Genomic DNA, 72,089 nt, shown 5'->3' with positions numbered 1-72,089 from the left:
ACAAACCGCCTTCGGCGGCAGCGTCTATCCCCAGTAACGCATGGCTCGGCCGCGCGAGCATCGTGCACAAACATGAGCTTGGATTCCCTATAGTTCACACACACAACGTTAATATCTTTGCAGATGGTGGGCTTTCTACTCGCCCCAAGGTTAAATGTTTCACTCATGAAACGTGATTCTTTGTATGATTACAAGCACTCCAATGATGCCCCAGGAAAATGTGCGCAGCGCCTTATCGCTGACTTCCGCCTAGGGTGCACGAACAATGGAGTGACGCTCCACTTTACACGGGCTGCTGCACACGGTGCTTCATCGAAGGAGTTTAAAACACATAATCTATGTGTTCTATTGTCTTGTTTGGGACCAGACGGTATATTCAAAGGGAAATGGCGACAACCTCTGGCATGCCTGCGAAATGATCCGAAGCAATAAATTCAAATGTCATAACATTTTACGAAACCACTACTGATACGGTTAAAATGACGACGTGTGTTGTGGCGTACAACTACAGTGAATTGTACTACGAACCGAAAACGATTGTGAAATCACAAACTTGATTTCTATTGCGACATGTCACGACTCCATCGCACACGTCACACGCCATCGCCGAGAGAGTTGAAGTACACTTTTGATGCAACGCAGGGTCAGAGGAAGTAAATATATTTATTTAGTGGGTTAAGTGAATGCTAAGTGTGAAATTTAGACGGCTGCTGGCTCCAGGACTGAGAACTCAAGTATTGTTTCGATACTTTTATATAATGCCACTATCAGTAATGGTATTCTTGTTATGTTTTTTTTTCTCAGATGTGCAAGTGCTGAACAGGCTATGCTGCATCGGCAATTTCGTTAAAAGCTGTACATCAGGATCACCAGAACATGTGGAAAAAATACCTAGCTACACTTCCAAGTGAGAAGGCTTCATATAAAATAGTAGAGCAGTGAGGGCGCCTTTCTATATAGTGGTAACGAAGACAGGTCTTGACGTTCAATTTTTTGCGATTATAATTATGTGGATACTCCAGGCGCATTTTTGTCATCGTCGTCTCCGTGATGTTACGAATAAAGTCCAAATAGATAGCAGCATACTCGTCGCATCTTCTATGTGCGAGTGCAAGCGTGTGAAGGCTGCCGACAGCCGGCACCCATCTATGAGCGAAGGGCGCATGGAGGGGTGCCGAACGGAGGGCTGCGGGACTCCGTAAATAAATGCGTACTGCAACTGGCCGGGCGTCATCGCCGGCACCGAATGTATCTATAGGGGATTAGCAGACGACTGATACCTTTTTGCATGTTGCACAACCATGGAAAAGTTTGAGTTGAATCTATTGCCAGAAGAAAGGGAAAGGTCGCTTCGCTCGCGGCAGCAGGCGCTCTTCCTAACACCAACATTTCGTTGACTTTTGTCCGGTAGTATGCTAAAGAGTGAGCTGCTAGCATTGCTTCGTCTAACATTCCAGTTGTTACCATCGCATCTGTCGCTTCGCGCTTGCGGCGCAATTATGCCTTATTTATTAATGTAAGCCATACGTCGCAATTTTTCGCTATATTGAGCTGCGCTTCATTGTCCACTGCCGAGTCCGCGGACAAACGGTGACAGTCATATGTAGCGAAAATAATGCGCAGTGCCGTCTGCTTGCATTCACCTTCTATCTGGACAAGATATACCGGGTGTTTCAAGAAATGTGTCCAACATCCTCAAAAATCAGGGAAAGGCGATATTTGCTCGATGCCTTCAGAATTACTTCTCCAGTAGCAGCAGGCATCTTAAGATGGCTGAATACATAATTTGGGAGAGTAATTAATAAAATTAAATTAAAAAGTCACAGTTTCAACGCAAGCGCGAAGCAATGAATGCGATAGCGTGAACTTAAATTGTCATACGAAGAACGACAAGCAGCTCGATACTTGCAGCGCACCGCTGAAGCACAAAGGAGGAAGCCCGTAATAAACGCACTGCTATACACAGTACAAGCGCGAACAACTGTCTCAGTTGTTACGTCTTTTTGCTTGAGCGACGCGCTGCAAATGTCGACAAGGTTTGTTTTCAAATGGGGGTGTTGTGCTTCGAGCAGGTTTACACGTTGCGTCGCGGAAGGCTTCTAGTAAGGCAGGTCAGGCTACCAGCGAGCACGAGCGCGAGCGACAACCACAGCCACCGATTGCCGTCTTCCTCTTTCATAACAGCGGAGCGTCTGCCATTCGCATTCAGTACAATTATTCCCCGCGCAATAAGGAGCCATCCTGCCGACCTAGGGGCCAGAAAACACAGGAGGATCGTAGCACTGTTTTAGTCTGGACACGTGAACGATTCCTGGCCACGGCGGCGATGATCAGAAGACGGTTCCAGTGGCTCGATGAGGTAGTTCACCGGCGAAGTCTGCTGAAGTACACGATATGTACCGTGGTACTTGGGGACCAGCTTGGTGGAAAGGCCAGGAGTAGTAGACGGCACACGCAGCCAAACAAGCGAGCCAGGATCGTAGGGAGTAGTGGTAGTGGACGCGTCATGGTGGTGCTTCTGGCGCCCTTGGTCTTGTGTTGTGAATGAGCGTGCAAGTTGGCGGCATTCTTCAGCCTATGTAGCTGCTTGGGATGGAGTTGTGGACTCTGAGGCATCGGGTCGGTACAAAAGAATAGTGTCCATAGTACAAGAAGGCTCGCGTCCGTAAAGGAGGAAAAATGGGAGAACCCAGTAGTGCTTTGAATGACGGTACTATAAGCGAAAGTAATAAACGGTAGTACTCGATCCCAATTGGAGTGGTCTGACGAGATGTACATAGACAGCATGTCGCCGAGAGTACGATTAAAGCGTTCTGTCATCCCATTGGTTTGAGGGTGATAGGCGCTTGTGGTGCGGTGCACGACGCGGCACTCGCGCAGCAATGCTGTGATCACGTCCGAGAGAAACACACGACCGCGATCACTCAGCAACTCTCGAGGGGCGTCATGACGAAGAACGAGATTTTGGATAACAAAAGTGGCCACGTCTTTTGATGTAGACGTAGGAAGGGGTGAAGTTTCGGCGTACCATGTGAGGTGGTCGACGGCAACGATTATCCAACGGTTACCGTCTGCAGTGCTGGGAAGAAGACCGTAGATGTCGATGCCGACGCGGTCGAACGGTTGGGCAGGGCATGTAAAGGTAACAAGGCGCCGGTGGTGTGTTGAGGGGGAGTCTTGCGTCTCTGGCATGTGGATCATGACTGAACGTACAAGACAACTTCGATATAGCTCGTAAACGTCTCGCCCCAACGCTGGACTCGGCTACGCAAACGCTGTTCCGCGCGAAGCCGGCGCACGGCGGGACGACCGAAGATCTCGGTGATGGTTGCCTTAAAGGTAAACCAGGTGGTGATGTCAGCCTCATGATTTTTAAACCAGAGGCTGGCCACATTAGTTAGGTATAAGCGCACGTTGGTGAGCTTGTCGCAGTCGTCCCATTTATTGGAAGCGCTTACGAGTTCATGCTCAACGATCCAATCCTCGACGTCGTGCTCGTCATTGCCGTGAAATACGGGCGGGTCGCGTTGCCGTGGCACGCCAGTACAGAAGACTGTCGTTGTGGCGGCAGCAGCTTTCGAAGGGCCAAGAGCAGTCATGTTGAAAGGCGATGGTAGTGTCCGATTGCGAAGTTCCAGGATGGTGGGAACCCCGGCTCCTCCACCACTTCAAATTGGGGTGTTGTGCTTCGAGCAGGTTCACACGTTGCGTCGCGGAAGACTTCTTGTAAGGCAGGTCAGGCTACCAGCGAGCACGAGCGCGAGCGACAACCACAGCCACCGATTGTCGTCTTCCTCTTTCATAACATCGGAGCATCTGTCATTCGCATTCAGTACAGTTTTTATGTTGTTTGTTTGTCTACCCAAAACTATGGCACATACCAACTCTGGGGGATTGGCCAAGACTTCGTGTCGACAATGTAGAATGAGACGCTGTTGTTTATTTGTTTTTTTTTTTAAACTGCGGCTCGGGGAGTGACCCATCTGCGTCTCATGCCACACGGTGGCGTCTGGCGCAAGGTGTGCCTGGTGTTCTTTTATTCTTTTTGTTCCACATCACGAGTGGGTACAGAAAGGGGCCACTTTGTCGTGCGCGTCTCGAGGGCAGCTTTCAAACTGAGAGAAAAGGTAGGAGCGTTGCATGATAGAAAACACGTCCGTGCTCCTCCAAGATCTGCGTACCACCAGCGGTAAATGGTAAACATAAATAGCGCACCGTTCTTTCGCCGGCGCATACATGGCGTGTGATTGAGTTGTCTAACGCAGTGCGCGGTGGAGCGAGGGGTCGCTGGATCGATTCCCCGGTCGGGTACTTCAGAATTTTTTTTGTTCTGCTTTATTTTTCTTTGTGTCTTTTTTATAGATATACATACATATACATATCCGGGACATGACGGCGGCGGCAAAAATCCGCCGAGAGTGTCCATATAGTTGCTCTCGCAATAATAACTTTTTAAATAGTAAAATTAGGCGCTTTTGCCGAAAGGGAGAATTGAAGTTCTTCATGCGGGGAAACCATCGCAGCTTAGATATATAGAAAAAGCGCCCTCTAGTAATTATTGTGTCGTAATGAAATTCAACCAAATTCAACGTCGAAACCAAAGCAAAAATGAGCGCAACGAGCAGACGACCAGAACGGCGTCACTGTTCGAGACAGCGATTACACAGGTGGAGTTCTTCCGCTTTCGTTAACGTATGTGCGCCATGCGTACTGTAATTGCAAGCGCAGCCCGCACACCCACGCAGCGAAGTCGGTTGATAGTTGGTATAAAGAGCCTACTCATTCTGGATTTCTCAGAAGTATATGGAAGTTGCGCTCTTGCACGTTGCGGTTTCGGTTTCGCTGCTGAATTGTCTTCAATGTCACTACTTTGCAAATATTACCAGAGCCGCTTTTCCGAAATCTCAAAGCTGCAATGGGTTCCTTGCATAAAGGTCTTCAATTCTGATACTGGACATAGCCGCCCAACTTAACTAATTAAAAAGCTATTTATTATAAATTTCTCAATTACAGTCCCAAATAACATCATTAGATATCATAAGACGTGTGCGGCTACAGAAGAAGTAATTCTGAACGTATCGAAAAAATATCGCATTTCCCTGATTTTTGTGCATTTTTGTGGAATATGCCGACGAACTCGATGACGACGCAACCAAATGCATGTTGCGGACTATCGTATGAAGTAAGTGAGGCTGTTTTTTAATGCGAAGCATTTCTTAGCGAACCTCAGGCACTTTGGGCGTTTCTATCTACGTATCTATCTAACCGCCTACGTCTGGGCGCTCTACCGATCGTCTCCATAGGCTGTAGTATACCAAAATTTCCATAGCATAGGATGAGTGCATGGCGAACACGATTCACGGTGATGACATAAATAAGGCAGAATACCTGTCGCGTACGTCAAGGAACCCTTTCCCTCGTTCACGTGTGGCACATAGCCGCATACCAGAGTTTGTGTTATGCGGGTCTGTGCCACAGGTGATAACAGAGTCTCAATCAATGCCGTAACCACGAACATACACATTGACTCGGAAGGAAAGTGATACTACAAGTAATTGTTGGGGTTTTACGTCACAAAACCACGATATGATTATGAGAGACACCGTAGTGAAGGGCACCGTAGTGAAGGGAAATTTTGACTACCTGGAATTCTTGAACGTGCACAGACATCGCACAGTACATGGGCCTCTAGCATTTCGCCTCCATTGAAATGCGACCGCCGCGGCCGGGATCGAGCCCGCGACCTTCGAGTCAGCAGCCGAGCACCATAACCACTACACCACAGCGGCCGACGCAAGGAAAGTTAGGGAGCTCAAGACAGAGCACCCCTGCAAGACGCTGGGCTGCCATCCAACCATCCACGTGGTCCGCAATGTCGACCACGTGGATTACACAAAAACCGGGGTCAGTGGTTCCTACAATAACTCTGCCGAGAGGACCATGTCCCTCATGATTAGCGGTGACTTCAGCATTGATTTATCAAAACCCAACAACGCCTGGTTCTTAGACGCCGTGAAAGACGACTTCGATGTGGACAGGGCGTCACAAGACCTCGGTGCCATGCCCAGGACAGGAGGCATCATAGATCATTTCTTCGTAAAAGCCATCCACAGTTTCCACCAGCTCTACTATACCTCGCACTTCACTAGACTTAGACCGTTCGTAGCCACGATCACGAACGGGTCCGATAATAATTCCGGTCCAGCTGCTGGTGCTCACTTATCATGGTGATGACGACCTTATTCAAGAGCTGCCAAAAACCCTTTCCGCATATGCACACGGGATCGTAAAACGTGCGCGCGTTCTCTGTCATAACGGATAAGATTAAGCATAACAACCGTAACGCAACTCTAACAACTGCAACTGTGCGTGCAGTGCACCTGCGCATGCGTTGTATATATCTAGCGAAACATTCCTGAATTAAGCTGAGCTGTGAGTAGCGCCTGTCCTGTTCATCTGTGTTCCTTCATTGTCCTGTTCGAATTCGCGCTAGCCAGTATTGAAGAATATAAGCACTACAATCAGCTTACTGCGTCTCGTGTTGGTAACACCTATGTTGCTGTTGGCATCGTTAAGCGACTGTAAATAACTGGTTATATAACACATTTCCCACTCTTCAAAATATGTGTGTGCGTATACCATTTGCAGATTTCTCTCGCGTTATTGCGTAACGTTTCGCTCAATGTGAAAAAATGCGACAGAGTCACCTTCCTGCGCATGCTTCGCATAACATCCATTCCCAAGGCACGTGGGATCTGCCGAATTTTTTGTTGTTCTAGTTGATTGCTTAGCTAGGCAAAATTAATTAACGAACTTCTACAGCCACGAAACTGCTAAAGAACTTCGAATTCCGAGAAGTTCTGAAAGTCTTAGAAAATTTTAGATTGGTTTGCAATACATCCGCTCACGCCGTTTCTAACACTAGCTATCAACAAGCGTTTTTCTGCTTCCTGCAGATGCCCGCGAACTCAAAAACAAACAAGCAAACAAACAAACAAACAAACAAACACGTGACATGTCCGCTTTAGTGCTGTAATTGGAGTGCTCTCTAACGTTCGACCTGGAAAGGACCATAGCGTTATGCGAGATGAACGAGTCGGTTGCGGCACCACACTCGATAACCGGCCACTGTGCTTATCACTGTCGTGAACCGCCGCAAGGAAAGCATACTATCTATCTATCTATCTATCTATCTATCTATCTATCTATCTATCTATCTATCTATCTATCTATCTATCTATCTATCTATCTATCTATCTATCTATCTATCTATCTATCTATCTATCTATCTATCTATCTATCTATCTATCTGTTTCTAACCAATTCGCCACCATGTTCGGGTAATACTGGGTAGTGAAAAGCTTTTTTCATATTAGTTGTGTACAGCGTGAAGAGAACTGCATTCGAAACCTGACGTGTACACTCATTTGGGTCACTCTCTGTGCCAAGTGCCGGCACCAACAGTGCCGACACATGAAGTGCCGACACACTGCGACACACTATTTGTGCCAAAGTGGGTGCCAAAGTTGGATGCCTCATCAAACACGAAAATGGACCGTCGGCGTCCAACGGCGCCAACGCGAGTGACGCCAAAAATCGCGATTATCTGATGACGCCACCGTATGACGTAATAATGACCTCACATTTTGCCAAAATCTGTGAAGTCGTCATGACGTTACATGACGTGATGCAGGTGGCGTCATATATCACATCACACTTCGCATGATATCGATACATCGAGGATAAAGGAAAATGTGAGTTCTTCGGAACGTTAACACTTCCGCACTCATTCAGTTACTGTTATGAAATAATAGTGGCACTACAATACATATTTAGATGCATGCTACGATGACGACTTAGTGATTTCAGAATATTTTAAACCTTGGCTAACATTAGCGGGGCATATTACTTGATTCCTTTAGTGTCACCGGCAAATGAGAGCCGATAATCCAAGTATACAAAAAAGAGCGCAAACGACAGGACAGACGAAGAGATAAATAGGACAAGACACTCAATCGTCCTGCGAATTCAAAGACAAAAATATATCATGCTTAAAACAGGAAAATCCAACGTCGCTGTAAAACATGCCAATCTCGTAACATAATAGCCCGATGCATTCAAGCAATTCTTGGATTTACTTGAGATTTTATTTACCCATTATCTGCATCAATTCTTGACTCATATCCCTTGGTATAGGCATGTATTGCTGAACAGAATCGCTACGTGAAGATATATTCATCTTGTAACTCATCAACCTGTCGTCACCGTTATTTATTCAACAAGCTTCATCTATCGCATTCGCCCGTGTTACATGGTTGTCTAGACGTTGTAGAAAAGGAGGCGGCAAATTGCACCGCAGTATCCCTCCGCCCCGACCATGTTAAACAAGCCCCACAGAAAAAAAAAATCTTGGCAATGAAGGCTAAAATGAAAATGAAGCAATGACTGGCTGCTTACAACGGCCTACGTTTCATCCCCGCAATTACGGAGATAAAGGTGGGCAGTAAACTGCCCTTGGAATACAACACCAGTGGTCCTCGGCCGTCATTATCGTCAAAAACCTGCATGGTCATAACCACGCCCCTTGGACAATGGCAGCCCAGGTCCGGCTCAGTGGCGTGGCGCCCCCCTTAGATGATCAGGCAGGGCCAACCCTGCGCTCCCCCCCCTCCCTCCGCCCCTGTGAGCATGTCTATGCGTCTGACACCTTAGCATGAGCCGTGTAATACCTCACTTAAAAGGATGGGGGGGGGGGGTTGAAGCTCTGACTCTTTCGCCTTGCTTCACACCTAATGCAACGTATATGCAGGATTTGCGATTACATTTAGCCGTACCAGTCCATATTGAATGACAGGCCCCGAGACACTGCATGGCTGGTTTGCGATTTTATCAGAACACCTTTTTATCTCAAGCATGAAAGAAGTGAGCAAAACTGTTTTACATCGATTTAGGTGCATGAAGAATTGGAATAAAGCTCGCGGTTAAAACTGAAGTAAACATGTTAAGCAAGAAAGAGGAGCTTCAAGTTACGGTTACATTTGCTGTAGATAACAGCTCAGATTGTTTGTGAAAGGCAATTTTAGAAACGTACGGCAGTCATGCATCTGTGTAAATGGATGACGCGCCAGAAGAATGGGTCATTACACCACAGTAGCACAGTGGATAAACCATCGGATATGCTCCTGTCGAGGGCTCCGCTGGACAACCGTTCTAACGTTCCCTCTCCGTGACCGGATCAATTGAGGAGCGGAGGGGGAAGCCGCCCCTCATCGCCGTCACGGGAAAGTGAGGCGGTTGCGCGCAGTCAGGTCAGGTGTATAAAAGCGAAGACGGCCTTGCCACAGTCACACGAGCATCTCGCAGGTCTTGCGCTTGAAACAACACGGCTTGTATTCTACCCATGGATACGATACTGAAGGTACTGAGTCAATGTATTGTTACTCTTTTATAATATTGGAATATGTTTCTTGATGCCGTCTTTGTTTGACGCGGAAACGTGTCCGCGTACGCGCAGAGATCGCCTGCAGCGTTCTTTAAAGAGTGTTGCTCTACCGACTGTGTGCGCAAGACGTTCATTCCGGCTTCTTCTTGAAGCAACTAATGCTTAGGAGGCTTCTTGCAACGCATTATAAGGCCCCTAAGCCAGGCTTTTGTTTTCTGTAAACGATAGCTCGGTTACAACCTATGAAAAGACGCTAGACACAACAGCGGCGCGCCTGCCCTTCACCTGTGAAAGAAGCTAGCTGATTTCAGGTCGATACGTAAATACGTTTTGTCAGCTAATGTAAGCACTACGCATATTAGGAGCTAAAGGTTCGTCGTTAATGCCTAAAATATTATGTTTGTCTGAGCAGCGATGTCAGAAGTAACTAAATTAACCAGGTCGTTCAAGTTTCAGACTTAAAGCCAGCGGCACAAGCGTGTTTCTGTTTTAGAAAGTGAACTATATGAATTGCACGAACACGCGCATCACGCCACGAAAGTATATCAGTGCTATTGGATGGAGCATTTATATCAATCCTCTGTGGGAGGGACAGCAACAGATATGGGCGGAGCTGACATTTTTTTCTTAGGTTGTAACCGACTGAAATGCACAGATGTTTCAGTTCAACACACTGTAAAATACCATAAACAGTAAGTGAAGTACCGTAGTGCGCAACGAGACTTTACCTTGTTCTAGACACAAGTAATATTTGAATTAGCAGGACACTACAGTACCCTTATGATCTATATTTATTCCAGCTACGGTCAGAATATGTACAGCTCCGCACTCCGTGCTCTACGTATAGAAAAGAAAGCGTGCTGGGCAGAGCAAGAACAGGCGATGGTTCAGAGAGCATCGTGTTCACGCACTCAGGGTTACGCGGTGAAGGGTGGAAGCTGAGGTCCGGGTGATTGCGTTGATGTTGGAGGCAATAGGGCGCATTTTCTGATCTATGCGCTGCTGATCGCTCCACGTACATGTAGCCAACGTCCCGTAAACTTTTACTGTACGGTGTACGTTCACAAATGTAGATAAACTAATAGTACATACGCAATCGTTGTCGTGAACAGTGCCATCATTGTTGTCGTCAGCTAGTCTCGCTCATTGGCTCCTTCGTTTTGGTTTCGCCGACGAATTTGTTCGAACTTCATTTCTGAGCAATAATTACTGGATCGGCTCAGGGTGATCGACTCTTCGATCCCCCGGAGATCGGCTCACGGATGATCGGCTCTTCGCACGAAAGACTTTAATTCTCCTATTTGATGCGACCTCCTGTTCTCATTATAAAAAGTTAATTTTATGTGCGAAGCATTTTTTATCGAACCGCTGGCACTTTGACCGTTTTTATCTACGTATCTATCTACCTAGCCGCTTGCCTGTGGGCGATCTCGTGGTCGTCTCCTTAGCTTGACGCATACGAAAATTTGCATGGGAGGGAATTAGTGTATGACGAACACGATGAACATGTCATTACATCAACGGCATAAGATACTTGTCGCGTACGTCATGAAACCCTTTCCTTCAGTCACGTGTGGCACATACCCTTATACCACGGTTCATGGAATACGGGTATGACCCACAGGTGATTCACAGTTTGTATCAACCCAGAAATGGTGATAACAGACTTTCAAGAATCTTTACACGATTGTGTTATGGAGCTTGTGTCGCAGAAAATGCGGGACAGGCTTCGGCAGCGTTCTCGGCGAGGGAAATATTAGAGGGACGGAAAGAGTGAAAATTGCGGTTAGAGCCGCAATCCGACCCAAGCATCCTGCGCAGCAGTCAAGTATTCATCCACAGAGCTACGCCAGTGGTTGAAACTGCTTACGAAAAAGACCCTATAGTGGCTTCCTATTGCGGCAACGTCCACTCTGGTTGTAGTGTTCGCAATCGCCATTTGTAGGAATGTAATAAAGATTATATATTAGTACTATCACTCGCCAAGCTATGGTCGACCATAGCTCAATCCGGAGGAATACGGCAAAAACCGCTTGTTATAATGTGCAAGTCATCCCAACGTAGCGTGCAGTTCATTTCGATAAAAGTGACATCTGTGCTCTAAGGTGAGTAGCGACTTCACGTCGGACCATCAGGTACCCTTTGGGCGTCGGTGTAGTCGACGCGCCTGGGGAAACTCTGGTGGATCCCGTAGCCAGGGAGGGGGAAGGGAGGGGGGGGGGGTCCTTTGGCGGCTTCTCTCGCCAAATAGTTGCTTCTTTATATAGATACTTTGATCAAAATAGGTGCATTCCTCGAATAGCAAGGACTTCAGCAAGTGCTCCCCTACACACCGGCCCGAAAAAAAATTTCTCGCTAGGGACATGCCGATGGTATACTCATAACTACTCAAAATGCACAAAAAATGGCACAACTAGCAACGCTTGATTGAAAGCACTAATACAAATTTTGTATAAGCCTGTACTCGCCGACTGCTTCGCATGACATCCACGCCCAGAATGAGTGGTATGTGCCGAATTTTGAAATTTCTTTTATCTTTCCTGTGAGGAATTATGAAGAAGCGAGCAATTATGTCATATCCCTTATTCTTAAGTATTTTTGCACAAATTTTCCTGAAACACACCAGATTATATATATATATATATATATATATATATATATATATATATATATATATATATATATATATATATATACATATATATATATATATATATATATATATATAAGTGAAAAGAAGGACTCACGTACGAAATGTAGTTTTATTAACGTTTCGGCTAGTGGGCCAGCCTTCGTCAGAATGAATGTACTGCCTGTGACAGACACTATTTATAAGTGTGTAGCACAATCAAACGTGCCTAGGTGCAACACAATCAAAACGTGCATCCACAGAAACATGTGCAACACACACACACACACACACACACACACACACACACACATATATATATATATATATGTGTATATATATATATATATATATATATATATATATATATATATATATATATATATATATAGACAGAGAGAGAGAGAGAAAGAGAGAGGGAGGGAGGGAGAGATGTATACCTTGATGATCTTCGTGGACTCGGTTGTGCTATAGGTGCTGAAGTGAAGCGGACGAACAAACGAAAAATGATGCTATATTACCAACGTTGCGTCATCATACAGCAGCAAGTGCCTTGAAGATGTATGCCCTGACGAAGGGGCCGCAACGTTAGCAATAAAGCATCGGTTTTCGCTTGGTCGTCGGCTTCACTTGAGCACCTATATATATGTATATATACCCAAGAAAGTTAACAATTCTAATTCTTGCAAATTTTTATATTGCCATTGGCAGAGGTTCTTCACCCTACCGGCTCATTTGTAAGAAATTTTCCTATTCAAACCAGTGACAGCACCAAAAGTCATCGTTCGTCGATTCTGTCTGGGGTTTATTGGCTCATTACATTACCGGAATGTCTCCTACATTCACTAACATTCCCGATGTTTAATTATGATGGACTTGCCACATTTGTGTCCAGACATTCGTCGTCCTGTCCTTGGCCGCCTTGGTAAGTGCGGGAAATGTGTTTGGCGGCGGTACCCACGGATTTCAAGGCGCCGGATTCCGAGGAGCAGGGTTCCAGGCGGGAGGTTACCGCGGACCGCTGTTTGCTGCGGCAGCTGCTCCTGGCCTCTCTACCGCTGGCGCATCCTTCGTAAGTGCTCTTGCCTTGGTGAAGTGTTTCATGGTAGTACGTTGCAGAGCGTGGTATTAGCAGCGCGTGCGTTCCCATATAATTTTGACTCTTTCTCAAAGCACCTCTGAACGCCTTAGTCGCTGACATCACTAACGCCACATTAGCTATGCATAATCCTCGCCTTCGATGCAAAGCGTCATTAAACGAGCATGTTTTTGTCAATTGCTTAAAACATTTGTGTACTACCGACCAAAATATGACCGTTACTGCAGCTTTTCCTTTCCTTCATACGTCAGTAGCCTTTGTTTCACATAGAGCTGTTCCGTCATGTCAGCTCCAGGATAAGGGACGCTCTGCTGCTTATCTAGAGATAAAAATGTATGTCGTTGAAATTGTAATGCAGGTGGCTAAGTTACATTTAGGACGACCAAAGTGTCAACGCAGATTTCTAGAAATAGAATGACGTGCTGAATTTCGTTACGGCCTCAAGAAATTTTCATTTATTGTATGTTTTTTTTTATTCTATAAAATGCTGATCATGTGGCGCGTGCCGTAGTGCCGTAGATGACATTTTGCACCACTACAAGATGGCGCTGTTGTAAATCTTTCATTTTCTCTGTGCTGCCCCTTCTAGCCTCCTCAACCGTACAGCTTCGGCTACGACGTTACCGACGAGTTCGGCACCAAACTCTTTCACAAGGAACAAGGCGATGCCAGCAATGCGAAGACGGGCTCGTACGGCTATCGAGACGCGAATGGAATTTTTCGTACGGTGAAGTACGTGGCTGACGCCAACGGTTTCCGTGCTACGATAGACACCAACGAACCTGGAACTGCTCCAGGAGCCAGTGCGGACGCTGTTTTCAACGCAAATCCTGTTGCAGCTACAGCCGTCGCAGCAGGTGGCAGGAAGGGTGCTTATGGCCCCGGCGCAGCTGCAGGAGGCCCTTGGGCTGGCTAGTCAATTACTTTAAATTATCCTGCATCGTCCGTTATCAGTTTTTTTTTTTGTGGTTGATTATAGAAAGAGCAACATCAAGTGTTTCCTATCAAATTTGTATGCAATAAATGGTAATACTGGGCCTAAAGATCTCTGGTAAATTCATTATTATCTGAAACAACGTAAAAGCAAAATTTCTTATAAATTAGACATTATTTAACTGGATTTATCAGAGCCTGACCTGTTAAGCTCTGACTCTAATTTCGAGAGTGCACTGACTCTAGTACGAGAATGCCATTTGCCACAGCCGTCAGCGGGTTCCTTCGAAGCTAACGCCTCTTGTGACAAAACGTATTTCAATTTTTGCTAGAAGATGAGCGCGCAATGCGCGTGGTAGTCAATTACTCGACCACTTAATCACATCTGAGCTATCGAGCTCCTCCAAAAAGAATACATTCAGGGGGGCGTCACATTGCGCTGAGAATCACGGGTGTGGCTACCTAGTGGCATGTTATCACATCAAACGTCACACCGTTCAAATCGAGTTCTGTTGGGGTGGGCAAAACCTGCTTACTCTTGAAAAAAGGCAGACTTACGATGTATCGTGGTGTTTTTATTTAACAGTGCATTTTAAAACACTGCTAAAGTAACACCAGTACACAAATCTGCTGACCGGGACTTTCCATAGAGCTAGAAACGAATATCTGTCCTGAGTTCTATTAAGTCAACTTCTGAAAACTTCATCATGTCTAAACAAAAGCCCTTTCTCCGTGATTATATTGTACGTGGCTCCCAGCAACATGGCTCCATTGTCAACAGAGCCACTTCCACCGCTGTTTCGATGCTTTTGCAATATATTAATTCCACTCTACACGAAAACAATATAGTGCGGAGCGCTCCTTTTGCTGTTATTGGCCTCGAGGCCCAGCACTGGAAACGCCGGCGCCACCGTCGGCGTGACGTGCTTGGCAGGATCACGTGGTCTCAGCGGCCGCGTCGGCTGCTTGTGGCGCACTGCCGCGTGCTTTGAAAACGAGTTTCAAGTCCCACATGCGCTGCGGTCTGTTCAAATTCGGAAGTTTTCTCTCATTTTCTACTCAATTGAAACCATTGTAATAGAGTGGCTGCCTCCGAAGGCGACGAACATGGGGCTCTACCGCTCGGTGCCGCAGTGCCGCGCTTACGCAAAGGAGCCCAGTGTCAGCCTGCACTGGTAACCGCGGGACAAGAAACAGCGTGAAGCATGGGTTGTAAAGCTAAGAACCGGCAAGTAGCCATCCGCTACGAGTCTTGTGTGCAACAAGCACTTCCGCGACGAAGAGTTTTGTTACTGCGTCGGGCCTGCGATTTTCGGTGAGTAGCAGACAGCGCGCACTGAGACGATGGCTCGCGCGCGCTTCCCGCCGGCAAATGATGCTTATCTGCCACAGGGTGGTAAAAGCGCTACCTTCTACCGCGTGCGATGCCATCTCAGAACCCTCCAAATCGACCTCTTGATCGTCGGCCCTGTGCTCAGCGTCCACAAAATCGGCTGCAGATGCGCAAGTCATTGTTTAGATACGTTGAATTAAAAAAATTGGCCGCGTATCTGCGTGCTTCGCTGCAAATGTCGTCTAAAGACGATAGAAGAGGCGCTGCATGAGATATGGACGCCATCTGGCAATACGTCGGGAAACATGAGTGCTGTGTCGCGGGCTGGTAGTCCCGGCGCAGCGGCAGGCGAAGACCGGCGGGGACGCCTGCCAGCCCGGACACGCTGTTTGGCGCAATGCGCCGAAGGAGAAGAAACGTCCGCACCCAACGAGTACTCTCCACAAACTCTCTTATTTACACGTCGCCTGGGTAAAACAGGAATGCCAGAGCGGCGCCCCCTGTCATTCGTACAATGCAATACTGAACCGAAACCGAAACACAACATGAGCTTGTGCAGGGGGCACGGAGGAAGACAAGTTTCAGCGCAGTCGCATTTTCAGCGCGCCTTAAGAAACTAGGGTTGTAACATGGTAGGGCGAGTAGGGCCAGAAGGACCGTCACGACGAAAACCTGCCTCCTCAGTCGTATTCGCCTGGAACGTTGGTGTGGCTTCGCGTTCCCTAATCCGCTCCTGGCCTTTCCACAAAGCTACTGCCTAAGTACGAAGGCCCCTACCGCGTCCTACGTCAAGCATCCCCAGATAACTATATTATTGAGCCTGTTCAACCATCTACGGACCGCCGTCGTCGCGGCCGCCAGACTGTTCACGTCGATCGACTGAAGCCGCATTATGACCCACCAGTTGTACCTGTTCCTTAGGTCGCCAGGATGGCTCCTTTTCCGCGGGGGAGTGATTTGTAACATGGTAGGGCGCAGACAAGAACGCCTGCGAAAGAAGAAGACGAAGACGGTTGTTGTTGGCGCTCGCGCTTGCTAGGCTTGGACCGCTGATCGCTTCAGCTGTGACAATCTTTTAATAAACGCGTTACTGTCTCAACGTTAAACGCATACCATCAAGGTGTTTAAAATTGCGTATCTATGTATTTTCTATTAAAGGAAGACACCACCTAATACTTACCTAATGATGTTACGCCTCAGATATGCGTAATATTTACTTTTTGATCGACAACGTTCACAAGTATGAACAGCTGCACCAGTTCAAGATGGGTGGGCGGTAAGCAAGTGGTTCAACTTTGGCCGGTTGGCTGAATCGGGTGACGTGCCGACAAACAGAAAGACAGAAAGACAGACCAAAATTTCTGCGTTTAAGTTCCCCAAGACAGACTATCGTCTTTAAAAACGAACAGGGTCCCTTATGCATTCGTTAAAGATGACTAGAAGGCGAAAGCCATCTTCTTCTTGTCAGTCGATGTACTGATTCTCCCGCGCCCCCCTCCAAAAGCGTTCTGCACCTAACGCGGTTTTGCACGGCCTCCGTGACCGATCACGGAGGCAATGTAAAGCGACCATGACGTGTGAATACGTCATCTTGTGACGTCACATATGTGACTTCATAATGACGCTACATATTTTAGCGATCTGCGACGTCATGATGACGTCATATGGTGACACCATCACGTGACGATTATTTTTTGCGTCACTCGTGTTGACGCCGCCGACGCGGGACGCCGACGGGCAACCTTCCCATTTGATGGGGCATGCATAGCTTCATAAGCTACATAAATTCTCATATTTTGCGGCCTAACGTTCACAGCGCGGTGCCAAAATGCGCTCGTAGCAAAAGCGAAACCATCAGTACGAACATACATGCAGACGCTCATACATGCAGAGGCACCGTCAGTCGTCGCGAATCCGTGCGATCGCTGGCTTGAGGCTTCTTTCTGTTATGCTCCGTTTGGTTATACAGGCAGTCTACTCTAACGACATATTTCACATAGTTTGCACTCAGCGAGTGACTACCTTTCACGCAAGAAGCCGGTTCAGGCAGTTCAGGTGTCTCCAACGCGGTGACAGCGTGAAGCGGGTGCTCGGTTTTCTACAAAGAGACAGCGACTGTAGACTATATTGTGGTTTCAGTTAGTCGAAAATAATTATTTTGACAGTAAAGAACACAGTTCATTTCGAAAGTACCTACAGAAATGCCCTGGAGGGCTTCCGCGAGGTGTTTTTTGTAGAGCGCCGACAGCAAAACCTATGGGAGCGCGCCAGCGGCATCCTGCCTAGCACGCAATCGAGGCGCGTCCGATAGAGGGCGACTCCGTAACTCCTCGAGGCCAATATAAACGGTCCGTTCCACGTATAAGACGTGGCTTGCGCAAACCGAGCCCAAACGTCTGGGAAGCTTCCAGATTATTAGATGCTGTGACGTTAGTGTCAGGTTTGGGCCCAGGACCACTCAGCAAGGAGCTGAATCGAAACACGAGTGCACACACACACACACACACACACACACACACACACACACACACACACACACACACACACACACACACACACACACACACACACACACACACACACACACACACACACACACACACACACACACACACACACACACACACACACACACACACACACAAACACGAGAATATATTTACAGGAAGACGTAACGCTTAACGAATAACACTTAAAGTAGTAGAAACGTGCAGTCCTAGCTGTATTCAATGTCTCTCTAAATTATAAGTGTCTCACCGTGTTTCGATGTGGCTTGCTGGACGCCAGCGCCGATCGCTCGTGGGCTGTGCGCCGTCTGGCTCGTTGCCGTCCTCAACGTGCGTCGGACCACGCCATGATACGGCCTTCTGCCGCAGCAGCAGCAGTAGAGTATCGGCAGCTGCTTGGTAGCTCCGCAGCAGCTTTCCGCCACCACGTTCGTCTCAGCAGCGCACCGGGGTCGCGCCAGCCACCCGGAACGGCAGCAGGAACACCGGCCCACAGCAGCGAAACTCGCGGCCACTCTGGACGGCAGCCAGAACCATGGAACTCGCCTGGTCCCTGGGCCAGTCACCCAGCCGGACTCCAGGTCTCGTTCACCGGTTGTCCAGCTGTCAGGAACGGCAGCCGGAACAGCAGCGGATCGCCTGGTCCCTGGGCCAGTCGCCCAGCCGGAGTCCAGGAACGGTAGAGCGCCTAGACGACGTTGTCTAGTTCCCCGGACCAGACGTCCAGCCGAGAACTGACTGTCCTTTCATGCGCTGCCTCGAACCACCGCACGCACCACGCGGCACGCTTCGTTTTCTTCATCACCCCCGCACGGCGATCACTGAGTTGTTCTTTTTTTCCGCGCCTCTGTATAATGACAACCCCCCGTTTAAGAAAGTTGTTTACAACTTTTATGACGTGACGAACAGGCGGAAAAAAATGTCACAAAGTTCTAGATAATTCAATAAATGTCCAGTTGTACGTCCACAGCACTTCAGTATTTTACATAACATAGTGCAATACATTCCCATTACACCCGGCTCAGGTAATCTGCTCCGACATTATCCGACCCTTTGATGTAAGAGACTGAAAATGAGTACTCTTGTAAGAGTAGACTCCATCGCAAAACTCTATTGTTCAGGTGTTTAGCGGATTGCGAATATTGCAAAGGCTGGTGGTCGGATTGTATGACAAATTGTTTGCCGTACAAATACAAGTGGAATTTTTGCACCACCCAGACAAGTGCCAAACATTCCCGTTCGATGGTGGAATACCGGGTTTCTCGAGGCAATAGGTTGCGGCTCGCGTAGGCAACAGGATGCAAAACCTGGTCCTCTCCTAGCTGGAGCAGTACGGCACCAAGACTAGTAGTCGAGGCGTCGGTGCGGAGAACAAATTCCTTTGTCATGTTGGGTGCTTGTAGAATGGGGGTATCTCCAAGCTTGTACTTCAAAATAGTGAAAGCTTCTTCCTGAGACGGTCCCCACGCGATGGTATTGCTCTGCCCTTTCCGTGTGAGGTCGGTCAAAGGCTTGGTGATCTCAGCGTAGTTTGCAATAAATTTTCTGTAATAGCCCATTAGACCCAGAAAAGACTGCAGGGCTTTCTTCGTCTTTGGCCTTGTAGTTGCGAGGATCTTATCAAGCGTTTTCCGAAGAGGTTCAACTTTACCGTCCCCAATTCGATCGACTTCGGTTATGACCGACACCTGCTGCACTGGTAAACATTTGCGTTCCTCGTACTTTTTTAGCATATTGATGTGGAAAATTTTTCTTTTTCCATTTATCGCGACAACGTAGTCGACCTCATTCTTGCGCTCGACGACTTCAAATGGACCTTTCCATTGCATGAGCAGTTTGTTGGAATCTGTCGGCAAAAGAAGTAGCACTTTATCCCCAACGTTTAGCTTCCGAGGACGGCTTTTGCGGTCGTAGTAAGTCTTTTGTTTTGCGCGTGCTTTTTCCAATTCATCATGCGCAAGCTTGCATGTCTCTTCCAGGCGGTTTCGAAGGTCGACCAAGTAGGTATATGTAGTGCGAATTTCGCCGTCGATGTCTTCATTGCTCCACAGCTCCTTCAGTAGCGTCAGTGGTCCTCGCACGCGACGACCGTAAATTAGCTGAAAAGGCGAGAAGCCCAAGCTCGCTTGCGGCACCTCTCGGTAAGCGAAAAGGAGTGGGGCGAGGTACCTGTCCCAGGAACGCGGTTTTTCCTGGCACATCCTCTTCAGCATCATCTTCAGCGTCCCATTAAACTTCTCGACGAGCCCATTTGCCATGGCATGGCAGGGGGTCTTTCGAAGAAACTTGATGGCAAGAAGACGGCCCACCTCTTCCATGAGTTCCGCTGTGAAACTTGTTCCTCGGTCTGTTACGATCTCCTTCGGTAAACCGACTCGAGAGAAAATATCAATCAGCCCTTCTGCTACATGCCCAGCATCGATTGCGGGGAGTGCAATGGCATCCGCATATCAGGTGGCAAAGTCAAAAGAATTAAAATATAACGATTGCCGCGGTCCGACTTCGGTGAGAACGGACCGATTAAATCGACCGCAACACGTTCAAAAGGCGTACGAATGACAGGCATGTTGCCCAGAGGCGCAACACCAATTTTACCTCTTGGTGTCGTTCGCTGACACTTATCGCAGGACTTGACGAACCGTTTCACATCGCCATGCAGATCCGGCCAGTAAAAATCTGCTAGGATCCGATCTGTCGTGCGCCGAATGCCTTGGTGCCCTGCCATAAGGCTTTCATGGCCGACTTCAAGGATATGCCTTCTGAAGATCTTCGGCACGACGAGCTGTCTAAACGTCCTGCCTGTCGCAAGACAGTACCTGTCGGTAGAGAAGTCCACCTCTTTCAAGAAACGAATAACCGTGGCCTTTCGGTAACTTGAATTCTTTACCGACTTTAGCAAACACGGCTTTCAATGTTTCGTCGTTCTGCTGTTCTTCTGAGAACTGGTCTTTGGTTACGTCGCACCACTTTATCTTCGGCACAGACAATGGCGTTATTTCGCTCTCGTGAGGTTTAACTGTAGCGGAAACATAGTGAGGATACTCCTCAGCTTCCACGCTGCAGTTTCGAGTCGCATTTTCCCTCTGGTCGACTGTAGGAGGCTTCCACTTATTATCCGGCTTGTGAGGATCTCTGACACCCGGTAGGTTACCAAGCACCAAATCATAGAGCGGCTTGTCCATACAAAGCGCTGTTATCTCTCCCTTAAAGTATGGGGTGTTCACGGGAATATTGGCCTCTGGTACTTCTATAGCGGAACCATCAATGAGCAAGACTCTGCTACTCTTCCCGGTCAACCGTTGTTTCGGCACTAGGTCTCTTCGTATAATTGCAGTATTGCTGCCCGTATCTCGAAGAACCCTGACTGGTTTACCCAACACTTCGCCTTCAACTACTGGCATTCCTTGCACCAGAAATACTGGTATCCTTTTATCCACACTTGCATTAGGAGGGTAACGTTTCTTTCCTTTTTTCCCTCCGCCAGTGTTGTCACTCGGAGAAAAACTGTAACGGTTCTCGTTCACTGCACATGCGGAACTTTTTTCTTTTTGTGCCTTCATGCTCCAGCACTCATCGCTCTTGTGGCCACTTTTCCCACATACTCTACACTTTACTGCTTCTTTAACTGGGTTCCGACATTCATGTGCTTGATGTCCCAGACGCTTGCATAGCGTGCACCTTGTCGGTGGTTTCTTTGGAGCATTATCAGGACTCTTGAACTCATTTGAGCCGCCTGGACGCTTTCCGAGGTTGGATAAGTTTTGTGCTTCCATGAAGCGATCAGTAGCGTCAGCTAGCTGATGGAGTGACTTGCACTCGCGTTCTTTCAAAAATATCGTTAGCTTTGGGTGACAACAGCGGAGAAACTGTTCGGCTAGCATGTGGTCTCGAAGGCCATCGAATGTTCTGGGCACGTCAGCCATGTCAACCCAGTGGTCGAAGTACCCTGAGAGTCTCGCAGCTAACTGTCTCCCGGTTTCTCCATCTTCAGGTCGTGCCTTGCGAAATTTTTCTTGATACCCTTGCGCAGTGAATCGAAACCTCTGCAACAAGGCTTTCTTTACCTTCTCATAGTCTAGAGAATCTGTGGCAGTCATTCGGCCAATTACCGTCAACGCTTCACCACTCAAACACATGCTCACAGCTAATGCCCACATCTCTTGTGGCCAGCCTTGTCCTGTTGCCACGCGTTCAAATCTTTGCAGGTATGCGTGCAAATCATGACGTCTCTCATCGAACAGCGGAAGCAATTTTTGTGGATTCAGTACTGCAGAGGAGCTACTCGGTTGAGCCATAGAATCAGAGTTAGCTGTTGCATCTACCCTCGGAGCTCCTTCTTGAAGCTTTAGCTTCAGCTCAAGGATTTGCTTCGCTCTTTCATCTGCTTCCCTGCTCGCCTCTCGCTCACCAGCACGTTCATCTCTTTGCCTCGCCTGTTCTGCCTCAACCCACTTACGCAATTCTGCTCCACTCAATCCTAGCTGTGCCCCAACACCAGCTAATCTTTCGGTATCCATAACCAAAATAAGTTATGTGAATGTGCACTCGAGAGACGATAACTTCCTTCGGCGTTTTTACGAGCGAGATCCTAGCAGGCTCGCCAGATTGTGACGTTAGTGGCAGGTTTGGGCCCAGGACCACTCAGGAAGGAACTGAATCGAAACACGAGTGCACACACACACACACACACACACACACACACACACACACACACACACACACACACACACACACACACACACACACACACACACACACACACACACACACACACACACACACACACACACACAAACACACACACACACACACACACACGAGAATATATTTACAGGAAGACGTAACGCTTAACACACAACACTTAAAGTAGTAGAAACGTGCAGTCCTAGCTGTATTCAATGTCTCTCTAAATTATAAGTGTCTCGCCGTGTTTCGATGTGGCTTGCTGGACGCCAGCGCCGATCGCTCGTGGGCTGTGCGCCGTCTGGCTCGTTTCCGTCCTCAACGCGCATCGCACCACGCCATGACACGGCCTTCTGCCGCAGCAGCAGCAGTAGAGTATCGGCAGCTGCTTGGTAGCTCCGCAGCAGCTCTCCGCCACCATGTTCGTCTCAGCAGCGCACCGGGGTCGCGCCAGCCACCCGGAACGGCAGCAGGAACATCAGCCCACAGCAGCGAAACTCGCGGCCACTCTGGACGGCAGCCAGAACCATGGAACTCGCCTGGTCCCTGGGCCAGTCACCCAGCCGGTGTCCAGGCCTCGTTCACTGGTTGTCCAGCTGTCAGGAACGGCAGCCGGAACAGCAGCGGATCGCCTGGTCCCTGGGCCAGTCGCCCAGCCGGAGTCCTGGAACGGTACAGCGCCTAGACGACGTTGTCTAGTTCCCCGGACCAGACGTCCAGCCGAGAACTGACTGTCCTTGCATGCGCTGCCTCGAACCACCGTACGCACCACGCGGCACGCTTCGTTTTCTTCATCGCCCCCGCACGGCGATCACTGAGTTGTTTTTTTTTCCGCGCCTCTGTATCATGACAGATGCAAAGCAGCTGATGGCCGAGTTCAATCCGGTGGTGTGCGTCCGGACTGTAGTGTCCTAGTCCGGACCACCCTCACTACGCATGCGCAATACCTCTCCACACACCTCCTCTCCACGCACCTCCTCTCCACTCTACTTACCTCCCCTCTCCTCCTCACCCTCTCCACTTCCTCCCCTCGCGCGCCTGTCGACCGCGTTGCCCGCTCGCGCTGTTAGAATTAACGGCCAGGCTAGAGAGACGACACGACGCGCGTAGCGTTCCTCTGCGCGTTCCACGACGCTCTGAATGGATGGATGCAGCTTACGGTGCGCGGGACTCGCAGGAAACATATTGATGCTGAATTTCTTAATCTATCATCAAGCAATGCTTCTATTCAAAAAGTCACTACGTTAAAATAATTAGGGCTCTTTTTTTATGAGAATGTACAGAGGCATGAGCGAGTACATAATGTATGCGCAAAGGTAGCGCATTATGGCTACACTCTAATAAAAGCTAGCCAATATTTTCCACCACCTGTACTCCGTGCACTCTACTCTTAATTATGTCACTCTTGTATACTGCCTGGAATTATGGGATGTGACATACAAGAGTTACACGAAAACTATTCTTTACAGTTACATGAATGCGATAAACCAAGTTGATTGAACATGTAATATTATACAGTCACAGCGCGTTCTTTCAGTTCCGATATTGCGCGCCTACAAATTTGATGTTTTAATCAATAACATAACTAATAGAAATTTGCCTGTCCCGGTTGGTCCTTTTTCTCTTTCCATGTGCAATATGTGGCATGCTTCAAGCAGTAACTTTGATCTGCCTTGATGTCATAACGTTTATGAGCCCCGCCACGGTGGTCTAGTGGTTATGGCGCTCGACTGCTGACACGAACGTCGCGGGATCGAATCCCGGCCGCGGTGGCTGCATTTTTGGTGAGGGCGAAAATTCATTGTTTTCTTCCTAATAGTACCTATGTATTACGAGAGCAAATGTATGCTTGCTTATGCATGTATGTCTAAGTGTTCTTTTTTTGTTTTCTTACGAGAAAAGATCGTTGCATGGTTTTCGCGTTGTGTTATTATTCCGCTTACAGGGCCCCTTGCACCAAAATTGAAACCTTGAAATGTTTGTGTTGTTTGACTGTCCTGTACACGGAGCACTTCTAACCGATTATTAGTGCCAGACGGTAGTTTTAAGATATTTTCTTTTGGTTTGAAAGTAAGCGAGAGTGCTCACCTGAGTTTGCAGCACCTCCCGACATCGCCACTGATGTGACGTAGACCGAGGCCCGTGTGACGTTCCACGAGTAAAGCGAGTATTGTCGACGTCAGAGAAGATTTGCAGGGCGCGCACAATACCACAACTGGCAGCCGGCGAGGACTCTTGTTTGTCACCCCTCTTCCTCTGTTTTCGGGCTGCTCTTAACGTAGTTCTGTCTGCTTAGCCCGGGAATGATTGTTCTTTTTCCTGGGGAAAGGGGGGGGGGGGGCACGCGCTCGTTTCATCCTTTACCGCGTGCGGTGCCCTGATTTGAAAAATGCGCTTTCAACGAACCCAAAGCTTGGGTGCACGTGATCTTGGGCGCTCCCCCGTTGTTGAGCGCTACTTTCTTATAGTATTTAGGCGGGCATTTCGAACTGACGGAAGATTGCTCTCAACTAACGACGCTAGGAATAATTATACAATGAGTTAGAGCATTTACGAATAAATTTCGGGATTACCAGACATAAAGCTACAAATTACAGTAAATATTGTACTGGCTTAGCTCGGCTATGCCACGCCGAGCTTAGGCCAGGCGTAGCATGAGCTGAGGTTCAGCTTATTATTCTTAGCTCTCCTGGTTGTCTAGGATTAGCTTGATTACCATGCTTACTGCTGCTTCAATGACACACGCACGGTATACGCATCATGTGACACATGTATTTTTACTTTTTTTGCTCAACGCCATTTCTCTGTTGCCAAAAAGACGGCTCGGTGGTTAGTGTAGTGACACGCTGCCCTCTCTATGGCCTCAACGCCCGGCGCAGTGTCAGACGGCCACTGCGCAACAAAGGAGCATAGCTGGGCGCGCGCCGGCGCCAGTATGTCTGCCGCGGCTATGACGTCACTCCTCTGGAATGCGCCGATCGGCGAGGCGCGCGCGGCGGCGGCGGCTCCTGTGCGCCAACTGTGCGCCGCGTGACGTCGCTGCTCCTCGCACATGCCCAGCACGGCTCTCGGAATGCCACGGGAAACTGCTCCTGCTCGGCCATTGTAGCTAACGCTACAAAAAAAGTCGCAAACAAAACTTTCGCTGTCAGGCGTCCTTTAAGTCTTTTGTTTCGCCAATGTACAGGTGCCCCAGAAAATAAACGGACGCGCGAGCGCTGCTGATCTGCATCTCCCGGTTATTGGCCTGAAGATCGAACAGAGTCGGCACCTAGCGGCGAGCGGGCGAAACCCCGTAATGTCGATAGCTCCTTGTGTCGTCTGCTAGCCACGCCTTGTAGCATGTGTGCGAACGCCATGCACGTCGTCAGAAGGCAGCTTATTGCGCTGTGTCAGCACAGTATCAAATGCCTGTACGTATGCCTACACGATATACACAAGAATATCGCCTTCCGAGGCTCGTATGCACTCTAATAAGTGAGTGCATGCACGTGTCGGTATTGCGCTAGGTGTAATCATTGTACCGTCCATTCTCCAAAATCATTTCAATGTGGGTGCCACTTTGTCGTACAAACACATTACATAGTGCATTTGGCGTCGTCCTAAACGAAAGGAGTACTTAATGTCGAGGAGTGAATGCAGAGTTTTAGCGGCACCATCTCATGAAGTGCTGGTGATTTCTTAATCCTTGTGACCCGCAAGGCATGAGGTAGCGTCTGCAAATGTCGGTTAGCGGTAAAGAAGAGCTCAAGCTACGCACTTCTGTACCTGTACACGGTATTCATGCCAACTGAAAACCAGAGTCCACAAGGTTCTAGTCCAACTAATTACGCAGGAATGCAGGCTTTCTTTTTTGTAGCCGCAAGAGCAAGAAGTAAATGCTTAATTGGCTCAATCGCACAACACCATTTATATGGCAGTATAGAAACAACACAAGTTGAACACGTACAAATAAAATAAAGAACATCGAACACAGTGCAGAACACAACTGTAACCGAAGGCCAGCAGCCCATCTAACGGTAGATGGCGCTTCTCTCACACGTAAAGGCTCTGATACACTCCAGCGTAGCGTCGACGCACGCGCGCGCGCGTCGCGGCGACGTTACGTCAGCAAACAACAGCCCTCTAAAGTCCGGCGTCGGCTGACCGCCGACGCGGCCGACGGCTGCTGGCGCGCTCGGGCGTCGCTCGGCTCCGAATAGATCCTGATGCATTTCGCGCCAGAAACGCCAGACATGCCAAACTCGCAAGTACAGGAACCTGCTTCGCGGGCTGTTTCGTCGGTTCCCGACAAGTGGCGCGGCGCTTTCTTCACTTTACTGCGCATGTGCTCCTCGAGAAGCGATCACACAGCGCGTTGGAGCCGGCTCGACAGTAGCGGAGACCGATTTGCGCCTGGCATAGCGTCGCCGGCTCAACGTGGCGAAATGCAACGTCCTCGCGGGCGCTCGCGTCGGACGTCGGAGTATAACAGAGCCTTAATAGGAACGTCAGGCCGACGTCGCGCATTAGAGTGGCAATGGAGAGAGTGTATATCGCTATTAGGCTGCAGTCAATGCGCTTTATTCGCCGACAATCGGCTCAAACCGCTCACAGCGAAGCGCCGCTGCGTACACTTGATACGTGCCGCCGACCGCCTATCCACACTAACGTGGCGACGGTGCTGCCACCAGTAGCCCGATCCCGCGGCTAATAGCAGTGGTATCACGTGTTACGTAACATGCCCAAGGAAAATATGCAGTGCCATTTAATTCTATTTTAAAGCAACATCTCCTTAAACCATGTACAAACCCAGAAAGCGCCTGGTTTCGTAAACCTTACCTTCAAAGCCCCGAATTCGCGTAGATTTGAGGAAGGTATTGAAAAAACTGTTACAGAAGAAGCCAATCATTTAGTTAACGCTAACAAGGAAAGTGTATGAATTGAGTGATCTCGCTGTGTTATAATCGTATAAAACGTGCCCACGATGACTCTCCCCGTTACTGTTCAATACGTAGAATATGCGCAAGCATCTTTTTTGCTGGCACTGTGATCAGGTTGAAAGCGCGGTGACGAAACTGTGTCATGTCGTATGTTGTACGGCCGTGAGATGGAATTAACTTCGTACGAATATCAGCATCTTCATTACAACACGCTGCATAACAATTGTTCGGTTCTAGCCAAGGAAGCCGGACTTAGCGTTTACGCAATGAAGGATAAATTGACAAGTATCATTATGGAGTGTGGAATAGAAGTCGTTCATTCAAGAGAACGGTGGCGAGCTCTCCCGGGAGATGAAAAATCTCAACAAGAGAGCGTAAAATGAAAGCCTCGAACCTAACAGACCAAATAGAACTGGCAGAGCTTTCAAAGTTAATCAATAGGCGTACAGTAGTGACGTAAGAAGGTATATTTATGGGAAGAATTGAACATGGTCTAAACGGACGAAGCCTTAAAACGGAGGAGAGAAAACTGGGCACAGGCAAAATAAAGATGCATTCGCGAGAGACGAGGGAGTCAATGTCAATATCAGTATGAATAGGATAGTTAAAACAGCTGAGGATTTCTACAGAGATGTGTACACTAGCCGGGACAACCAGGTCAATAGTGTTAGAAAGAGCAGTCCATAAGAATCCGACATCCCACCATTAACGACAGGGCAAGTAAAGGTAATCATGCAGGGATTGCATAGAGGCAAGACCGTTGGTGAGGATCAGGTAACATCAGATATGTTGAAAGAAGGTGAACAGATTTGCTAGAAAGACTGGCCACCCTCCTGGTTCAACCCCCCCCCCCCGCCCTCCTGGCAATGCCACTGACATTCGACACCACACAGCGCTAACTTTCAACAACTGTTTTATTACTCACTGATAACGCTAGTAATATGCTCTCACGACGTAATACGTGACGTGTGCAAAGCTCTCACATCCATAAACTGTAAACTACACGTATGCATTACCGACATGACAACACCATATCATTCATCACGTTCACACAGCAGGTCTTGCGCTTAAGGCACGCGGGTTACCCTAAGCACCTTACGTGTCAGTTACAGAGGGCTTGCATAAAAAAGCGCTGCAGAAAGGTTCCGAGCAGGTCAATAGCGCGAGCAGAAAAAAAAGATGGCTGACCCCTCTGTCATGGGAATCGGCATAACACGAAAGTGAAACGTGTCGTCTCAGAAGTAGTTGGTTGTTTATAGCGCATTGGTATATGAGAACTGGTACTCTGTTGTTTGCCTGCTGTTTCTTGTCTACTTTTGTTTGGCAGATATAGCACCGCTCGATGTGGACGCACTCACGTTGGCGCCTAGTGGCACATCTCCGTATTGACGACTGACGACCATGATCATGATTTAACCCTTGCGGTAGCTAAACTTCTTAACATGTACCTGCACACCACATATGATGAATCCCGCGCAAAGATGGCATCAACAAGCACGTAGTAAACACTGATACTTGGTATGCACTCCTTCAGAGCGTCGTGAAACGCGAAGAGAAACGCTACTCACGTCGCGTCTTCCCTCCAGCCTGGCCGTTAATTCTCACAGGGCGAGCGGGGAACGCGGTGCGACAGCCAGGTGAGCGTCGCAGAGCTACTTTTCGATATGGATGGATGCTATGAGCGAGGCTTGGGCAAAAGCCATCACCTCCCGGTGTGTTAAAGCGTCGACAAAATTACACTTTTATTGGAAACGCGCGCAATGGGATTGTCGTAGCAACCACGCGTTTTTTCTGTTTTTTTTTTCGAGCCTGGTGGCACACATGTCACCGCCCCGTTATAAAGGGGATGCTCATAGCATCCATCCATCCATGCAAGAGCACTGAGATGAAAGTGTGAAAGATAAAAGGCGCGTTCATGTCGCCTCCGATATGTATTTGACGGTAGCTGGATGGGCTGAACGCCCGCCAGCCACCTTCGCGGACCGAGAAGTCATGGATGCGACACCTCTCACCGGTACTTTTTCTTATAGTTTTTTTCTTTGCCATTTGACATCGTTCATTTTGCTGATGTATTTCTGTGATGGAAATACGTCATGAATGTCTTGGTGGACCCCGGCATAAAACTCTTTCGTGTTAAACGAAAAAGTTTGCCGTCATCCTTTAGATACATATGTTCTCCCATATAATAAAGAAAATCGCTGAATGGTGTGACACAAACGTTGCTTTTTCAGCGCCGACTAAATTGGTGAGCCTTTGTAGGAGCACAAGACTACATAGGACAGCAGACAGCTTATAAGAAAAGAAGCACTGGAAAACATTTGTTGAATGTAACGCGTGCGTTGTCTACCGGATTCCACTTACTTGTGGAAAGTCCTACATAGGACAGACCGGTAGATGTATAAATGATCGGTTGCTAGAGCATAATATCAAAATAGGTAACTTTTCACCCGACGGTTGCCATCATTGCAAAAGATGTAAGTGCAACCCTAGATTTAAAGACACGGCAATTATGCGTAGAAGTAGGTGCTTGATGACGTGGTTGGTAATGGAGGCAAGCAGAATTTCAACGTTTGGTGACGCATGTGTGAGTAGTCCATCAGTGCTGTTGTCAAATACAGAACTCGATTACATGTGTTCCCGATAAAGTGTTTGTGGTCAGGCAACTACGATAAACGCGCTTGAACGTGGTGAATGATATTGTGTTGTCATGTTGGTAATGCATGCGCGTAGTTTACAGTTTATGGTTGTGAGAGCTTTGCACACGTGACGTATGACGTCGTGCCACTATATATACTAGCGGGATCAGCGATTAATAAAACAGTTGTTGAAAGGTAGCGCTGTGTGGTGTCAGATCTGTCTTTCTTTTGTCCTTGTCCTTAGCCTACGCTACCATCAGTTATCAGGCGATCTGCCCCCGATCTATACCCGTTGCTTGAGTCCCATCGTGAAGCGTATCTAATCAGCCTTCTTGGGAAAAAATTACATTAATTTTGAACAAGGTCCCCGTAGCGTGACCGAAACTTCGTTGTATTTGTGTGTGTGTTTTAACGATTCGTCCATGAACTTTCCCGACCAGCGGGTGTCGTTCGAACCCTGGGCCCGCCATACAGCAAGGGCGTAGCCAGAAATATTATTCGTTGGGGGGGGGGGGGGGAGTTATGTTTTTCTTTTGTTCGTTTTCTCCTTGATGTGGATTGAAGTCCCGTCAAGGAGATGATCGACGTCGATGAAGCAGGAGGCAGGTTGGAGGTAATGAAAACTTGAAGGTATATTGCAGCGAAATATTTACAGTCATATGTACATCTTGCCGAAGCACACTGATGATAACATAGACATCAACAGCATCTTACTCTTCTACTTAACTTTTCTTAAGTTAGAGCCTAGAACACTGTTACTACATACGAAGAACCGAGTCTCACTGTTCGACCACCAAGTGGTTACGGCCCAGACGAAAGTTGCATCGTACGGAGTCTTACTGATCGATCAATTTAGTGATTACAGCCTAGACTGAAGGGAAACGAATTCCGTCCAGTCTTAAGTACCTTGCGGTAACAAAGAAAAGGGGAGGTGGCCACTGGTGGTCCGCCTCGACATTCCCTTATACAATCCGTTCATTCTCAGATTAAGCCACTCCCTACCGGGCTGTCCTTAATCTCGACAGCAGTGTCTTTACAGCGCAGACAGGCGTTTTGGCACTCTTTCCCATCATTGCTCTCCCTCTCCTTCCCACGCTCTCAGGGATTCTCACGGTCGAAATACATCTGTATTTTAGCCCTGGTGCATTCACGCCATTTTCCCATACACATCGAGTTGAACTCGCGGAGCCAGTCGTTAAACCGTTCCGGGAAAGAAAAGGTGTCTGCGTGACCCTGCCTCCCACGCATTCGACCTTGCATTGTTGCAAAAGCACATCTTGGTCCGTGTTGGGGTCACGCATACTGTCGCCTCGAGCGACTGCTTAGAGCGGGGGATGTCCTCCTCATTTTCCCACACATTCAGGCCCTCCGACCTCTGAGAACGGTCGCCTGACCGCAACCCATGCTGGCCATCGGGGCAGACAAGCTTGCTCAAAGGAAGCCGTTTGCTTTCTCTTGATAATTGCCCAGCGAAAAGACCAGGCAGGGGGAGAGCCGAGAAAGAAGCTTTGTACGACGTACCGTGCCGCGCCGTCCTGTCTGCAGGATCGACTTATGAGCGGCAAACATAACAGGGGGGATGTGGAGGGGTTCAGCCATACTTTATGTATGTTCGTGCGTGCGTTTGTATGTGTGCGTGTATATACACGCAAGCAAAATTGTAAATTTTTGAGAAATGTATGAAGCTCCTCGCCCCCTCCCCTGGCTACGCCCCTTACATACAGTTTGTTTAAGAAATGGGTCCAAAACAGCTCAAAATTAAGGTAAATGTAGTATTTCCTAGGTGCCTTCATCGTTGTATTTTCCTGCAGCGTCAGACATGTTATGATGGCTAGAGACATGAATTACTTCAGTAATCAAGTTCCAGAAGGGAAAGCTGAGTACGCTCAGCTTTCAAAAACATTAACCTATTCGCAAAATAAAATCCCGACCAGCTCCCATAATACACTATCAATAATCCTTTTTTAATATCTCTTAACCTTGCATGTATAAATGTGCACATACGTGTAGATATTATACTCTTAAGATGTATTCATTTTCTAGTGAATCCGAAACACGGTTTCCTTCCCCCTTTCCGCGCTCCAAAGGCCGCTTCTGGCCAGCATTGTCACAGCCCTCGCCTTCTCAGGAAGTTCTACGAGTCTTATTCCGATTGTTCCCCCCCGGCCGCCCCTCGTTCCTTTCAACTTTTTTCCCCCTTTTTTTCCCCTCTTAGTTGACGGGCGCCCAATTTTTGGAAGCCACCGACGACACTGGATGCATATGCCAGCCAATTACTTCACCCATTAAGCAGGAGCTTGCTTTTTAGGCAACCCTTTCAATATCACTTAAAGTAGGCAGGCGGAATTTTAAACGTACGCCGCACGAGTACCTTTTTTTTTTCGTTCGTAGCTGCCTTCCCCACCACGTTCTGCAGCTCCTTGGCGGACATTTAAACGTAAGCCGCCCGGTTTTTCTCCCCGCCTATAGTTTCCTTCCTCACCACCTTCTGCAGCTCTTTGTGGTGGCTGCACTCACCCTCTCGCTTGGTTGTACCCCCCCCCCCCTTTTTTTTCTCTCTTTGCAGCTACCTTTAACTCTGACATGGCAGACCCGAACGTGTTTGCAAACTCTCTTGAAATGTGGCAAGGGCTACACTCCTCTGCTTTCGAGTTTCTCTCTTTCCAGGCAGAAATTACCAACAGCAACAGACGCGCCATCGCTGGACATGACGTCAACACTAACCCCTTAAAACTAACACGCCAGGGATGACAAGGCGCCTTTGACAAAGATAGGTCCCCTATCGAAACGTCGGCCAGCCTGATCTGAGGCACTTTCTCCTGTTTTGAAACCTATAATCAGTAATCAAGTAAATTACTATTGAACCGAAACCCAAGCGTCACTCAGCGCAGCTAGCAGACGACCAGAATGGCGTCACAGTCCACAAAAACGATTCCAGAGGCGTTTACTATATTGATATAATGCCAAGCGCAGCCAGCGCACACACAAAGCGAATTCAATCGATGGTTGATGTAACGACACTCGGGCACTCTGGGCGTCTCGCAAGAACAGGCAGTTTGTGTCTTTATAATACCTATCTTATCACGTGCCAGCCGCCGCGCGCTGTGGCTGAAGCGGTTGATCGGCCGTGCTGGCTGTTCGCGCGTAATTGCGGGGGCGCGGGTTCGAATCCCAATGCGCTGGTTTCTTCTTTTCTTTGTCTCTCTCAGAATTGCTTATGTCTGCCGCGGTGGCACAGCGGTTAAAGTGCTCGGCTGCTGACCCAAAGGGCACAGGTTTGACGGCGGCTCCAGCATTTTATCAAATGAGGCGAAAATGCTAGAGGCTCGTGTACTTGGTTTTAGGTGCACGTTAACGAAGCCGGAGTGGTCGAAATCTCCGCAGCCCTCTTCGACGGCACCCCTCATAAACATATTGTGGTTTTGACACATAGAACTCCAGCAATTATTATTACTAGTGCAACACTGTTGAAGATTTAGTTGCTTGTTTTGTCGCTGGAGCATTGCACCCAAGATATTTGCTGCAGTTTCGGTTTCGCTTCTGAAAATGGAGCAAGTAAACTACTCATGCTTTATTATTTATTACCACGCAACCCATTACTTAATAACGAAGAAAAGGAACCACCGGGCACGATTTTAGTTAACCTCAACCATAAGAAGACAATACACAATGAAACCAAGGCAAGCATAAGGGCAGCCATTGATAATATATTGAAGCGTTTTAAAGAAGTACTCTACTATTAGAGATGATGCAGAAACGTAACCAGCGATTGTAGAACCAACGCAAAGCTTGTATTGTCGAATCGTCGCCTTATTTCTACGGGAGCAGCGTTCTTTGCTTCTGCAAATAGTGCTGCTCTTTTGCATTACATTTACTTCCCCTCCGAAAAAGAGCCATCCTGGCTAGTTACGGACAGATGCACAGTGACAGTAAGGCTTTAGCAGGTCCATATGCACAATCTCATGCCCCGACATTGTTTGATTGCAATAAGTTTCAAGCGACTTGACGGCTTAGATCAAGTACGAGGCTTGCTTACCAGACGGTACGGGCCGTGGTACTTCGGAAGAAGTTTCGTAGACCGACCGGGCCCACATAGGAGTTCAGAGCCCAGGCGCGTATCTAGGCTGTATGCCGCAGGGGCATACCCTCTAGCTCCCCTCCCAAAAGTTTGATTGAGGGGGTCTTTCACCGACAGGAATAATTAGCACAGGTGTTTTTCTCAAACTGTCAAGGCCTTCAGCAAGTGCACCCTCCCTCCCCCCCCCCCTTCTGCTGAGTGGCGCAGGCAGCCGGCACAGAGACCATTATCGAGCACTCTTCCCCAATTTTCCCTCCTTTTCTTCTCTCATATCCAAGAATAATAAAGAATCACATCACGTCGGCGGGGTCGGTGTGCGCGGAACAGACGGCGAAACGGTAGGCACGCAGACGCGGAAACGCGACAAAGTGCGGCCGCGAGCCGTTGTCATAGCAACGACGGAGTGATCTTCCACCGGCTGCTTTGCTGCTGGCTTGCGTTTCCTTCCTTGAATTCTCGGCGCTCGCCACTATCCTAAGAAGAATGCTGTCTCACGCTGATAACGTGCATGCCATTCGTTACCTGGGAGTGCTGGGCGCGCGGTGATAATGCAATCGAGAGGCATAAAAGATATCAGGACTATTTTTGCGAGGCGAAACGACACCCTTTCAACACGTTCTTTAGTGTACGCTGCCTTCCTGATCAGCATAAAGGTAATTTTATCGAGAATATTAGCCGATGACACAGTGTCTTTGTTGCCGCAACGCCACTTCACGCCGTTGAAAGAGTAATCACTTAGAGGGAACTTCAGGCATGGACATATGCGTGTTGTCTTTACTGCTGAATTTCCTGGAAAAGGTACCCATGTCAGCAGCAATGTACAACAGAGTGAATGAAAACAGCGAGGAAGAAGACTTCAAAACTAACAAGCGCTTTTCGCATTACAGTTCTGCTTAACGATTCAATGAGCCAAGTATTCGATGCGCACTAGATTGGCCTCCGCACTGTTAGCGAGCCAAGCCCAATGAGCCCAATAATGGTTCATGAAACTATATGGACAGATCAAGCTTCTTTTGTTTGTTCACCTCAGGTTTATGACTAGGGTGTCGCTGACGCACTATATAGTATATACATAGGGGTCATTCCATGCCAAATCATCCAGCGTTTTGCCGCTTGAGTTACGTCGGCGAAAAGCTGGTGGAGATACAAAATTTAAAAAAAAACATTTCTCAAGTTAAAAAAAAAAATACCCTTTTGTAACTTTGCGTATGTTCAGCTAATAGATAGAGCTTTCAAATGAAGTATAGTGCATATCTTGTTCGACTACCAAGGCAAGTTTTTTGAAGCTGAATACAGAGCTTTTCTCAAAAAAAGTGAAATTTGAAATTTTTTTTTAGACGATCTGCTCCACCCACGGCGACTAAATTATTTTTCTTTTGTAGTATGTCGAACAGGCCAGCAGTATATAATTCATTTCTACCCTTTGAGTTCGCCTTGTCTCTGGAAAAAATATATAACTTTCCAACTTTATTCAATTTTGCTCGTGCGAAAAGCCCTCGAAGAATCGATATACATCAATAAGTCATTATTTTTACAGTTACATCACTTCATTAGCTTTCCGGAAGCACCATTTTATCGAGTGCATCTCATAAACGTCCTTTGAAAAAAATTGTTGTTTGATGCCCTTTTAGCTCAGTCGGCGCAAAACTAGACTCTCACAAATAGGTGGGAAAATGTTTGGCAACAGAAATAAATGAGCACAACGAGTTTTGAACTTCACGAAAAACGTGGAAATTTTTTCAGCCATATTTCTGATGGTCGGAAAAACGCTGAATGATTTGGCATGGAATGACCCATAGAGAGAGAGAGAGAGAGAGAGAGAAATACGCTGCTCCGGAGACCACCGCGGTATTGTGCTCCTGTGCTCATTAAACACCCCTTTGAGTCTACTTCTTCGACAAGGTCCTATACAAACAGCTGCAAGGAGAGGCCTTTTCTAATTGCGTTTAACCGCTATGCCTTTCAGTGTCAGTATAGTTGTTCATACTAAAGGCCATGGTGCAGTTTATTTGATTTCCAGCTTCTCAAAAAGTGAGCCTTTCCCGTCTGCGTATATGCCTAAGGCATTTTAAACTTAGATGGAGCGCCTAAGAGATTTCTTAGAGAACCAAATTTTCCTGCTTCATTGCAAGCAAATAATCACGTTTTTCTACCGTTTTGAATGAACGATTTTCCGCAGATCGAACGTGAAGGTAGGCTATCTGTTGTCTTACGGTCCATTTGTTGTCAGGCTAGGGCAGAGTTTTTTTTTTCTACGGCATCGGAAGGTGTTTCGACCCAAGCAAGGCTTGTCGAACGTGCTGTCAATGTAGTACCACTCTGGCATAGAAAAGTTGTGCTGACTTTATTTCAATGGCCGGTGTCCGTTGGCCAATGTGCGCATCGATCATTGCATGAAAGAGTCTCTTTGCAATTATTGCACCACATTAAAGCATTCTTTCACCATCTTCCTCTTTTTGTTCCATTATTCAACAATTCCATTATGATTATTTGACAAATAAACAGTAAATTTGGAGAATTTACGCAAGGGAAACTGGTGTACAATTTTCAAAATTTCATTTTCGTGCTTAAGCTGGTTTCTGCAATGATGGCGTAACATTCAAATAAACTTTCCCATGAAATCAGAGTCTTACCACCAGCTGTGATCCAGATTACGATAGCCGCATGTATAACTGCATTTCGGAGCATCTCAAAAAGTTACCTACAGTGTCATTCGAATGCGGTGTCTCGAAACCCGAATATATATATATATATATTATATATATATATATATATATATATATATATATATATATATATATATATATATATATATATATATATACATATATATACATATATATATATATATATATATATATATATATATATATATAATATAGTATGAAGGAGCACACTTACGACAATTGCATATTTTTACTCATTTACGTTTCGGCCGTGGCACGGCCTTCGTCAGAATTCTGACGAAGGCCGTGCCACGGGCGAAACGTAAATGAGTAAAAATATTGCAATTTTCGTAAGTGTGCTCCTTCATTTCTTCAACTACATGTGCACCGGACCTTCAGAACTTTCTTTTGAATTATATATATATATATATATATATATATATATATATATATATATATATATATATATATATATATATATATATATATATATATATACAGTCTGCAACGCCGGACATGGCCGACAGCGAGGATAAAGCGGATGCAGGTTCATGAAGTCGGTTGTGGGTGCTCTAATCGCAACCGAGCTGCTCGGCATTCACTGATTTGTTGTGTCGTTCGAGTTCTTTGCGGACAATTTGCCGTACTGTTGCCGTAAGTTAAAACTGGAAACTGTAGCTGTCTTCGACGCTTGCAACCATTGCCACTTTAGCTAGCCGGCCGAACTTTGGCGTGATACGGCGTAGTTTCAAGGTCTGAAATGTGCGGCAATGCTTGATGACGTCAGCGGCCAAAGCGAGACTGTCCTTGCCGATGAAGTAGTTGTACACATCCTCGGCAACGCCTCTCAAAAGGTGCCCAACTTTGTCCTCTTCGGACATTGGATGACTCACCGACTTGCACAACTTGAGGATCACCTCTATGTACGTAGTACAGGTCTTATCTAGCATTTGAGCACGCTGAAGTAATGTCTGCTCTGTCCGCTTTCTTTTCGTGGTCGAATCTTTGAAGCACTCTATGATTTCAGAAGCGAAGAGATCTCAGGTCATTAGTCATTCTTCGCGGTTTTCGAACCACAACAGCGCAGTGTCTGAGGAAGATAGAGGCATACTCTAGCTGGGGAGCCGTGGGATTGCACTTGTTCCAATTGCTCACACGCTTGTAGTGGGTGAGCCATCCCTCCACGTTCTCGCCGTGTTCTCTTGAGAAAGGCGATGGCTACACCTGACGCTTCCAGGCGCCGGTTGTCCGTGACGGAGGAGTCGAAGATGTCTGCGGGTCGCCGTTGTTGGACATCGGGATCTCCGGCAGTGTTTTAGGCAGTCGAACGAGGCTTCGGCTTCGGCTTACACCTAGCGGTAGCGGCTCCGTCGTCTTGGCCGTACTACCCAGCACTTCCACCAGAAAACTGTTACGGTTAAGGTTTAAGTATGGTTATTTTCAGGAGAGGTTGATGGTCGGGCAACGATGGCATCGGCAGAGTGCACCGACTCACGTCTTCTTCCTCTCCTCCTTGCCTGGCTTATACCCGTTGCATATATATATATATATATATATATATATATTGTGAGTGTGTGCGTGCGTAGTGAAGTGCGAACGGCGCACACTTTTCTACGTGCACTGCGAAGTTATTTCCTTAGGATGGGACCCCCGAAATTTTACTACTACTTGCGCAAATATTCTTTCGACGCATGGCGAGAAAGGCACGGTCAGGAGCACACTTCAACTGAACTCGTTAGCAAGGATATATATATATATATATATATATATATATATATATATATATACATATATATATATATTGTAGCGAAGCGTTGGAAGCCTGTAACGGGTCGCCCTTTTCTCGCGCTCAGAGTCCGCGCGCTGTCTTGAATGTCGCCGTTGTGCTTCGTCGACTAGTGCTGTCAATAGAGGCTGTAGAAACAGCGCTAAAAGACGGGACGAGGAAAGAACACAGACCACGGCGCCGTGGTCTGTGTCCTTTCCTCGTCCCGTCTTTTAGCGCTGTTTCTACAGTTAATCATGAACCAACCAGCCCAAATGCGTACCTTTTTGCAGTTCAATAAAGGCCTTTATAATTTGGTGGAGAGTGCTGCGCCGTCCAACCAACTTCGATCTCCGTTCGATGCCCCTGGCGCTTCGATCCCGTACCGTGCCCTCTACCGTACCTCAAGACGCGGCCCAGCAAACGCTTCCCCCTGTACCGACACCATGCCCCGGTGTCCCCCGCATCCGTGACCCTCCCGTCTTCACCGGCACGGATGGCACTGACGTGGAGGACTGGCTCGCGATATACGACCGCGTGAGCGTATCCAACAAATGGGACGAGGCCGGAAAACTGAGCAACCTGGTTTTCTACCTCGTGGGTGTGGCAAGCCTCTGGTACAATAATCACGCAACCGGTTTCCTCACGTGGTCTGATTTCAAGACCGCCATCATCAACGTGTTTGGCCGCCCCGCCGTTCGTAAACTGCAAGCCGAACAGCGTTTACGTGAACGCGCTCAGCAGACCGTTGAGTCTTTTACGAGCTACATCAAAGATGTCCTCGACTTGTGCAGGAAGGCCGACGAAACCATGTCTGAGTCTGGCAAGATCCCCAACGTTCTGAAAGGCATCGACGACGATGCCTTCACCATGCTGCTTGCCAAGAACCCTCGTACTGTGACAGAGGTGATCACGCTCTGCCAAAGCTACGAGGAGCTGCGCCGGCAGCGGTTGCTGACCCGTCGACCTACATCACGCGACGCCGACCTCGCTGGCTTGTCGGCCATTTCTGATCACTCGGGCTTGCTCGCCGAGATCGAGTCATTCGTGCGCGAGGAAATCGCCCGCCAGTTTATACTCCTGGCCTTCCCTCAGTCGCAGCATGTTGAACAGCCGTCGACCACACTGCTGCCTCCTTTACGCCGCGCTATTCAACAGGAAATCGCGGAGGTCATGCCGGAATACCACCAGCCACCTCCGGCGCCTGCGCCGCTCAATTACGCGCAAGTTGTAGCCAGGCCACCCAAAGCGATCCCTGTGTCTGCCCCACATACTTACGCCGAAGTCGTCGCCAGACCACAGGCCTTCAAGGCGAGCGTGCCGGCTGCGTACGCCGACGTCATTCCTAGGCCACGACTGCAGCCCACCATGAAGTCGTATCAGCCGCCGCCCCATCCACCGCGTCTTGGGCCGTGGATGGGACCTACCCCGGCGAACCAATTGGGGCACTTCCGACAACCGCCCCATCTGCTTTGCGTGCGGTTGCGCCGGTCACGTCGCCCGCTATGGCAATCGCGTGCAGTCGCCTCACCCATCCCAAGCCAGTCAAGCCGCCCGTATTATGATTCACCGCCGCCTATGTCACCGCCGTCTCGCCCAGCCCCCTCTACCCGCCGTTCACCGTCACCACGACGCCGCTCACTGTCCCCGATGCGGCCACGTCTGGTCCCACGTGACCAAGAAAACTAGTCGTCGCAGTCCCCGAGGCAAGGGCTGCGACGCTATCGAACTGCGAAAGCCCTCAGCGAAGCTCATCGAACGTGATAGACGTGTTTGTGGACGGTGTTCGTGCATCTGCCCTAATCGACACTGGAGCCGCCGTATCCGTTATGGACGCAAAGCTTAGCCGAATACTGCGAAAAGTGACGATGCCACTTTCCGGGCTCTCCCTCCACACAGCCAGCGCCCAAAGTATTCACCCTACAGCGGTGTGCACAGCCCGCGTCATGATTAAGGACGCTATGTACGCCGTCGAATTGATCATAATTCCTGCATGCTCTCACGACGTCATCCTCGGATGGGATTTTCTCTCCCGCCACGACGCCGTAATTCATTGCGCACCCGCCGAAATAGAGCTCTCACCATTCTCTTATTTGACGCCGGCAGACAGTCCATCGGCTGCGAGCAAGGTACTCGTCAAAGACGACATCAAAGTGCCTGCAAACTCGTCAACGGCGGTGTCTGTCTACTGCGCCAGTCTATCCGACGCCGTTGCACTCCTCTCGCCATATGACCGTGTTTGCACGAGGAAAGGCTTGCTGGTGCCTTTCGCGACCGTTCAAGCCACTCGGGGCAGCACCTCTATTTTTGTAATCAACCCCTCCCCGTACAGTGTTACGTTGGTGCGAGGAGAATGTCTCGGCAGCGTGGAACCCCTCGAAGACGCAAAAGTTATGGACGAACACGATGGCTCGCACGGCCGCAGTTTCAGTACGCTCAGTGCTGTTTCGACGTCTGGTTCATCACCCGCTGACGTATTTGGTTCCTCCATAGCTAACAACCTTACGCAGGTCCAGCGTTCCCAGCTTCTGGAACTGTTGGAAGAATTACGCCCTTCTTTCGATGTCGCTCAAACTTCTCTCGGCCGCACGTCGGCCGTTACGCATGGCATCGAGACTGGCGACCACCTGCCACTGCGGCAACGTCCATATCGCGTATCTCCCACAGAACGCAGTGTAATCACTCAGCAAGTCGACGACATGCTTCGACGCGATGTCATTCGACCCTCTAACAGCCCCTGGGCGTCTCCTGTCGTTCTTGTTGCGAAGAAGGACGGTTCTGTGCGGTTCTGTGTGGACTACAGGCGACTCAACAAGATCACTCGTAAGGACGTGTATCCACTGCCGCGAATAGACGACGCGATTGACAGCCTGCAAGGCGCCGAATTCTTTTCATCTTTCGATTTGCGCTCAGGGTACTGGCAAGTACCTATGGCTGATGACGCTCGACCGAAGACCGCCTTTGTCACGCCCGACGCCCTGTACGATCGTAATTCAACGTCATGCCGTTTGGGCTGTGTAATGCGCCCGCCACATTTGAGCGCATGATGGATACCATTCTGCGCACCCTGAAATGGCACACGTGCTTTTGCTAACTCGACGACGTCGTCGTGTTTGCTCCGGACTTTCCCACGCATCTTCAACGCCTACGACATGTTTTGACGCGTTTGAGCGACGCCGGTCTGCAACTGAATCTAAAGAAGTGCCGATTTGCAGCACGGAAGCTGACTGTTCAGCATGTGTCAGCACCCCCTCTGTACACCTTTCAGATAAAGAGTTGTACTTTCTAAGAAAGTAGCGTGCGCATGTGCGACGGTGTGTGAGCATGGTATATATACGCATGTGATGTTCAATAAACTTTTGTTGGTAGTTAGCGCTCGTATGTTGTCTGGTGTCGTCTTCTTTGTGTCTGTTTTTCCTGCGCTGCGAAGTGTTTAAGCTGACTATCCTCGGCTACGTCGTGTCCATGGACGGAATTCTCCCCGATCCAGCCAAGCTTCAGACCGTGACCGAGTTCCCCAAACCTACGTCCGTCAAAGAACTGTGCAGTTTCGTAGGACTGTGTTCCTACTTTCGGCGCTTCATTCGAAATTTCGCGACTATCATATCTCCACTGACGAAGCTCCTCGAAAGTAACGGGCCCCTCCATTCGTGGTTGTCAGAGTGCGACGACGCTTTCGCAAAGCTTCGTCGTTTGTTCATGTCGCCTCCCATACTACGCCACTACGACCCTACGGCCCCTACAGAGGTACACACAGACGCTAGCGGTGTTGGCCTTGGCGCTGTCCTTGCGCAGCGTAAACCAGGGTTCCCTGAATATGTCGTGGCATATGCAACTCGTACGCTTACTAAAGCCGAGACCAATTACACCGTCACCGAAAACGAATGCCTGGCAATCATCTGGGCCCTTACGAAATTTCGACCTTAATTGTATGGTCGCCCATTTCATGTCATCACCGACTACATGCACTATGATGGTTGTCGTCATTGAAGGATCCCTCAGGCCGCCTCACGCGCTGGGCACTTCGCCTACAGGACTACGATATCCGCGTGCTGTACGGCAACGGACGCCAGCATGCTGACTCCGACGCACTCTTGCGCTCCCCCTTGCCTGGCGACAATACTACCAGCTCAGTGTCTCACAATGCCGTTTCTTCTATCGACATTCACACCATCGCTACTGAACAGCGCAAGGATCACTGGATTGCCTCACTGATAGCCTTGCTGACTGATCCATCGGCGACTCCCTCGCGCGTTGCGTCGTCAAGCCCAAAATTTCGCCGTTCGCGACGTCCTCCTTCACCGACGCAATTACGGCGACGGCCGCCAGTAGCTACTCGTAATACCCCACAGTCTGCGTTCGGACAAATGCGAGTCGTTCCACTCTGATCCGCAGTGCGCACACTCTGGGGTATCGAAAACCTACCACCGCATTCGCCAACGGTACTTTTAGCGAGGGATGTACCCCTACGTGCAGAAGTTCGTTCGCCCCTGCATCGATTGTCTGCGCCGCAAAACTTCAACGCACCTGTCGCCGGCAGGTCTGGAACCTCTACGTTGCCCTGACCGTCCGTTTGGGCACGTTGGCATCCATTTGTATGGACCACTTCCTCTAACGTCGGCTGGTCACCGCTGGGCCATTGTCGCTGTTGACCACCTTACGCGATACGCCGAAACTGCCGCCCTCCCAGCGGCTACATCACGAGATGTTGCCTCCATCCTGCTGCACCGATTCATGCAGCGCCACGGTCCACCCCGGGACCTGCTCAGCGATCGAGGTCGTGTCTTCTTGTCCGAAGTCGTCGAAGCCATTCTCAAAGAGTACAACGCTGTTCCCCGGAAAACTACTGCTTACCACCCGCAGACGAATGGCCTCACCGAACGCTTTAACCGCACGCTCGGCGATATGCTCTCGATGTACGTCGCCGCCGATCACACAAATTTGGATGCCATTCTGCCTTTCGTCACCTACGCCTATAATACCGCCCCTCAGAGCCCTACTGGTTTCTCGCCCTTTTTCGTATTGTACGGCAGGCACCCGTCGCACACAATCGACACAATCCTTCCATACAAGCCGGATCCGTCTGAGTATGCGCCTATTTCTGCCACAGCCAGAGTTGCTGAGGAGTGTCGGGAGCTTGCAAAGGCATTTACTACGCATGACCAAGAGCGGCAGAAGAGCATTCGCAGTGACACCACCACTTCTGCGCCCACGTTCCTCCCTGGAGCGCTCGTATGGCTCTCGGTCCCTACCACTGCACCTGGCCTCTCTTCAATATTACTGCCGAAATACGACGGCCCCTACCGTGTCGTCGAACGCACGTCCCGGGTCAACTACGTGATCGAACCCCTTGGACCATCTTCGGACATGCGCCGTCGAGGGCGCGACATTGTCAACGTGGAGCGCCTGAAACCCTACCATGACCCGCTCATAGTGACAAGCAGTTAGGTCGCCAGGCGGCTCCCTTTTCGTACCCGGGGTAATTGTAGCGAAGCGTTGGAAGTCTGTAATGGGTCGCCCTCTCGAGCGCTTACTAGTGGGTCGTTCTCTTCTCGCGCTCAGAGTCCGCGCTCTGTCTTGGCTGTCGCCGTTGTGCTTCGTCGACTAGTGCTGTCAATAAAGGCCTTTATAATATATATATATATATATATATATATATATATATATATATATATATATATATATATATATATATATGTATGTATATATATATATACATATATATATATATATATATATATATATATATATACATATACATGTATATATATATATATATATATATGTGTGTGTTTGTGTGTGTGTGTGTGTGAGAAAGCGAGAGTGAAGAAAGAGAGAGAGAGTGACAGAACTGACGAAAAACCAGATATCTAATGACACAGGCGTGGCACCCTCGAACTTCACGAGTAGTAGCTTTCACGACTAGCTCCCTTTCGCACCCACAACGCGTCTTCGATGTTGTACGCTGGGGCAAGTAGGCGGCAGCAGTCATAGGAGCGCCAGTCCTTTTTGTGCTTGTGTGGCATTTTTCATCGCCGCAACTCTGATCTTCTGGCAGACTGTTACGGCTGTCACGCGCTGCGGCTGTCATAACGTGTGGCGCTAAGAGCAAGAGTAATTCTTGGTGTTTACCGTCCAAAAATCACGGCGTGATTTTCAGGAACGCCGTAGTGGAAGGCTTCGGAAATTTTTCATCGCCTGGGGTTCTTTAACGTGTACATAAATGTGACGCTAACAGGAGTATCTAGACTGAGAACCGCTTTCAACTTGGGCAGCTTTTCATACACATCTATGTACGGCCTCACACCAGTAGACGTCTGCAGCGATGTATTAACTGCAATGCCAGCTGCCGGAAAGTGAACGTCCCAATCATCCTCTCCTTTCTGCTCTACTGCATTATATGGAGCGAGTCTTCCCTGGGTACTCGGATTAGTTCGCTCAGTAAGGTCGTTTGTCTCGGCATGGAACGCGAATTCGTAGTGGTGCTGGACACATTCTTGTTAAGGGTCCTTCCTAGTTTCAGGCTGCAAAATGTTTTTCGCATCAGAAATGTTGCTCAGATCAGATAGATGTTGATCGGATATCACTCGCCATGTTCAGCGCAAAAAAAGGAACACGAAAACACAAGGAAGTACACGACACAAGCGCTGACTAACAACTGAAATTTTAATGGAAGAAACGTGTCATATATAAGCACAAAAAAAACAGAAAACAAAAAAGCCACAAAAACCAAACAGAAAATCTTATCCCCCACCAGGCATGTATACTCACGTATGCTGTAGATAGGTAATCTCAGCCTCCGTGAGAGCGATTGAAGGCTGGCTCACGCATCTGTCTCTTGCTTTTATAATTTCAAACGCTTCAGCTATTTCACGCGTGCGCTGGTCCCTGTGCCTCATCATCACGGTGGTTTTGTTTAGCTCGGCTGCGCATCCGCACTGCCGGCAATGGAGGGAAAGATGCGTAGATGGTGTGCCTTTCAGAGAGCTAGCGTGCTCCCTTAGACGGACGTTGAGACAACGACCCGTCTGCCCAATGTACGCACCACCACATGACAAAGGGATGGCGTACACCACTCCGCTCGCGCATTCAGTGAATCGCTTAGAGTGCTTCATGGTGCAACCTTCAGTGCTGTCAGCGGCCTGCCTCTCCTGCGCTCTTTTTTCAACTCTCGCGCAAACGCTCCCTAGCTTCTTGCCGGCGCGAAAAACAACATTCACGTCATAATGACCACCAATCTTCTTCAAACGGTGGGATACCGAGTGCAGATAAGGGATAACAACGAACTTTTTTCCCTTATCCGAGGGTAGAACCACTGGATCTAGACCCTCTTCTTTTTCTTTTTTCAAGCGATGAAGCAATCGCTGTGATGTGGAAGCTAGGACCAGGCGCGGGAAACCAGCCGCTTCCAATCTGTCAACCTGCCGTAAAAAACTCTCACGTACAGTGTGAGGACAGGACTTTTTTAAAGCCGAATTGAGACAAGACGTGGCCAATCCATTCTTTACAATTTTTGAATGGGCAGAGCGATAGCTTAACAATGGTTTTGAGGAACGGGGGGAATAAGACCAGCATACATGATCCCTCTGGAACTGTAATGAAAGATCTAAGAATTGCAAGACATTGTCTCTTGGGATTTCAGAGGTAAAGCACAGACCTTTGCCCCTTTGCTTAAACATACTTAGGACCTGGATCATGGACGCCATAAAATTGACGCGATCGACAAACACCAAGTAGTCATCGACATATCTAAAAACATGTCGTGCAACACCCTCGAAATCTTGTTCAAGGGCACGGTCCACTTTTCCAAGACATATATTACTTAAAACTGGGGCTACCCTTGACCCGATACAGATGCAGCGCTTGTGTCGTGTACTTCCTTGTGTTTTCGTGTTCCTTTTTTTGCGCTGAACATGGCGAGTATGTTCCAACTAGCCCAATTTGCCACCTTACTTCAGATCGGATATCAATGCCTTCGGCAAGCGATGTCTTCGTTTTCTCTGTTGTGTCTTGTGACCCGGCCGTTGTTGAGCAAGTCAAATGCATTTTGTATTCTACATTAGGAGTGATACAGAATAAAGAAGTGGTTTTCAAAGATTGTACGAATAGTTACTATATTATGTTGCATTAACAATCATTGTTGTCAGTGCAAAAATGCGAAAAATTCGCTTTTCTGAAACTCTTTGTGCTGATCAAAGTGGACGATTTGGCCAGTAGGTGATTCATGATCGACTTAGTGCTTGCTGAAGTGCAAAGTTAAAAGAGACTGCACCTACAGCACATGAATGGAGAGCTTCACGAGAGCTTCCAGCCCATTAGAGTAACCTGTTGGTGTACGTGCGCCAACATGATTCAAGACAATCATTCCAGCATATGAGTCAGTCGACTGTGGAAAAAAAAGAAAAAGAAAGAAAGAAGAAGAAGAAATTTAATAAATTAGATAGGTGCCTTTTTTGCCCGGGATAGACGGCAGATCTACTGGTTATTTCACAACGCGTCGGTCGTATGTGTTCTGCTATATGCTCATTCCTAACAAAGAAACTATCCAAGCGCACATTTTCCGGTGTAAAAGATAATCTTTCAACGTCGGTATCATTTTTGCACGCCCGCTTAACACTCGGATAAATGCAGCGCGACTTGGACGAAGACAGGAGACACATAAAACACAGACGAGCGCCTGTCTATGTGTCTCCTGTCTTCGTCCAAGTCGCGCTGCATGTACCCGAGTATGTACCAACTCGCCCAAGTCAAAGTTTTATTCGCTTAACACTGTCTTAACAAATAAACGCTATCTTTAACTTCGTTTGTTTACTGTCATTCCTAGCGTTCTCAAACTTACCCAGTTTTAATTTTAGGTAACGCAACGAGCTAACGAGCAACACCGAAGTGGTACACCAAAGGAAATTCGGTTATTATGCAACCACAATATCCTGTTCGTAGCCAAACATAACGGTTCCCTCTAGCTCAAAAAGAAACTCGGAAAGCAGCATGCTGCTCCAAAAGCTCACTGGAACGGCAGCGCAAGAAACTAAGCAAACAAACAAGTAAAAAAAGCGATTCTCTTGATGCACCGCGGGTGCGTCTATAACGGCCAGACATTTGGCACGGTACGTCTAGAAAAACTGCTGATTCATTGCCAGTCGTCGCCTTGGAGATAACGCCGACACACAGCGCTCTCTTTTCTGCCCACTGAGGCGAAGCGAGAGTCTAGGGGCGTGTGTACCGTTTCTTTTGATTCTCTTTTATTTAGTGCCGCGTCACTGCATACGTCTTGGCGGGACTTTTGAATTCTTTAAGGTCGATACGCCACGTGGTGTCGTTCACGCGAACTAGACCGCTGGTGTCCAGAAAAGCTGCATAAGCAAAATTACTATGTACCAACCAGCCCAATTCAAGACACTAATATAGCAGAAGTGAAATATAATGTGCTGAACGCAAGCCCGAGTTGAACCCTACCGTTATGTTTGGAGAGGCGGGGGAAAGGTTTCATATCTTGAATAATATTATGCAGTAAATAATTCCAGAAGAATCGTGCAGAAATATTTAAAAGTGCATAACTTTAGTTAAATAGAAGAAAGCACGTCATATTGACCATGCAGTGAATTGGGCACCTCTAAATGTTGCGGTGAAAGTTCATTCAAGTAACTATAATATATTATCTAGACAGCGGGGTGCCTGCCTCTTCTGTCGCTCGTAGCGCTCTTTAATGCGTTCCACGTTTGCGCTGTCGAGTAGCCTCACAATGGATGGCACCGATCTGCCTGTCGCGTACCCTTCGCGACAGCTTTTGTTCTGTATTTTAACTGCGCAGCATTTCTTAGTGAACTTCTGCGACTTTGAGCGTATCTATCTATCTATCTATCTATCTATCTATCTATCTATCTATCTATCTATCTATCTATCTATCTATCTATCTATCTATCTATCTATCTATCTATCTATCTATCTATCTATCTATCTATCTATCTATCTATCTATCTATCTATCTATCTATCTATCTATCTATCTAGCCGCCTACGACTTTGTGCTCTCCTGGTCGCTTGGAATGGAATGCACACCAAAATCGGTATGGCGTAATATGACAAGTCATGGCGTAATATGACATAAATGACAAGTCATAACATGAAAATCATGACACGCCTGTCATGTACAGCATGATTTACATGCCACGCTCATGGTGCGCTGGCGGCCGTTTCGCTAGCTTGATATACACCAAATTGGTATCTTGCGACGTGACTGTGTGACGAACATAAATAACACGAGTTAACATGTAAATCATGAGACGCATGTCATGTACAGCATGACTTACGTGCCACGCTCATGGGGCGCTGGCGGCCGTTTCGCTAGCTTGATCTACCCCGAAATTGGTATTATGTGAGGTGACTGTGTGACGAACATAAAAACACGAGTTAACATGAAAATCATGACACGCATGTCATGTACAGCATGACTTTCGTGCCACGCTCATGGTGCGCTGGCGGCCGTTTCGCTAGCTTGATCTACCCCGGAATTAGTATTGCGCGACGTACCTGTGTGACGAACATAAAAACTCAAGTTAACATGAAAATCATCACACGCATGTCATGTACAGCATGACTTACGTGTCACGCTCATAGGGCGCTGGTGGCCGTTCGCTAGCTTGATCTACCACAAAATTGGTATTGCGCGACATGACTGTGTGACGAACATAAAAACACGAGTTAACATGAAAGTCATCACACGCATGTCATGTACAGCATGACTTACGTGCCACGCTCATGGGGCGCTGGCGGCCGTTTCGCTAGCTTGATATACACCAAAATTGGTATCTTGCGACGTGACTATGTGACGAGCATAAATAACACGAATTAACATGAAAATCATGACACGCATGTCATGTACAGCATGACTTATGTGCCACGCTCATGGGGCGCTGGCGGCCGTTTCGCTAGCTTGATCTACCCCGAAATTGGTATTATGCGATGTGACTGTGTGACGAACATAAAAACACGAGTTAATCTGAAAGTCACGACACGCATGTCATGTACAGCATGATTTACATGCCACGCTCATGGTGCGCTGGCGGCCGTTTCGCCAGCTTAATATACACCAAAATTGGTATCTTGCGACGTGACTGTGTGACGAACATAAATAACACGAGTTAACATGAAAATCATGACACGCATGTCATGCACAGCATGACCCACTTGCCACGCTCATAGGGCGCTGGTGGCCGTTTCGCTAGCTTGATCTATCCCGAAATTGGTATTGTGCGACGTGACTGTGTGACGAACATAAATAACACGAGTTAACATAAAAATCATGGCACGCATGTCATGTACAGCATGACTTACGCGCCACGCTCATGGGGCGCTGGCGGCCGTTTCGCTAGCTTGATCTATCCTGAAATTGGTATTGTGCGACGTGACTGTGTGACGAACATAAATAACACGAGTTAACATGACAATCATGACACGCATGTCATGTACAGCATGACTTACGTGCCACGCTCAAAGGGCGCTGGTGGCCGTTTCGCTAGCTTGATCTACCCCGGAATTGGTATTACGCGACGTGACTGTGTGACGAACATAAAAACACGAGTTAACATAAAAATCATGACACGCATGTCATGTATGCCATAGTCTGGTGCACGGATTTAGTCAAGGCTTTTCAGGCTTTTTGTCCGTGCACCAAACATCTGTCAGATGTTGAATAAAAATTGAATTGAATTGAATTGAATGTACAGCATGACTTACGTGCCACGCTCATGGTGCGCTGGCGGGCTTTTCGCTAGCTTGATCTACACCAAAATTGGCATCTTGCGACGTGACTGTGTGACGAACATAAATAACACGAGTTAACATAAAAATCATGACACGCATGTCATGTACAGCATGACTTACGTGCCACGGTCATGGTGCGCTGGCGGCCTTTTCGCTAGCTTGATCTATACCAAAATTGGCATCTTGCGACGTGACTGTGTGGCGAACATAAATAACACGAGTTAACATGAAAGTCATGACACACATGTCATGTAGAGCATGACTTACGTGCCACGCTCATGGTGCGCTGGCGGCCTTTTCGCTAGATTGATCTATACCAAAATTGGCATCTTGCGACGTGACTGTGTGACGAGCATAAATAACACGAGTTAACATGAAAGTCTTGACACACATGTCATGTAGAGCATGACTTACGTGCCACGCTCATGGCGCGCTGGCGGCCGTTTCGCTAGCTTGATCTACCCCGAAGTTGGTATTGCGCGACGTTACTGCGTGACGAACACAAATAATAGGAGTTGGTGAGAATTTACTCTGCAAAGTTTTCAGCGAGCGGTTTTCGGATCTTACGTTTTTGTTCTTCGTGTTTGCGCCGAAAACTTTCCACAATGTTTGCACAGCGAAGGCGCTAGTTCCGCCGTTAATAGGTCCAGCAGGAGCATGCAACGCGACGAGCATGGGCGGTGACGCTATCATCCTGGACATGCCGATGCTACTCTCATCACCAGGGGGATTCATCACGTCATCAACAAGCCCTATAAAAGGACTGTCGCTCACGGACCGAATCCAAGGTCCATCCAAATAGGTCACGAAGCTTCGGGCGAAAAGCGGTTCAAAACCCATTGCGAAGGACACCAGCAAGGGGAGCATTGGGTGCTGCGATTGAAGCGCGACTATGTTTGGTGGGAACAAATGTGCACTAATAGCGAAAAACCAAGTTTTATTCAAGGGTAAAGTAATCATTATGTTTTACAAATTACATTTATTTCCCGAACAATATTATGTAGGTGCAATGTGCCAAGAATGTATGACAGTGTTTAATTATTACGAAAAACTTTTTTCTTAGTGCGCCCTGAAACGAGGCGCACGTCATTGTTGTTCAGTGCAGCCCTTGCGGTGCATGGAAAGGCGCGCTCGTAACTTCCTCTATGACGACACGCCCCATCACGTGTTCTGGTGTTTCGCACTTGCATGCGTTCTGCGAATTATTGTGGTGAGAATTTGATTTTTGCTGTGCGCGAACTTACGAGTTGCGTTTCATCGTTGGTGAACGTGTTGGTTACGGTGTTCAACGGGCAATGGCACGGCGCAGCTAACATTTAAAGCAGAACGCTTTCCTCGGTACTTGCGGAAAGGATGTGGTGTTCCAAGGATCAGTATTCCCACTGTCCCGTTTCCTTCGTGAACACGCGGTTCCTACTATATTTCTAGTTACCGGTGAGCAGATCGCTAAGTTATCTGTCGCGCTACGATTCGCATGCACTGATACGTTACACGTAAGGTTAATTTATCGGAGCATAAGGCAAAACATAGTGCACGTATTGTGCACGCACGTTTCGAACTTATTACGACATTTTTTGCTCATTGTGTAGGGTGCGATAAAATTTCGTTATTGTGACCATTGAATAAAACTGAAATCATTATTTTGGCGTGACCAGGTGTCATTTATTCTCGTTAGAACTGAAGCACACATGCTATGCGCTCTTGAAGTCCCCTGCGCATGTGCGAAGCAAATAAGCAACGCTGCAAACATAAGAGGTACGCTGCTTCCTACTTTATTCACGCTGTGGAAGATGACGTGAACGCAGAATAAAAGCTCCAAAAATAAGGTTTCCTGGAAAAACCAAGGCGAATTAACGGCGGTACACTTAAACACCGCTGTTTAGTCACGAGTCGATATTAGTTTAGCCAGCATTGGCTTCAAGCGCACTCGCCGAGGGCTTCGCGGCTTGCCATAACGCGAGTCCTTAGCGATCAGGGGCCTAAGAAAACGATTCTGAAGTCAAATTTCGCGCGCTAGTGCCAACAAAATGACGTCACTTTTTTACCGGATATTGCGGCACATCGGCTTTAGTTTTCGTTCCGCCGGAAGTGTTCCCTCCTCACACAGAAGGCGCTAAGCCCCATGAGCAGCTGATGAGCAGCCATTCTCTGAACGTATGGACTTCTATGGAAGCTTCGCTACCATTGCCTAATCAATAGGCATGACGCAAGCAAGGTAAATGTAAATGGTAGCGAAGCTTCCATAGAAGCCCATACGTTCAGAAAATGGCTGCTCATCAGCTGCTCATGGGGCTTAGCGCCATCTGTGTGAGGAGGGAACACTTCCGGCGGAACGAAAAATAAAGCGGATGTGACGCAATATCCGGTAGAAAAGTGACGTCATTTTGTCGCACTAGCGCGAAATTTGACCTCGAAATATTTTTCTTAGGCCCCTGATCGCTAATGACTCGCGCTACGGCGAGCCGGCAAGCCCTTGGCGAATGTGCTTGAAGCCAACGCTAGCTAAACTAATATCGACCCGTGACTAAACAGCAGTGTTTAAGTGTACCGTCGTGCACTTCGCCTTGGTTTTACCAGGACAGTTTATTCTTTGAGCTTTTATTCTGCGTTCGTGTCATCTTCCACGGCGTGAATAAAGGCCACAGCGTACCTCTCATGTTTGCAGCGTTGCTTATTTGCTTCGCACATGCGCAAGAGCCTTAAAGAGTGCATTGCATGTGTGCTTCAGTTCGAACGAAAAGAAATGACGCCTGGTCACGTCAAAATAATGATATTTCAATTTTATTCAATGGTCACAATAACGCAATTTAACACACCCTACACAATAGCAACAAATGCCATAAAAAGTACAAAAAGTGCGTACACTACGTGCACTATGTTTTGCCTTTTGTTCCGATAAATTAACCTTACGTGTAACGTATCAAGACATGCGAATTGTAGTGATTGTAGCGCGACAGATAACTTAGCGATCTGCTCACCGATAACAGGAAATATAGTAGGCACCGCGTGTTCGCGAAGGAAACCGGTCAGCAGGAGTACTGATCCATGAAAATCCAGCAAGCACACTACTCCGAACCGTTGCCCCGGTGTCTTATCTAGAAGAGAGGGATCGCGAGGCGTACGCGTATTGCTATTGCATCCTCAAAAAACCCATCGTTTCCGCGAGTACCGAGGAAAGCGTTCGGCGTGAAATGTTAGCCGCCTCGTGCCGTTGTCCGTTGAACACCGTAGCCAACACGTTCACCAACGATGAAACGCACCTCGCAACTTCGCGCACACCAAAATCAAATTCTCACCACAATAATTCACACGTATGCAAGTGCGAAACACCAGAATACCTGAGGGGGCGTGTCGCCGCAGAAGAACTTACGAGTGTGCCTTTCCATGCACCGCAAGGGCTGCACTGAATGGCAATGACGTGCGCCCCTCTTCAGGGGGCGCTAAGAAAAAGGTTTTTCGTAAGAAATAAACACTGTTGTACATTCTTGGCACATTGCACCTACATAATATTGTTCGGGAAATAAATGTAGTTTGTAAGACATAAAGATTGCTTTACGTTTGAAAAAACTTGGTTTTTCGCTATTATATAGTGTTTGTTCCCTCCAAATATAGTCGCGCTTCAATCGCAGCACCCATAACTCCCCTTGCTGGTGTCGTTGGTAATAGGTTCTGAACCGTTTTTCGCCCGAAGCTTCGCCACCTATTTGAATCGACCTTGGCGGAAGTGCCGCAAACACACGGTTCGCCATGCGCTTACTTCTCGTACAGGTGGTCATTGTCATTCTGTACGCAGTGACGATCGGTTTCTTGTCATTCTGCAGTGCCCGCGCAGATGCTTGCTTATTGCGTATGACTGTTTGTGCGTATGTAAACTTATCTTGTGCAGTGATGTTGAGGAGAATCCAGGGCCATCGGTAGAAGAAATGTTTAAAACCATTATGGATGGCCAACAAGCTATGCTCTACGAAATCACAGAACTAAAGTCACGCCTCGAAGCAACGGAAAAGGCCATTAACACTTTTCGCACACAATTAGTAAACTAGGAGTATAATGTACAAGCGCTCCAACTTAAAGCTTGCTCAGCGGAATGTATCAGCACACCTGTGGAATCTATGCAGGTGATGCTAAAATCACAACAAACCAAACTTGTAGACCTAGAGGATTGTAGCCGAAGGTCTAATTTGGTGATTTTTGGTGTGGCGGAGCAGCCTCAAGAAACAGAATCTATCTTACGCGACAAGGTTCCTAAAGACATCTTTGAAATAAAATTAGGTTTGAGCGTCACGTCAGTAGCTAGAATCCATAGGCGTGCGCACAAGGGGAGCAGGGGGGGGGGGGGCGGCCGCCGACCCTAATCACTTAAGAGGGGGGGGGGGGGGGACGCGAAATCTGCCCCGTACATTGACCTTTCTAGTCACCTAAGAGTGGGGGGGGAAGGGCGCAAAATCTGCCCCATACATTGACTTAGCAGGAGGGGGGGGGGGGGCGCTGCGATGAACTTTTGCCCCCCCCCCCCCCTTAAAGAGAACCCTGCGCATGCCTACGCTAGAATCCACAGGCTTGGTAAGCCTTCCCCAAAACGACCAGTTACCCTGTATTTTTCAAGATTTCAACGAAAAAGAAGCAGTCCTTAGAAATTCCAGAATGCTAAAAGGGACGGTTATAAACATTCCAAATGATTATTGTGCAGACACACTGCGGAATCGAAAGCTGCTTGGGAAAGTGCGAGAGATGATAAAGTAAAGGGCAAGAAGGTATCACTCGTGCACGATAAGGTCCGCATTGACAACGATATCTACCAGACATGGGACGACACTTCCAATTCCCGTAAATTGATAGCGAAACCAAAAAAATCACCATCGAATAGAAAGCAGTCAGTAACAAAACAGCCTCGTTTGCTTAGTTTTAATGCAAGAAGCACTCTTAATAAGGTAGGAGAGTTGGAAGAACATAATTTGTTGCATGATCCTCATTTTTCAGTTATCACTGAGTCATGGTTGCACGCTTTGATTCGCGACGATGAAATTGTACCGCCGGGCTACCAGTTGTTTCGAAAAGATAGAAAGTCACGAGGGGGAGGCGTAGCAATAGTTGTAAAACAGGGTAATACAGTCAAGGGCCAGATTAGTGATCACGAAAGCTTAATCTTAAAAGTGTCGCTTCGAGAAATCACATTTTTTCTTTGCGCTGTTTACCTGCCACCGGATGCTGACGATGCCTTCCTGAGTGAACTGTATGATGATCTACTAAAGTTATCCGGTAAAAACCTGATTGTTACTGGTGATTTTAATCTGCCGTCTGTTGACTGGAGTCGCTTACAATTTGGGCATTCTACTTCTAGTGACATTCTGATGGATATTATGTACTCTCATAATATGGAACAAGTTGTGAAAACTTCCACTCGCGGAATATTCATTTTAGACCTGTTATTTATTAATGAACAATTCATCAGTGGATCAGCTCCTGTGGAGCCTGGAATTTAAGATCATAAGTTAATATCGTTTAGCTGGACAAAAAGGCTGTTGGAAATAAAAAAAAAGTGATTCTTCGGCTATTATTAGAGATTATAATAAGGCTGATGATGTGGCAATTACTGATTATTTCGACATGCACCTTGTCTGTGACAGTCATGAAGTTGTGCGTCTGCGGCAAATGTTTCGCTCAACGGTAGAACGTTGTATTGCTCATTTCGTTCCCAGGAAGAAAATTTACAAGCTTCGTTCAAATCCTTCGATCACTAGGTCTATTACACAAAGAAAACGAAAAATAAAGCGCCACAGAAAGCAGCACAAGACTTCTACGCCACAGTTCAGTGAATTAAAACATGAGCTACTCAAAGAATTTAGACAGGCAAGAAAATTTCTTCAACAACACTTTGGTTCAGTTTATTAAGACTGGCCCCCTAAAATTTTGCCGCCACATAAGCGAAGTTAAAGAGGATATACAACAATTGAAGGTACATGATCGAATTGTGCAGGAACCAATGGAAATCGCAGTGGCTCTCAGTCGGTATTTTCAGACGGTATTTTCTGATCTAGAATACAATTTTCAGGGCTCCATTACAGAACCAGAGAAAACATTAGTGATAGCTCAAAAAGGTGTCGCCGCTGTGCTTCTAAACATGAATATTAAAAAGTCTGCAGGTTCCGTCGGCATTCCAAGCAAATTTCTTAGACGCTGCGCTGAGCAGATCTCAGGTTTTTTGACTAAGACGTTTAACCTATCGATTACTACCGGTTACATCCCAAGTAACTGGCGCATTGCACGTGTTACACCTATCCACAAGAAAGGTGACGCCTTTGTGTAAATAACTACCGCCCTGTTTCAGTCACAAGTACAGGCGTGAACATAAGTATACGGACCACGGGATCGCGTGGCAGATTGCATTGATGCGTCATCTACCGACGCGGCGCCTGCTGTCGAGAGCTACACTGAACAATGCGCACCGTTGCTTCAGTGTCGCTCTCGACAGCAGGCGCCGCTTCGGTAGATGGCGTATCAATGCAATCTGCCACGCGATCCCGTGGTCCGTATATTTATGCTCACGCCTGTACGTCTTGCAAGTTGTTAGAGCACACTCTACCTTGTTACACACGAGAGTTTCTAACTGATCGAGGCGTGCTGACACCACATCACCACGGCTTCAGAAAACCGATGTCGACAGTTACTCGGTTGGTCTCGACTGCGCAGGAGATTCTGACGGTACTTCATGTCTCTGGACAGGCTGACATTCTATTCTTAGATTTTTCGAAGGCGTTCGATAAAGTGCCACATGGTAAGCTGTGGTATAAATTAGAATGCCTCGGCCTGTCATCTTTTATTGTTAAATGGATCAGTGCGTATCTTCCCAACAGAAGTCAATTTGTAGACGTCAGAAATTGCTCATCCCCTGTGCTCCCTGTTACCTCGGGAGTACCTCAAGGTAGTGTTTTAGGCCCCTTGCTGTTTGTTATTTATGTTAATGATCTCGTTGAAGTTGTTCCTGCTACTGTATCAATTCGGTTGTTTCCTGATGATTGCGTTGTGTTTAAAAATATCATCTACTAATGACGACAACTTGTTACAAAATAGTATATGTGCAATAAAGGATTGGTGCAAACGATGGGGAATTGTTTTAAACGTGGGAAAAACAGTATTAGTTCGTGTTACTAGAAAAAAATATCAGTGTATTTGCGTATTCAGTTAACAAGCAACAGGTCTCAGAAGTTGACAAGTTTAAATATCTAGGCGTTACCCTAACAAACAGGTTCACGTGGTCTGTGTATATATCCGACGTCTGTGCAGCTTGTCTCCGAAAATTGTGGCTCCTCGAAAGAAAACTTAAAAAAGCACCAAGTAGCACAAAGCTTCTAGCTTAAAATGCATGCATAAGGTCTAAACTGGAATACGCCTCAATAGTATGGGATCCTACACTATCAAAAAGATATGGTACAACTAGAAAACGTTCAGCGGAAAGCAGTTCGATTTTTAGTTGGCAGGTATAAAAGTCTAGATTCTCCCACAGACTTGATGAAGCGCAATAAAATACCGACGTTGGAAGGCCGGAGAAAAGTTAACCGTCTTTCATTCCTTCACAATTGCCTTACAGGTAAGATTAGTCTAGCTCTTCCAGCATCTGTTAAGCGTCTCAGCACGAGGAAAACACGGCACAGTCATCAAGATTCGTTGGCACCAATCTTCGCTCGCACAAAAGCGTTTCAGTACAGTTTCTTCCCTCGTAGGGTCGCGGATTGCAATTCTTTGCCACATTGCATGTTTACCTCCGATAATTTTTTTAACGAAATGCAGAGTCATGTTTTGAATATATAGAGTTCTTAGTTCCTACTTATCTTGTTCCTATCAAATGCGTGTTATTTTTTTTTCGTTTTGTTTCTTGGCCCTATCTGTAAAAGGATTTTCACTCTTTTTTGTTGTTGCCTGTGTTCATTTTTGTGTTGTTTGGTATTCACTTTTGCATTGTATGTAACGCCCATCCTGCTCGAGGCAATCTATAGGCTTGCAGTATTCTAAATAAATAAAATAAAAAAGACTGCCCGCAGTGTTCTTTCGAGCAAGAAAATCACCCCTCGCAATTGTCAGAAGTGACCGTTTGATTTTGCGCGTGTGGACCTGGACCAACAACGACGTCTCGTCGCCAGGGCCATTGAGGCAGCGAAGGCCAGAGGGTTCCTGGAATCAGCAGACCTCCCACCAAGGGTAGACGCGGGACTAGCACCGCGATACCGTTTCGTTCAATAAACGTTTATTCCTCCTCCTCCTCTATGCGACTGCATGGATGTGCGCCGGGCCAAAATCATCATCTACAGCAAACAAAAACAAAAAAAATGTGCGCCACTTTCACTAGTAGCGCAAGGCTGAAAGCGTCAGCGGAGCTAGTGTGCGACACAGCTAAGTTTTGCTAGTAATGCCAAGCTTTTGTTCGATATGGTAAGTTTCTGCTAGTACTACTAAGTATGGCTAGATAGGTCACGTGATTACCTGTTACGTGATATTCTGATTTTAGCCACGGGACAAGCTGATACGTGGTTTCTGGCGGAAACGTGTCACGTGACTAGTTGTTACGTGGTTTTTGGCGAGAGCATGTCACATGGCTAGCTATTACGAGATGTTGCCGGACTATAGTCACGTGACTAAATGCTACGTGCTTTAATCCAAGCCAACTTGTTTCGGACTAAGTTGAGCGAAAAAGCCTTTGCTTATTACGAGATGTTACGTGATTTTAGCCCCGCAACTAGTTGTTACGTGACGTTACGTGATTTTAGTCACGTAACAAACTCATCCATCATAGTTTTTGTATTCCACGCCGAACAAATCGCCGCACGCGTTGTGGGAGAAGCAGAAGTTGAAGAGTACGAAGCCAGCGCGTACCAGTTCACAATGATGATACTTTCCGTTCGCACTACCCGGCGCAACGAAAAGCTCAAAAGAGCTTTAAATAAAGCGACATTCACAAGTAAACAGTACCGCTACAACATCAACCAGTTTATGAACGGAACAACAGTGATATACGACGTATATTATTTTATTGCTCAAAGGCCAGAGTTGTACACTGAAAGACAACAAACGAACAGCGCAGTGGTAATTATTACATGAGGGTTTTAATTGCACATTCGCTCTGGCACATCAGCTGTCGGCAGAGATTCGCTTCGGCAGCTTCGAAGTTCTGACCATGCCCAGTTCTGTGATGATATTGCAGAGTTAGGTTATGCCTTGCAGGTTATCAATGACCATGCTTAGGTGCCTGTCGAAGGTAAAGATTCCATGCAAATAAATGTGTGTGCTACGTTTCAACAAATGTGCTATGTTACATTGACATACCATACCCCTTCTTCTTATAATCCCACATTTTGTTTTTTCGACATATCTTTTTCGAAAAGAACCCGATCAATAAGCCCCTAGAGTGGATGTGTAGACATCTGAATTTAATGAAATGTGGCGTTACGCGACATTTTAATTCGTCGCTATTGAATTTCTAAGGGTGGTTTAGTGTGGGCTGAAGCCATTGGTGCAATAATGACACTTCATGATCTGGGCTCTGCAAGCCAAGATTAACACAAAAGTAATGTTGCGTACACGGTAGAACCCCTCAATAACGAAATAGCTCGGGAAGCGAGTTTTGTTCATTATCATGAGAATTTCGTTGTCGTGAAAATAGAAAAATAGGCAAACCAATTTCTTCGCACTACCAAATTTATTTTAGGTAGTTGCTTGTCTTGCTCTGTTTCATGTTGCTTTGAAGGAGCTTGACGGCAGCCTCGCAGTTTAATAAGCTTTGCAAAGCTTCGTCGTCGTCGTGGGCGCCTAGGAAAGCATCAAAAAACTTCGCGCGAACTTACTTGCCTTTCTTGCGCTTTCTTGCTTTCCTCACTCTCGTCCTCACTCTCATATTCTTGGCGCACACTTTCCACGGTAGCGTCCTCGCTGAACTGTACGTCCACGATAAGGTCGGCGTCAGCACATAAAAAGTCGCACAGTTCAACAGCGGCTTGTTTAAGCTCTGACTATCACCATCACCATCATCCTCATTAGTCTAATTGTTATCATCATCCGATCGAATGTAAACAGCAATGGTCGCACCGATGTTTATTGATGAAAACGTATGTGCCCCATCTGTTGAATGAGCGGTGCTGCAGTTTTCTAGCTTGGTTTCCAACTAGGTCATCAGTTGAAAAAAAATGTTGCGGATTACTACCTGAAAGTGTCGTTATTGAGGAAGTGATTTTTAACATCACTTCGCTGCCGAGAGGAGGCATATGCATTAAACTCTGTGGACGTTCGCCGGGGACGCCAGATTTCTTCGTTGCTACGAGAATTCCATTCTGAGGGCCTTCGTTATTCAGGGGTTCAACTGTATACTCTGTTCCAGAAGTTCCGTGCAGCACTGTGGAAGCTACAGGCCTTCTCAACCAATCAGGAGGGCGAGCACATCTAATTGTATCCTTCCGCGCCCTGTCGTCTGCTAGCGGCGAGCGCTGCAGCGAAAGCGGCAGGAGCGTCTCGGGACACTGTGCAACTGCGCAGTGAGATGAGCTGTAATTATGAAAGCGGTTAAATATTCTCCTCGGCACCGTAAAAGCGCGCGTCTTCGAGATACTTGCACGATATCGCACAGGTGAACCAGGCGCCGCCATTTTGACTAAGGAGCGACCAAATCTGCCACCGCGGACTAATCACAACCCAAGACTGGGTCCTCCGCGGCGCTGTGGACGCTCGGGCTGTGCGGACTACTCATAACAGTTTAGACAGTGTCGTACCATTCCTTCGTACTTTATAAGTAAAAACATAACACATACGAGCCACAACAGCGTTATTTCTTTCGTCATTTGCATGTTATAACACGTACAAGCAAGAACTCTTTCTTCAGTATCATGGAGCCACAAAAATTGTTTTATACAGAAAATGCGACAAAATCGTCATACAAATCACAGCTACAACACGCAGAGAAGCCTTCAAGTAAAAATCCTCCGACGAGACCGCTTGCAAAAGTCGTGAGGACAAACAACGGGCTACGTATATGGGGCACTACATCTCGCTTCGCAACAACCTGCGCTCGAGGGTCGTGTAGCCTTGGCTCTGCTGCACGGAACTTCTGGAACAGAGTATATATACAAAATGGTGGGAGGCGAAATGCCTTAAGACAACGATATCATGTCCTTGCTTTTTTCGTTTCTTTTTTTTTCTTCATCTCTGAGCCTTGGGGTAAAAGACAAAGAGCTTGCGTGAAATGGTGTGAGAGAGGATGAGGAGGCAGCGTTTGCACGCCAACAGGGTCATGACTGCTCTGCGTGTGAAACTGAAAGGCGTTAAGAGGCCATCTGCCTACTTCCGCATGTAGCACAAGTGAAACACGGAGTAGCCTCGGTAATACTGGAGATTTCACGCTTCACAGAGCATCTCAACGAATCGGTTGCCTTCGCTAGCACCACCTGTGTCCTAGTCAACGGCTTCCGCTCAAACGCGGATGTGACACGGAAGAGCAAGCTTGGATAACGCTAGCGTTATTAGATCAGAAGGCTGTTTGCTTTGTCCAAGCACTATGACGGCATATGCGTGTTCTGTTACCCAAAACACTTTAAGGTAGTAACAAGCACTGGTTCGGCGTAATGGTGCGTTTAGCCCTCTCCTAAAAGGACTGAACAATATCATCATTTAGCCGCCGTGGTGGAACAGGCGTTACGCTGCTCGGTTGCTGTCCCGAAAGACGCGGGCTAGATCTCAGCCATGTCGGTCCCGTTTTGGTGCGGCCGAAATACTAGAGGCCCGCGTACTGTGCGAATAATGTGTGCATTAAAGAACGGCAAATGATCGAAATTATCCAGAACACTGCACTGTGGCGCCTCTCCTAAAATATGTCGATTAGGGACGTTAAACTTCATAAAACGAAACGAAACCAAACCAATGTCGTCAGAATAAATAACCCGTTGTTGTAATGCCTGTTAACTCACAGATAATCGCTAGTTGTGAACATGCTTTGCTGAGGAAGTCATTAAATGTAAAATCAAACCAAACCGCAAAAGAAGTAGGGGAACCACTCATATTCCAGCGTACTCAAATGTGCACCATAGAATGAGACTTCACCTACGTTTTGCCAGTACCAGAAATGGCGTGCTCTGAAAAGCGATATAATAAAGTATGACTATTCACGCACATAACTTCAGAATATCGTGCCAACCATACCAAAAAAAATATAGCAAGGTCAACAGAAGCATTTCTTTTTGCCAGATTCCTTCATTATTACCAAATGCTTACTGTATACGCATACAGGATTCGGTAAATGCAGGGTTGAGTTTAAGTAAGGATGGAAAACCACTGACCATCAACAGCTGCAAGTTTATGAGCCGAGTTCATATTGAAAAAAAAAAAGCATCAGAAATTTTATGGCACAATGCCACGCATCCGTGGAGGCATCTCTTTTGCAAGAAGAAACAACGGTATCAGTAAATGCACATCTACGTGAGCAGCATAGGCGTGCGCACAGGGGGGGCAGGGGGGCGGCCGCCCCCCCTAATCACCTAAGAGGGGGGGGGCGCAAAACCTGCCCCATACATTGACTTAGTAGGGTGAGGGGGCGCTGCGATGAACCTTCGCCCCCCTTATGGAGAACCCTGCGCACGCCTATGGTAAGCAGCGAAGAACCGGACTATAGAAAAATCACGTTACGTCTTGGTGTCGATCATGCAAATTTCATACGAAGGAGAAGCACACACACAAGCGCTCAATGAAGATACGCTGGCTCGTTATTACTTGTAAAACTTGCGTGTTCGACCCATCTGAATAACATATACCAAAATCACAAAAACGCGTATTACTAAGCAACAAATACTCGATGAAAATTGTAATTGCGGCTGAGAATATATTGTGTGTAAAATTGAAACAGCTATTCTGATTGTTTGGTTCGTACGTAGAAATAAAAAAAAATAATGTAGCTTGCAGTGGAGGCGCAATGCTGAAGAGACATCGGAACGGATGGGCACCTACACAGTCCTGGCTGCTGCTGCTTTGCAAAGTGTTGCAAATTTTCTCTTTCTCTCTTCTTCTATTACAGCGAAAGCTGTTATGAGATCACAGCAAGGGCCGTTTTGGCGCCGTAGTTGTCCTCCGCCGCCGCCGGTGTCCGTAAGCGCTATTGCTCGAAAAAAGAAAAAAAAACGAAATAAGAAAAAAATTCCAGGATGGAACGAGGTTCGAACCTGCGCCCTCTGCTTGGGAGCCCAGCATCAGCCTCAGAGCCATGCCGGTGTTTGAAGCTGCTTTGCAGAAAGACCCTATACAGGGTTCATGTCGAGAGGAAACCACATTAACACATGTAGTGTAGCATGGTAGAAAGGTAAAATAACAACCAAGCGTGACACAACGCGAATTCTGTAACCAGGCGTCACACAATGCGAATTACTGAACGAGTGGGTTGTTGAATGCTTCCAACCCATTACAAAGGGCTCTGCCATAATTCTTCATCGTCATCAGCCACAGCGTCAACAAAGTGCACATAATGCCTTACAGGTGTTTAGCAGGTAACACGGTTCTCCGCAGAATGACGAAAAATTACATAGTCACTGGTTCCCTACTTCACAAAAATTATGATGATTTATAGCGTAGTGGGTTCCTCGCAAGTGCATTTCTATTGGTTGCCAAGGAAGCCCATAAGGCTCCCACGATCCACTTCCTCAGGGTCTAAATCAAGTTAATTCCGTCTCTCTATCTCTTTCACACGTTAGCGTATGTTATAAAGCATGGTGGGATTGTTAAATAACGACCGAACGTCACACGCTGCGAAGTACGTAGCTAGTGGGTCGTTTAAAGCTTCCAACCCATTACAAAGGGCTCAGCCATAATTGTTCAGCGTCATCAACAGTCGCATCAGCAAAGTGCACGTAATGCCTTACAGATGGTTACTCGCTTCTCCGCAGAATGACGAACAATGTCGCGGTGGGTGCTTCCCAACTTCACAAAAATTATGATTTGTGGCGTAGTGGGTATTTTGCTAGTGTACTTGTATTGGTAGTCACAAGAGAGTTTACAACGGGCTCTAGAAATGCCGCTTTTCCAGCTTTCGCTGTGACTGTGCTGCGCTTTCCGCGCAGGCCTGGCTTTTTTTGTCTTTTTCTCTCTTCTCTCGCTTTTTGTGTACGTCTTCTTGCTCTCTGTCGATTTCTATTTTTCCTTCTCTCTACATATCCTATATATCTTTCTGGCCTGTCTATATTTCTCTTTCCTCGCTTTCTTCCTTTATCTTTCTTTGTAATTTTCACTTCCACTTTCTTTCTAGCTCTTCCTCTCGCTCTTTCTCTTTGATTCTCCCTCTTTCTCTTTCTGCCTTTCGTTCTGTGTATTTCTCTCTGTCTCTTTCTATGCTTTGCAACACTCTCTCCCCTCCTACTTTTCCCCCTCTTCACGCACGCATCCCTTTCCAACCCCCTTGCTATACTGTAATATTCAAGGCTAACTTAACAGAATGCATTGCTGAGCCAGTTGATGTAATGTCCTAAAATAAAAAGTCACAGTTTCGCCGCAACGGCGAAGCAATGAATGCGATAGCAACAAATTGGAATGTAACGAGAAGAACGGAAAGCAGCACGAAATTGTCAGCGCGTCGCTCGAGCTCAAAGGACGCACGTTAAAGCACGTACACAGGACGAGCGCGAACTATCATGCGTCACAGCTCGATACTTGAAGCGCACTGCTGAAAAGTAAAACAGGACGCACGAAACGAACGAACAGGTATACACAGGACGAGCGCGAACTAAACCTCGCAGTTGTTACTTATTTCTGTTTGGAGCGAGCGAAGTGACCGTCGTACGCTCTGTGACTTCAGCGCGGCCATCGTACGGAAAGCACAAGACATACCACCCCCCGCTGTACCCCGCGCCCGCCTCCATTCTTTTCTTCAGGTAAGCGCACGAAAGCGACCACGCCCTGTCGGGCAAAGAGCATCGGCGTGCCCCTCGCCCAGCGCGCTCCTCGCGCCATCTCGCTGGTAATGAAGAAACGTTTATAGGCGCCTACCGTCTCTGAGTCCGGCCAGCGGTAAAGGGTGTGATATAACGCTCGCCGTTAGCTACGTGGACGATCTGCGTTACGTGGCGTAGTGGCTAGCGCTACGCGCTGCCGAGCGAGAGGTTTGTAGCAACAGTACTGAAAGTTGGGCGAGTTGGTATTCGTTCATGACTTCTTTTGCGCAAAAACGTACACGGACACAAGGAAAAAAGAGGCAGACAACACAGGCGCAAACTCACAACTGATTTATTTTGAACAACGAACTGTACTTTTATCTTCACGTATAACAAACGCCCTCCACCGGTGGACCCAGGAACACACGGAAAAAACTAAAGAAAACCTATTCAGCGCTACGTCATGATAAGAAGCAAAAACTTTTTTAGTTCACGCATTTGTAGACGGATTGTTGCACGTGCCTTTCAAGAAGTCGATTTCTTTATCGGACATTGTGACAGAAGCTTGGCTAACGCAATTTTCTGCCATGTTTCTTATATGGAAAGCTTCAATCAACTCCCTGTTAATTTTTTTCCTGTGAGTTGACAGAATCTTTGTGTCTGTAAACATTGGTGCGCACCCACAGGACCTGCAGTGATCCACCAGATGTGTTCGTCCTGAACTACGTAATGCAGAGTCATGCTCCCTCAGCCTGGTGTTTATGCATCTTCCAGATTGCCCAACATAAGATCTGCCACAGCTGAACGGAATCTGGTATACAACTGCTGTTTTGCAAGACCTGTAATGGTGGCTGTGTTTCATCTGGCAGCTGTTCTTACTCTGCGTATTGCCGGACTCCACCATCTTTCGGAGTCGTGGGCACAACTTTGACAGCTTGTTGGGTGCTGTAAACACCGAGGTTACACCGTATCTCGCTGCTACATTCTTCAAGCCATGGGACAACCTATGAACATATGGGAGAACTTGTGTCCGTGTACGTTTTTGCGCAAAAGAAGTCAGGAGCGAGAGGTCCCTGGTTCGATTCCACGCTTCGGAAGCACTTTTTCTGAATTACTTTTCTTTGGGGCGTTTAAGTATATATATGCCTACTTATATATACACGGTGCATGACGGCGGTGACGGGGACGGACAGAAACCAGCCGAGACTGTCCAAATAATTGCTATGGCAATAAAAGCAATGCGCAAGAAAGACAGGACAAGAGACACAAGAAGACGGAACGGGGGCTATACAAGTTTACCCTTTGCTATGCCGGCTGGTTAAGATGCTCACCTTCGGATCGTGGATACGCAGATTCCAATTTCGCCTCGCGAAGAAATATTCTCCCCTACAATTACTCTCTGTCTATCTTTATTTCTCTTTCTTTCTCTCTCTGTACTTATTGTCTCGTCCATTACAGTTATTGCCTCCCGTGCTGGAGAAATCGGCCCACGTGTTCTGGGAGCGAAGCAGAAGGCGAAGTTTTAGCCCGCAACGCGAACGGTAGCGCTTGCTCTGGAACTAAGGCGGCCAACAACGATGAGTCTGGAACTTTCCATGCCATGTGTATGAATGCCAACGCACCTCGCCGCTGCTGCTACTGATTCCGTTTGATGTCTTGGACTACGTTTGGACGTATCTATCAATGATATTTCACATATGAGAGTCATCAAGAAAAAACACGCTTTCTCTATTCGTGCACAAACTAAAGCTAGGGCGCATTTTTGCACTGATGCATTATTATTATCTGTCTATTTTTCCCTTTATTCACACTCATTTCAGCTGTGGCATAGTTAAATGGGCGAACTCATATCACTCATACATTTCATCAGAGCAACATATCCAGAGCCAAGCAATCCAGATCATTATTTCAGCGCTATCCGTTCTAATGTTGCCTTTTTACCCATGAATTTCCGTGCATTTTTTACCGATGCATTTTATATCATGGTTCCTTCTAGGGGCTGCGGGCTATGCAGCTCTAGTCTGTAAAATGACTCCTTACATATTGTGTATCGCTAATTTGCGAACAATAAGCATGAAACTTGGAGTCAACGCGAGCACAACACTGCCAAAAACTAGGCGGCATAGTAATGGTGTGAGCATTACTCATGCGCGTCATCTTCTAATCTGTATGCACTCATCACCACTCTGGTCTGTCTTGTCGAGCAGTTTTGATAGAATAAAGGAGACTTGCTACCTAAATGGTGGCAACTACCGTCATGATCATGAACTGTCCTTTCACTAGTGGTGGAGTGTGCTGTACGGTCCGCTGGTACTCTGCCTCCGTCGGTTCCTCTTCATCTCTAACTGCAGAACTTTCTTAAAACTCTGTTCAGATTGCCACATAGTACACCAACTGCTCTCGCTCACGTAACAAAACGAGCCGACCAACGTGGCGCCATCTAAAAGGTCTGCCGTGGTGTGAACACCTTCACGGACGATCACCACCTGTTTAAGGGATCTACCAGTGTTTGCTTGGCTTAGCAGCGCAGATGTTGAGGCCTGGTTGGAGCAGTACGACGGCGTGAGTGCGCTTAAGCACTCAGGGCATTCTGCGAAATTATCGCGCGTGGCGTTCTAACAGGTGTTGGCAAGATTTGGCTTTAAACGATGCGCTGTATTTCGTAGACTGGGCCGATTTTAAGCATCAGCTGCGTCAAATGTTTGCCAACACTTCTGTTCGTTCAGATATCGCGAAGCGGAACCTTGCTGAGAATGACCAGCACTCTGACGAGTCATATATTCTGTAAATAGAAGAGGTTCTCGACCTCTGCAGCCACGTCGACAGCTCGATGGCGGAAAATGATGGCGATCGCCATCTGCTCATAGGCATATGAACTGTGGGATTCGATACTTTTACGGTAAAGAACCTCCCTACAGTCGACGATATTAGCAGTGCGTGTAAGCGCCTCGATGAGCTTCATCTGATACGCTTTCAACCTGACAATCCTGATCTCAGAGCAACCAACGAGAGCGAGCTTTCATTCGCTTCATCATCCGGGGGGAGCTCGTGCTCTCGTGAGACTCACGCAACAACACAAGGCAGAGTGCCGATGCTGAGTATGTATAGATGACATGATGAAGCGCATGAATATTACTCGCAATGTCTTCAATATGTGTAGGCAAACCGCAAAGTCTTCTAACGGAACAAACATGTAAGTGTAAGTTGTAAAGAATTTTCGTAAAGTGTAACACGTAAGAAGTTATGGCGAAATGTAATGCCATGAACTCATTTGTTGCTTTCTTCGTGACTGCTAAAGAACGGGTGCTTGTTTTCTATACCGCCAGCTTACCAGAAATCACAACAATTGTGATTAAACAAAATTTCCAAAATTACTTGTGCATTATCACGTTCATAATAACCAAGGTATTTTTTTACTTAGACCGGCAAACAGCTTTTCCTAAAATCTATGCCCCATTTTTAGAGGCAAAAGTATGAGCGGTCTAGCGATTTAATAATAACAGAGTATAAGAACAGAGTATATGCCCCTGAATATGCCTTCGGGCCCTAAATTTTGCTCATTATTACAGTGTCATATCGATCTCAGCGTTAAATATACAAGAACAGGAACAGCTGTAATATTTCTTGCGATCAACCCTCGTAGTCGAGAAGCAAAATAAAAAAAAAACACGATCATGTCAGGAGAATACAACACAGGAGGCCTGGAAAGCGTGAAATCTGAGCTGCAACGCATCGCGATTACGCCTCCTTGCAACGTCGTTGACCACGGCCCCGTCCTTCAAGATGGAAAGAAGAATCCTCTGTTGTTACGTCAGATGAGAGAGAGTGGTAGTTGCGCCTTGTCAGGTCAGGTGTATAAAAGTGTGAAGCGGCCCTATTCCTTCCACAACCATCTGGCAGCTGTCGTGCTAGGCGCATCATAAAGGAAACTACTCTGTGCGGATATGATATCTAAGGTAACTCCTAAGTAACAGCTGCGTTCTGTAGGTCATTATTCATGTTTAAATTGAGGAATTCCTATTACGCAATACAAGGCACGACGTGCTTGATGAAAACAACAAAACTCGAATTCTGTATTATAAATTTTGTCAATGCATGCTCTCGCTTTACTTCAACAATAATCCTTTAAAGAAAGCGTAAGACAATAGGCACGGTGGTTTTGCATTTATTTAAGCCTCTAGTACTGCCTAATACTAGCGCACTGCTTCATATCTGAATTCAATGTCATAAGTGTTTTTGTCACTAGTTTCATCTTAACTTCCTTGCTAAGAATTCCCTCCTGAAACTTTTCTTCGCTTCACATGATTATGCAGAACTATTTTGCATTGATTTCTCACCTAACTTGTGCTGCAGCGTCTCAAAGTGGTTATATCTTTTGTACTTGCATAATCTAACTACAAGGGTAGAGCTTAAGTTTTGGTAAAGAAATACTGTCGCAAACACAGAACGCCTATAAAATATTCCTTATGTAAATGTAAACCAAAACAGGCCCCTATCGTCCTCGCACTTGTGACCTTTGTGCGAGCGGGTAACGTGTTCGGAGGCGGCCCACGTTATGGTTTCCAAGGTGCCGGGTTCCAAGGACCGTTGTTTGCTGCAGCTGCTACGCCGGGCTTCTCCGCTGCTGGTGCCTCCTACGTGCGTGTAATGATCTTTATATAAAACATTCTCTGATTACACTGCGTCAGAGAACATTAGACAAGCAGTGGAATGTTCAGTGGCCGATTTGGTTACCCTAATCCTAGCATAACTTTTATCGATATACATGCAGTGAATGAAATTCATCGCATCAAGAGCTTCTTATGTGTTCAACTGCATTATATAATTTTGAACGATTTCGATAAGGAGAACTGTGTGAACCGGAAGAGAAGAACGTTTTTAGGAGAGTTGTGGAACTTTGTCTATGCAGAAGTAGACCTGGGCCTTACATTAGAGCCTATCGCGTTGCAAAGCAAGAATCGATGACTCGAGAACAGTCAATAATAGAAGAATAGCAAGGAACGAAATAAGGCAACAAGACCAAAAGCTAACGAGATATTTTTTTAATAAATCACTAAAAACTTGCGCTGTTCGATACTATAAGGATACGATTGTACCGTTTTGAGTAAGTACTAGCTATGACAATGAACAAAAAGGACTTCGAGAGGAATAGGGAAATATATCGGACATTTTAATAATAATCATCAGGCAAAGCTTTCCTTGGCATAATATATACGGGTTCTGACTTCCCGTCACACTTACCTTTATTTTCAACAGCCTCCCCAGCCATACAGCTTCGGCTACGATAGCACCGACGAGTTTGGCACCCAGCTTTTCCACAAAGAACAAGGGGACGCCAGCAACGCGAAGACCGGTGCCTACGGATACCGGGATGCCAACGGTCTATTCCGCACAGTGAAGTACGTGGCCGATGCCAACGGTTTCCGTGCCACCATCGACACCAACGAGCCTGGTACTGCTCCGGGCTCCAGCGCAGATGCCGTGTTCAACGCTAATCCTGTTGCGGCACCAGCGGCTGCTGGTGGTCGCTACGCGGGCGCAGGTGGTCCCTGGGCTGGCTAGTCATTTTTTACATACTTTTGAGCGTCGACGATAGAGATACTGTGCATAAAAGGTTTCGATATATGTGAAATAAACGTTTAATCATTTATATTTCCTTCTGCTTATTGAAGCTAATACTCGTAGAACACTTTTGAACCATTGTTTGCTCAACATGCTGTTCTTTATCGTGGATATGTAATCTACCACTCATCGTGTTCTCAATGCCAGTATTTTACAGAAGATCAGCCGTGGTTCCGAGGATGCAGCGGTAGCGTGGCTGATCCTGATGGGGTTTAGCCCACAATAGTAGAGACGGTACGCGGAATGTGGTTATTCGCAAGCTTTTACGCAAATTTTAATTGAGCGCGCATGGAAGGATGGCTGCACATGATGGTAGAATTTGGGTTCGTAAGCTGTGCCTGATTGTTGTGACCTGAAGACCTTAGAAAGCTGAGACATTTCTTTTTTTTTTCAAAATTAGGCAGGAACTGAAATTGTCGAGAATTTGACGCGAGCTTCAGGCGCAACTAGGTTTGTATGGTGATAACTATATTTTAATGAAAATTTATCCGTTTATGAAAGATTAGTCTCGATTGAAAACCCACTTAGTTCGTACACTATTCTGAATACAACAGAGCCAGATCAACTTTTAAGCAGTGAGTGTGTTTTACGAACACCGTGCGACAAAAAAAATTAAGATAGCTGTCTCCAATCTGCTTGAGTCTTAGGTCAATATTACGGTAAAGATGAGTAGGATAAGGCAGGCTTGAAGAGGAGGACGTTTTACTAACTGGTTCAGTATTAACGGGCAAAAAATGTATGACTTCCAAAGTACCGATCGACGCAGATGTTGCCGCCACAGTGCACATTCAGCTGCCATCTTTTTGGCCACAGAATCCTGCAGCCTGGTTTACACATCTAGAGGCCATCTTCGCCCTTCGGCGCATTACTTCGCAACACGTGAAGTTGCTCCACGCTGTCTCCACATTCTCCATGGAGGTGGTTGCGGAGTTCCACGACGTTGTGGACGCACCCTATGAAACCGCCCCCTACGACCACTTCAAAACGACTGGGCTGTAACGCAATTCCGTGTCTGTGCGCTGGCATCTCCAGCAGCTTCTCAACGAAAAGGAGCTCGGCGACCGTCAGATTTTCTACGTGGCACGCTGTAGCTTCTCAGTGACTCTAGGCTGGACGCAAACAGC

At 47.2% G+C, this 72,089-nt stretch overlaps 1 protein-coding gene across 1 annotated transcript; it reads left to right on the top strand.

Moving 5' to 3' along the window:
* Window positions 1-23,045: 23,045 nt before the first annotated feature.
* Window positions 23,046-70,919, top strand: LOC119385340 (cuticle protein 10.9). Its single transcript, XM_049413957.1, has 2 exons — window positions 23,046-23,192; window positions 70,600-70,919. The coding sequence occupies exons 1-2, from the start codon at window positions 23,046-23,048 to the stop codon at window positions 70,903-70,905; spliced, it is 453 nt and encodes a 150-aa protein (XP_049269914.1). The 3' UTR covers window positions 70,906-70,919.
* The last annotated feature ends 1,170 nt before the right edge of the window (window positions 70,920-72,089 follow it).

This window comes from Rhipicephalus sanguineus, chromosome 3, assembly GCF_013339695.2.
Source record: "Rhipicephalus sanguineus isolate Rsan-2018 chromosome 3, BIME_Rsan_1.4, whole genome shotgun sequence".
In the NCBI taxonomy this organism is placed as follows: domain Eukaryota; kingdom Metazoa; phylum Arthropoda; class Arachnida; order Ixodida; family Ixodidae; genus Rhipicephalus; species Rhipicephalus sanguineus.
This window is presented reverse-complemented; position numbering and strand designations above follow the sequence as displayed.

Excerpts from the sequence above, each read along its gene's own strand:
- LOC119385340 (XM_049413957.1), top strand. The coding sequence starts at position 23,046 with ATGTTCGTCTCAGCAGCGCACCGGGGTCGCGCCAGCCACCCGGAACGG. Across the intron at positions 23,193-70,599 it reads CTGGGCCAGTCACCCAGCCG|CCTCCCCAGCCATACAGCTT; the intron begins GTGTCCAGGCCT and ends TATTTTCAACAG.